This window comes from Alosa pseudoharengus, unplaced genomic scaffold (assembly GCF_046254945.1).
Source record: "Alosa pseudoharengus isolate Yale_2024_CS ecotype anadromous, Long Island Sound unplaced genomic scaffold, YU_APseudo_1.1 YU_APseudo_1.1_scf_7, whole genome shotgun sequence".
NCBI lineage: Eukaryota > Metazoa > Chordata > Actinopteri > Clupeiformes > Clupeidae > Alosa > Alosa pseudoharengus.
In genome coordinates this window covers 26,608,955-26,679,126 of record NW_027468859.1, presented here as the reverse complement: position 1 = coordinate 26,679,126, position 70,172 = coordinate 26,608,955, and the positions used below count along the sequence as shown (strand labels likewise).

General features: G+C 41.5%; 6 protein-coding genes across 14 annotated transcripts in view; 1 reads left to right on the top strand and 5 right to left on the bottom strand.

Moving 5' to 3' along the window:
- The window catches only part of disp1 (dispatched homolog 1 (Drosophila)), a 61,888-nt gene extending 55,581 nt beyond the window's left edge, over positions 1 to 6,307 (bottom strand). Inside the window, exons 1-2 of one of the 3 annotated variants that reach the window (XM_076272322.1) lie at positions 6,078 to 6,307; positions 3,128 to 3,219 (exon numbers count right to left, since the gene is read on the bottom strand). The gene's annotated coding sequence lies outside the window, so the exon portion shown is untranslated. Of the gene's footprint in view, positions 1 to 3,127; positions 3,579 to 6,077 lie in introns of those variants that run through there. The other 2 variants (XM_076272324.1, XM_076272323.1) reach the window with 2 other exon arrangements.
- A 4,007-nt stretch (positions 6,308 to 10,314) lies between these two features.
- LOC143109195 (uncharacterized) lies at positions 10,315 to 11,956 on the bottom strand. The gene is made up of 2 exons (XM_076271852.1): positions 11,776 to 11,956; positions 10,315 to 11,116 (listed from the first exon to the last, which is right to left on the bottom strand). The coding sequence occupies exons 1-2, from the start codon at positions 11,909 to 11,911 to the stop codon at positions 10,632 to 10,634; spliced, it is 621 nt and encodes a 206-aa protein (XP_076127967.1). The 5' UTR covers positions 11,912 to 11,956; the 3' UTR covers positions 10,315 to 10,631.
- A 16,166-nt stretch (positions 11,957 to 28,122) lies between these two features.
- LOC143109931 (protein FAM177B) lies at positions 28,123 to 34,126 on the bottom strand. Its single transcript, XM_076272729.1, has 5 exons — positions 33,996 to 34,126; positions 33,197 to 33,352; positions 29,687 to 29,753; positions 29,431 to 29,525; positions 28,123 to 28,472 (listed from the first exon to the last, which is right to left on the bottom strand). Exons 1-5 carry the CDS (start codon positions 34,014 to 34,016, stop codon positions 28,269 to 28,271), a joined length of 543 nt encoding a protein of 180 aa, XP_076128844.1. The 5' UTR covers positions 34,017 to 34,126; the 3' UTR covers positions 28,123 to 28,268.
- A 657-nt stretch (positions 34,127 to 34,783) lies between these two features.
- Positions 34,784 to 44,006, bottom strand: brox (BRO1 domain and CAAX motif containing). 3 transcript variants are annotated; one of them, XM_076272473.1, is made up of 13 exons: positions 43,919 to 44,006; positions 43,179 to 43,301; positions 42,827 to 42,933; positions 42,555 to 42,651; positions 42,056 to 42,151; positions 41,887 to 41,959; positions 41,348 to 41,453; positions 40,080 to 40,169; positions 39,182 to 39,267; positions 38,882 to 38,963; positions 38,279 to 38,429; positions 37,404 to 37,563; positions 34,784 to 37,031 (listed from the first exon to the last, which is right to left on the bottom strand). In XM_076272473.1, exons 2-13 carry the CDS (start codon positions 43,277 to 43,279, stop codon positions 36,945 to 36,947), a joined length of 1,236 nt encoding a protein of 411 aa, XP_076128588.1. In that variant the 5' UTR covers positions 43,280 to 43,301; positions 43,919 to 44,006; the 3' UTR covers positions 34,784 to 36,944. The 3 variants fall into 3 exon arrangements, with proteins under 3 accessions (XP_076128588.1, XP_076128587.1, XP_076128589.1); XM_076272472.1 differs by having other exon boundaries at positions 43,179 to 43,304; positions 43,919 to 43,972; XM_076272474.1 differs by lacking the exon at positions 43,919 to 44,006 and adding an exon at positions 43,412 to 43,684 and having other exon boundaries at positions 43,179 to 43,304.
- Positions 44,007 to 44,652: 646 nt separating this feature from the next.
- Positions 44,653 to 51,275, top strand: aida (axin interactor, dorsalization associated). Its single transcript, XM_076272475.1, has 10 exons — positions 44,653 to 44,921; positions 47,419 to 47,485; positions 47,688 to 47,741; positions 47,839 to 47,893; positions 48,382 to 48,445; positions 48,630 to 48,733; positions 49,580 to 49,702; positions 49,891 to 50,013; positions 50,121 to 50,238; positions 50,378 to 51,275. Exons 1-10 carry the CDS (start codon positions 44,815 to 44,817, stop codon positions 50,472 to 50,474), a joined length of 912 nt encoding a protein of 303 aa, XP_076128590.1. The 5' UTR covers positions 44,653 to 44,814; the 3' UTR covers positions 50,475 to 51,275.
- A 480-nt stretch (positions 51,276 to 51,755) lies between these two features.
- Positions 51,756 to 68,832, bottom strand: mia3 (MIA SH3 domain ER export factor 3). Of its 5 annotated transcripts, none has more exons than XM_076272470.1 (28): positions 68,684 to 68,832; positions 67,662 to 67,795; positions 67,335 to 67,421; positions 65,052 to 67,230; positions 64,454 to 64,753; positions 64,222 to 64,364; positions 61,736 to 61,867; positions 61,619 to 61,640; positions 61,438 to 61,526; positions 61,265 to 61,342; positions 61,067 to 61,177; positions 60,889 to 60,960; positions 60,687 to 60,791; positions 60,460 to 60,582; positions 59,693 to 59,792; positions 59,528 to 59,583; positions 59,325 to 59,415; positions 59,104 to 59,242; positions 58,592 to 58,754; positions 58,466 to 58,501; positions 58,209 to 58,276; positions 57,987 to 58,078; positions 57,589 to 57,612; positions 54,287 to 54,355; positions 54,123 to 54,163; positions 53,918 to 53,977; positions 53,082 to 53,382; positions 51,756 to 52,937 (listed from the first exon to the last, which is right to left on the bottom strand). In XM_076272470.1, exons 1-28 carry the CDS (start codon positions 68,799 to 68,801, stop codon positions 52,597 to 52,599), a joined length of 5,274 nt encoding a protein of 1,757 aa, XP_076128585.1. In that variant the 5' UTR covers positions 68,802 to 68,832; the 3' UTR covers positions 51,756 to 52,596. The 5 variants fall into 5 exon arrangements, with proteins under 5 accessions (XP_076128585.1, XP_076128582.1, XP_076128583.1 ...); XM_076272467.1 differs by lacking the exon at positions 57,589 to 57,612 and adding an exon at positions 57,302 to 57,415; XM_076272468.1 differs by lacking the exon at positions 57,589 to 57,612 and adding an exon at positions 57,302 to 57,415 and having other exon boundaries at positions 64,222 to 64,340.
- Between the last annotated feature and the right edge of the window lie 1,340 nt (positions 68,833 to 70,172).

Sequence of the window (70,172 nt, the reverse complement as noted above, 5' to 3'; positions counted from 1 at the left end):
GGGTGGGTGGAAGCCGTGGGGGGGAGTAAACTGGTGGAACTAATACACAACACCTGTTGCTTTTCAGCATCCCCACACTATATCAAATATACAAACAGTGACAGCTGCACCCCCGGAATGAGACAGCGAAGGGGTACGGAGGGCGAACGCGAAAGACAGAGCCACGCGTTGTTCCTCCACGCTCGTCCCAACGGGCCCTCTGGCGAATAGCCGGGAAGGAGAACGGAACGGGACGATCTCGCGTCTCTAAAGTTTCACAGGCAGCTTCGGAGGAGCACCATGCACTATCGATTTCCCCCTCTGCCTAAGGACGCCCATCCGGAGCAGGCCCTATCGAGAGCCTGGTTTCAATTATCAGGCCCATAAAGCCCCATAATAGAGATGACATGATCTATTGCCTGGTTGGATGGCATGACCCACGCATGATAGGCTGTCAGTCCCAGAGGCTATCCAACTCCGAAGCTGCTCAGACAAGTGTGAGTTATTGCGTGCCTTTGATTGGCCGTGCCAATCGGCGGATGAGGCACTGATAGTTTTGGGTAAGATACAAAAGACACAAAACCCGAGGACTGCCAGGCTTTTGATTTCTTTTATGACTTGATATCCCCGGGCTTAAGGGTTAAAGAGCAGGCTGTGGCTTCAAACGAGAAATAACCTATAAACTTCTTTTTTTCTGTTTTCTGTTTTCTCCCCCCTTTCTCCTAGTCAAGCCCGATGCTAAATTTTTCATGCCGTTGAGGCTCCGAGCCCAGTTCTGTTCCTGTAGAGGTCAGTTTATCAGAGACCTGGCTCTGTTTCCACTGGGATCGTGCTGACCCCTCGAGGTCCTGAACTTCAGCAGAGCCCTGGGTCACAGGGTTGTAAATCTACAGCGGGATGGATCCAATTTAACCCCTTACTGGGGATGGCTGTCTTCAGCTTGATGGATAGTGGCACTTTTTCCTCTCCATGTGAAACATAGTATGCTACATTAAAAAAGAGATAGATAGAGATAAAGAGAGAGAGAGAGAGAGAGAGAGAGAGAGAGAGAGAGAGAGAGAGCGCGTTACTGTCTTCTGGCTTGGCATATTCAAACTATAAACTAGAATTAGTTTGGTGTTACTTGCTCTCATCTGATGTTGTAAATTTACAGAATAAATGTTAACATAAATAGGCCAGTTAAAAACTCTATAAAACATCTATGAACAGCATTTCTATAACAGCAAGTATAGTCTACACTGATATGGCCACAGACTAAAAAAGATTCAAAACCATTTTCCTTCCTACCAGAATGAATCATAAGAAAGGAGTGAGGAGCTATGCAAAAACTTCTACAAGATGCCCCTGCACAGGGATGGCCATATCGATGGTGTCTGATCACCGATCGGCATGAGGACTCCTTGCGGTGCTGTCGGACCCAGAGCCTGGGAGCTGTGTGCAGCTGTTGCTCACAGCTGTCGGGCCGTTGTCCGAGCCGGGCCAAAATGGGGGCCTGCGGAGAGACGAAAAAACGTCCGAAACGCTGCGCCCCTCCATCACGGGGCAGCCAGCGGTCTGCCAAGCGCGGGGGAAACAACCCCTCTGTGTTTTTACAGTTGAATCTGGCACACCACTTGCTCAAGAGAGAGAGAGAGGAATGTCAAGTCACAGCCATGGTTGTGGCCTCACAAACCCTGCCTTTGTGTCCTCTTTGCCAGGAGCATTCAAAAGTTCCACTTGTCATCCAGTGATCTTGATTCAATGTGCTTTGTGTTGAATAAATAAAGATGAGAATCCCCCTCCTCTTCCTCTCCCCCTACCAGCAGAAAGGTTACACAAGCGTCATAATTCCAGGTCAAACATGTGACTTTTACCCACAATATTGCTCTTCTCTACAGACATCTGTGAAAAATATTAAATAATTAAATAAGTGCACGCTGACACTGATAGCTGGCCCTGGTCTGAAGGCAGCCAGGCCATAAACAGAGGGAGCAGCCCTGTTTCCTATCCTTGCTGAGCAAAATAAATCTCCCGACGCAGCCTTCACAGCTGCCTGCAAAAACTAGGTCCGCTATCATTTCAAAAAAACGAGGGGAAAAAGAGCCATCCACAGGGCTTTCAGCTGAGGAGCTTTGGGGCTGTCCCCAAGGAGAAGAACTCTGCAGCCCTGGGCGGTGTCCGTGTATGTTTTATTTCCTAGTGCACCAAGTAAATCGGTACACGGCATTGACTGAAGGCTGGAATCTGACGTGAAGAGAAAAAAAAAATGTATCTAGTCGGCAGGCGAAGCATACTGAAAAAGTCAAAGCTATCAGTGTTACAAATGTTTTTTTTAACCAAATTTTGTGTTTGTGTCTGTGTGTCTGTGTGTCTGTGTGTGTGTGTGTGTACGCATGGAGAGCTTTCAGTTCATTGAAGTGGTCAGCGTCAGAGGGAGCTGGAAGGTGTGTAATCGGAGCTGACATGTTATGTCTTCAAGGCAATGTTTTCTAACTGAAAATATGCAGCTCAGGCAACCCGGCTCATATTTAGTTAATGTTTAGCTCTGGCATGAGTGACAGTCAAATGCGCAAATGCGACCTCTGTGTATTTGGACTGGAGAATCTTTCATCTGCTCTGATCTGCTGTCTTTGTGAAGTACCGGGTTGAACCAGTGCTTCAGCTTGACCAACAAAAAAATGCGGCCCTTAAATGAGAGAGCTCTTCAAATGCAGGAAGCTAACAAATGAGCTCGGAATTTGACTAGTATTGAGTAATATTATCATTTCTTTGAAGGGTTCAGTATGATGTAAATTACGTAATAACAACTAAACTCCACTTCAGAAAACACTGAGACTTACATCCTGGGCTAACATGTTGGTTTAGGTACAGGATGAGGTGTTTCAAACCAGCCAATTAAAGGGCAATATTATGGTGTTGGGTTTAGCCTGTGAGCACCCTCTAGTGGAAGATCAAGGGAAGCATTTTTTTTTTTTAACTTGGTGGTTTAGTTGATTCACCATGTTTAGTAAGAAGCAAATGTTCTAGATAAGTAGATCATTTCTAAGAGACGCTAGAGATTTCAACACACGGTACAGAGACCAAATGCATCTTCAAAATTTCTGACCCTGACTTAAGGCCACTGATAGGGACAGAATGAATGATAAAAAATAAAAAAATAAAAACTTACTGAAGGCTCCAACCATGGGAAAAACGTACTCTTAGAACTCCAGCCTCCAGCTTTGGCAGTGGATGATCTCACCCCACTTTGCGTAGGAGCAGCTGATAAGAAAGGTTGTCAAAGACAACAAATTAATCTGGGAACCGGAGGGAAACTCCGCCGAAACCCACAATCCAAAATAAAAAAGGAAACATGCTCACCAGGCCTTAACTATGTCTCATAGCTTATTATACTTTTAATTATACATTTTAATCTTCAAGAGTAAACATATAATTATCTCCTTTGAAGACAAGTCTAAGATGAGCATTGGAGGTGCAGTTCTTAACACGGAACAGTCAGCAACTATAAAGTGTTGCTGCATAAGGTTAGAGACATACGGTAAGATGTGATTACAGATGCAACGTTCAAAAAATGGCTCAACAAGGACAGTTCCAGTTCCAGAATTGAGATTTCCACCATCATGTAGTAAAATTGATAGACCTACTGTTAAATTACTAGCTTTGAATGCAAAAGCCTTAAAGCAGACCTCAATCGGATAGGAGGGCAGCCCACACTAACTTAACATGTTATATACACCCCCCCACCCCCCCCCCCCCCCCAGTTATTAAAATTGTATGTTAATGAGTAACATGAATGAGGGCAGGTTCCATAGGCAGGCTGCATTTCAGGCATTGTCTGTCAAGTATGCATATTTCAAAATGTAAAAGGAAAAGGCTAATTATATTGTTATCAGGATATGACATAAGCCATAACATGATATGACATTTTGGGTACATCGTGTGTACGTGTGTATGTGTGTGTGTATCTTTTTGGTGGAGGGGAGGGGGGCATTGGTGGGCTAAACTTGGGGTGTCCCCCTCACCCACTTCCAGCTGTATGGCTGGGAAGCAGTATAGACCCTTTCAACAATAAAAACAAAAACAATGCTTGAACGTTCTATTTGGGCCCCAATCTACTTCCTCTGCATTAAGATAACATATGGAATGTTAAAAAGGAAGTCTTGTGGGGCCAACTATGATGCTGATAATGGAACTCTCTTGAAAGGGTCTATAAGCACGTGACCTCAGAGCAACTGACCCCATCTGGGTAATTAACTTCCTACACAAATCACAGGGGTGCCTCCTGCCCTGTTAATGGACTTAGGTCTGTCTACCTAGAGCCCGATCTGAAAAAAAGTCGCCTGAAAATATACTGGCCATGCAATATGAAGCCCAAGCAAAGAGCAAAAGCGAGAAAGGGTAATAAACCACTCCGTTAAGCTCAGTTTACAGTGAAAATCTGTGCGTAAAACACACAAGATGCATCTTTCACAGTGCATGCAGGTCATGAGGGTCATGACACAGCAATGCAACACTTCAAACATAATTAAATCAACAATCCTCTTAGGTGGGAAAAATGTGACAAACAAGCTCCACACGTCAGAAAATGTGTTAATCCACTTCACACAAGGGTTGGGGACAAACAAAGTTTGCGTATGGTGAGGCTTAGTTTTGCCACATTATTCATAACCTTCCAATACTACTAGGCTTCTTACCATGTGACATTTGCTGGTAATATTCATATGATGTTAAGTGGGTGTAAGGAGCAGATTACTGAAAGACACACTGTCCGATCACACACACACACACTTAAAAATTCTATGTGGAATTAGCCAGACCTACTCCCTGTTTCTAAGATTTATGGTCAGTCAAGAAAGCCACCGTCTCCTGAGGACGCCTGGCCTTTCCAAGGGCAAGTACACCACTATTTCCCCATAGAGTGACTTCAGCCTCCATCAAACCCCTAAGAGGTCAGGACAGACTCTTCTGACAAAATGCCTGGGCCGCCTAATTAAATTATAGGCGTGGGTAGAGACTGCCAACAATTTTGAGAGAAGTACTCCAAGCCAATGACTTGGCTATCTGGCGTAAGGACATTCAAGGTTGTGTGTGTGTGTGTGTGTGTGTGTGTGTGTGTGTGTGTGTGTTGGGGCTATGGTGATGGAAGATTACAGACTGCAATGAGATGAGTCACTTGGATATCATTGGATACGTCCTTTAGTATTTCATTTGACATATTAATGTGTCTTTATGTAGTTTACACAGGGCCTACATGCTATACCTGCTTCCTGACAACAGGATTGTAGATTCAAACAAACAATTCAAATCAACTAAATTTGACTGTCCTGAATGAGTGATCAATGAAAGGTGCATACAGGTAAGCAATAGATGAGAGGAAGATGTAGGGGTCAATGGAACCCTAGGGGTCATTACAATCACCACACATTCGTGAGACTTTGTTACTTAGTAATAATTCTGTATCACACAATCATCGTAACAGAAACACACTTTCCTCACGACTAGTGATATCCATGTCCCCGAATAAGGTTGAGTGTGTCACTTTCTCCGAGCATCACGTGGGACAAATGATAATGAAACTCTATCGATCCATTCGTTGCAATGCGCACTACAATCGCATTCCATTGCAACAATACAACTCACCGCGGGACGCATCTTGGCTTGCATGGGTATGGAAGAGCTAGCCACTGTTAGCAAAATTAGCTCCTAGTTTTCCTATGGTCAAAGACTGATGCAAATGTAAAAATGTAAGCTTCGCCGACTGTTTATTCACAAACTACATCACGAAAGTAAGTTAGCCGAGAACACGCTTTTCTCATCCATTGACCCCCAAAACTGGGAAGAGAGATATAAACGCTATTTAGCCACAGGAATGAATGTAGGATGGTAGCGTTAGAAATGTTTTAAATGATAATACCCATGGGTTAGTTTTTGCTGTGCTCGATAAATAAACGTACTTTACTTAAGTAAGAGAAGGTAACGCTAGCAATCTACGCATAACAAATACAGTATGCTTCAAGCGAGGTTAGCGTTACTTCTTACACTGGCTATATGAAAGTCAACGCCACCATGAGAGCACTCCAAACATAGCTGGAAGGAACAGAAACATTGCATTCTCTTACTTTGATTTATCCCGACCTGTAGAGTTCAAGCATGACGCCCGAAAAATTCCTGTTGTCTGTTTGGAATTGTGGTACTCTAACAGGAAGTGAGCTCCTGTGGCGTTGCGGCGGACAGGGAGTAGGAAGTATCCCATTGGATGGCGATATGTGAAAAAGCAAAGCAAAGCCCACTCGACTCAGCCGCACTAGCCCACACCACTCCTTACCTCAAACTTGCAATACATCCTTTGATCAGTGGGGAGCGCAAAGCAGATGTTGAAGTTCAGTTGATGTTTGCAGTTACACAGCCACTACAGTTAAATTCCATAAATCACGTCACTATTATATTTTACGTTTGCTGTTTTGCGCAGACCCCTTTTATGTAGGCTCTGCACTTTACTTTTTACTTTCACTCAATTGGCTGACAGAACATCAGTGGAAAAGGTGAAACAGATTTTAGTATTGTATAGACTGACTCCTTCAGGTGGATATTAAGGGTGTAGAATAGCCATTTATGGCCCACACTCACCTTTCAGAGACCCCCAGATGTTTACATCATTATGGGTCACAAAAGCCTTTCGTGTTGTTTTACCGCCCCCTGATGGTGACTACTGGTAAAATCAATTATCAAGGGGCCACAGTTCACATACAGCTGTGTGATATTTGTGCTACACGGATTATAAGCATGCAATTCATCCCCATGCACCACATAATTTATGGAACATCATGGAATATCACATCTCACAACACTGATATATTCCGTAAATTATGTGATGCATGCAGGTGAAGTTCCCCGATCCCCATAGCACAAACATCTGGGCATTGGTCATAAGCCCAATTAAACCTCAGTGACAAAAACTACTATGGCTATTCACTGTTAGATGCTGCCTTCAAAAACTACCGTTATTCAGATATCTTAGAAGGCAGCAAAAAGAGTTTTTTTTTCGGTTTGGAACCGCACTTGCTGCCTCGCTCCCCAGTTAGACATCTTTTTTACCGTCTTTGCCCATTACTTAAAAGTTCAAGATCACACACAAATGGCCCTAATCTAAAGGGCTGACAAAAAGAAAAACACAGTAGGCCTATAATGCTCATTGAAATCTGTCTGCAAGCAGCTGTGAACGGGGTCCAAGCATTTGAAGAGCTTAATGCAGGTCACAGGTCACCGTCTTCTGATAGCAATGCCGGTGCCTATGCCAGAAATCAAACTTACGACCCTCAGCCGCGCGTATCCGAACAAGCGTGCTGCGAATCAGTCAGAGGTCCTCGTGTTAACAAATATCAACGTGTCCAACACATCCAATCCGGCAAAACAGAAGAATGAATAGGATGGTAGTCTCAACTTCCAGCTGGGGGCAGCTTGCAAAAAAATCGGAGCTGAAAAGACATAATGTCAACGCGGCTTTACAGTTTTTCTGCTTGGACCCCTAATGACAGGGCAATTCTGTTATCTATTCGCCTTTTTCACCCGGCGGCCAGAGCGAGGCTACAGGGTACACTTGCCATCACACTTAAGTCCAGCAGTCCACCAAAAACACTCACTGAAGAAGAATCAGCGAACCCTTCCTCTTTTTCGATGAGCTTTTTTTTTTTGGCAGTTTGCAAACGGAGTGCATTACCACCATCTGCTGCACTGAGGTGTAATGGCAAGTGTACCCTGTAGCCTGGCTCTGGCCGCCAGGTGAATTAGGGCCTCCTTACACCAAACAACTTTGACATGATTTGGGAAAGATTCTTAAAAGATTGGAGCCTTTTAACTAATGCCTCAAGCGTTACTCAAAAGACTACAATCTTTCAAGAGTCTTTCCCAAATCTTGTCATAGTTGTTTGGTGTAAGGAGGCCCTAAGACAAATTGCTGATGCTCTATCTATTGCTAGTAAGATCCTGAGTGCAAACATAAGTAGATCAGTTGAATGCTCTCACACATCACACAATTGCTGTAGTTCATACATGAGCCACTTTGTTCATTGACTGACTTTGCACATTGCCCGTCAGACTGACTTTGCACATTACCTGTCATTTAAATTAGGTCCTCTAGTGTTGCTCAAGTCTTCAGAACATACCAAAGGAAAGCAAGACATGCCGTGTCTGACATAATAACAAGAGATGCCCTTTCAATTACACTAACAATTATGCTGTGTCCACTACCCTTTTCAAGGGGTATCCCAAGTATATTGTTTACTTCGCAAACCTAGTGATAAACGGAACATCCCCACGTTTTTTTTTTTTCCTCACAAAACAAAAACCTAAGAGCTGTTCCATAAGGAAGTTTACCACTTACCCCGAGGAGTTAAATGTACTGTGAGTGATCATGCAGGAAGTCAGGTTTGTTTGTGTTTATGTTTATATTTAAATGCATTAACAGATGCTTTTGACCAAAACAACGTACTAGGGGTGTAACGGTTCATGTATTCGTATTGAACCGAAACGGTACGGGCGTCACGGTTCGGTGCATGAATTTACACGGAGAATACACGGTATAAAACTACATAAAACTCGTGTGCGGATTAATTAATGTCATGCGCAATTACTGTTAAGTAGCGAGAGTTAACGGGAGCTCTTTAGCGACACCTAACGCTAATCTGTAGCCTCGCCTTAGCTCTGAAGCTCTGATTGGCGCCTATGTTTTTTTTGTCAGGTCGTCGGTCGAGTCCGTCAGTCATTAGCAGCACTAAGGTTAGACCCACAAGAGTTAGAGGATCGATCGCAAGTTTGAGAACTTCAGTTACATTAACGTTAGTACAGCGAAAGAGTGGTGGATAAGATGAAACTGTGTGTCGGCGTTGTTCAGCAGTTGTTGGGTATGTGAGTGGAAAAAATGCTACACATATTCGAAGCCATCACCCAGATGATGTAGGCTACCAATCACTGAAACGAGGGGAAAAAACTTCCCCTGCGCTTCAGCAGCCTTTGGATACACATACAAATAGGGCCAAAACCTATGGCTTAAATTAAATGATTTCGTAATGACAGAAAGTTATGTAAATCGCGTGGTAATTACCTTTATTTTGGTGTAACTTGTAACTTCTCACATGAGGAGCTGGTAGTGTTAAGTGCATAGACAGTAAAATAAAGTGACAACGCTAACCAGGCTAATAAACAAACCATGCTACGGTGAGTTAACGTCAAAGGGCAAAGTCACGTGACTTCTAGTTGTAGGCCTAGTCTGTTTATGAAATGAAAGGAGCAATTTCGTTTTTTAAAAAAAGGCAAAATAGTGTGATATTTTCACAGTTAGTAGGCTAGATTATTACTTTACACACAATAAAAAAAAGTGTAGACCCTTCCATATACAACTAAACACAGATTTTGAAGGTCTTGCTTAAATGGATTTTTAAAAATCATTTCTCTATGTAATTTGCACTTTCAGAAAAAAGAGATGCTGTAGGCCTATTTTCAGTTTTATAGCTGATTGTCTTATTTTGTTTACAAGTTACAGATGGAGTCTGGGTACTTATTGTACTGTTTAGCCTACATCTTACACACTTCAGGCTGTTGCTGATAGCTCAGGGAAGAGACTGTATGACACTAGGTGGTACAGCCTGAGACATGTACAAAAAAAATGCTTTCTGCATTTTTGTTTTGCTTTTCCCTCCACTGTACCGAACTCGTACCGAACCGTGATGTCCGAACCGAGGTATGAACCGAACCGTGACTTCTGTGTACCGTTACACCCCTACAACGTACATTATATTTTAACCAAGGACCAAACGAAACACACCAAAGAGGAAGCTCACCCCTCCCTTCACTCCTCCCACAGAAACTTGACAGTTTCGTTTTTGTTTGGGAGACAGGCTGCCCCCACTTTGTTTCCAGTTTTTTCGGAGCCTGGGTTGACTATAGAGACCAGTTTTTTTTACAGTGTACTCACAGAATAGGCAGCTAGAGGAGATGCAGTCAAGAGGAGATGATTGCTGACATGACGACAAAAAATACTATGGGCTTGAAATCGCATACGATCGCTGACTGCACCTTTAACTCAAGTCAGTCACTAAGCCATGTACTTGGGATACCCCTCAGACACACTTTTAGATGTTTGTAAGTTTCAGGCCTTCTTCATTTCACTGAATCAGTGCTCCTTATAATATTTCATATTTTCCATTGGTGATGGTACATATTCTTTGGACAGGACAATCACAACCATCGCATCAACATAAACAAGGGCCACCCATGTCAAACATCAACATAGTGGACATGACACCAAGCATAGGAAAGAACAGTTTACAGGGACCAGTGGAAACTTAACACACACCAAGCTGACAAACTTACCATTTATTTTAAAACTAACTTCATGGCCTACATGTTACCATAGAGGTCTCCAAAACAAGATGGAGGTAAAATTGTCATGAAATATGAACATAATTAATTTGGTGCCGAGATCTACTTATTGTAAAACAAAACCACCCAAGAACTAAATTAGTCAGATGTGTTGGCTGGATTTATTTGGAGAAAATGTCACAACACATCTGTTGTGCAATTGTTGTCGTGTTAAACTTTCTGACAGACTGATACAGAGGGAACAACCATTTTCTCTTAGTATAAAAAAACTTTGTAAATTAAAGATAAGCTAAATTCTACTGAAACTCTGCTTCATATAGTATTTGGTGTATTTTCAGTTTTACAGCACTCTTCTTGGCGTAAGGTAGCCGTCTAAGGTAAGGGAGCAAGCTAAAGAGAAACATCTCATCTTCCAACTCATCTGTCCCGTCTACCTGCCATTTCCTTTTCCTGCTGGACTTGTGGGAACCAGAAGGGGGGAAGTGAGAGGACGCGTCCAGTCCACTGTGTTCTCCTTCGATTTCGTGTATAACAAAAGATGAATTGCTATCTGCCGGTCTCTCGTCCTCCCTATCTTCATCGTCGCGCTCATCGTCCGGATCGTCTATGGCCGCATTGGCTTGTGAGGTCTTCGACTGTATGAAGGGGGTCAGGAAGGCCATTTGCCAGCTGTACTTCCAGCTCCGATGTGTGCCCCCTGAAGCTCGTCGCCGCTGTTCAGAGCGTTTATCTTTGATGAACATGTCTCTCAAGCTCTTCCATTTTCTTCGGCAGTCTTCCTCTACGTAAAGAAAATAAATGCAGAAGAGTGCTCATTGTTAATTAAGCATGTCTTAAATCTGTGCATGATTAACCATGTATTTCACACTTGGATGAGTCGCTGAATGAACACAGCAACTAACTTGCCTGTTTGTCTTATGGGACCTATATTTTGGATGGAACTTAAAACATGAAGCACCCACAGGGACAGTAAATCACACATCGACTAACGTTAACAGTTAAACAGTCTATTGCAATATAGGACATTATATAACATTACATTGTAGATAAAACACCAGTGAGATTACCAGCTAATTTAGCAAACAGACGAAAAGCTAACGTTAGCTAACAATAGCTACCAAGCCAGAACACTTTTTGTTGTACTGAAAGAACAGAAATACCAGCTTCAGGCGCTCAAAGGGCAAATGTGGCCGTCGTGTTATGTTAGGTGGCAACAATTCCGACAAACTATGACTAAAACGTTAAAGGACTGAACAACAATGATTACTTTTTACATATAACACCAGCTCAGCTAACAGTAGATGCAAACCTTCGCCGGCTAGCAAAGTCAGCTTACAAGCGAGGCTGCCATACAGTTTCACAGCTCACTGAGCAGCTAACTAGCTAGGAAAGCTTAGCCTACAAAAAGCAAGCTTGTTTGGAAAATAGATACATCATTACCTGGCATTTCAACTTGCAAACTTACAGCCCTCCATGCTTTTGCTTTTCTGTCGGTATCCTTGTAAGAATTTAAAGTTGAGTTGTATAACTCTGGATAATCCGAAACAGCAGAAATTAGTCTTTCTTCCAATGTCATTTTGGCAAACGAAAGGAGAGAATGTAGCCAGGCTTGCCAGCTAGCTGGCTGGGTTCACAAACACAAGTCGTCGCGCGTGCGTATTGGCAAAATGCACGGGAGGCTACCGTAACAGTTAGCTACCACCCTGTGGCAGGCAGACAAACGCAACATTTTTGCCAAATAAACCACATATTTTATTCATCGAGGTGTAACATTAACAACATTATTGGAGCTAGCTAACTTTCCAGACAATTAGTTTTATATTTAACCGACTAGGCAGTGTTAATTCAGCGTGCTAATACACCATTGCAAAGTCGAGTCCTACTTGAAGATGAGGCTTTAAATGATCGAAAATTATTTGAATGCAACACTTGATAATCAAGCAATCCATCAGAGATTATGTAGGGTTGTCTTTAGTAGTAAATAAATCCATGAATGTCATGATTTTGTTATTATTGTGTTATAAAACATGCGTTATTACACAGAGAATATGACGAGGTGGCCGAGTGGTTAAGGCGATGGACTGCTAATCCATTGTGCTCTGCACGCGTGGGTTCGAATCCCATCCTCGTCGTTAACTTTTCACTTTTCTGACATATGTCTTAGGCCTACTATTAAATAGGAATGCAACTAGGGATGTAACGTAGTAGTAGTTTTCAACTGCTTTGTTCAAACTATCAGTGGAGAGAGCTGGGGCGTCTATTTAATATTTTAGACAGGTGATATTTTTGAGATATGTGCTTCCTAGAGGCATTTTTTAGTAAAAGTTGGGAACAGGACTTTTTAACATAATTAAGGTGTGCTGAATCCAACTAGACCTGTTCCCAAGCTGAATTTTGAGTTTATGACCATCTAATTTGCATAAACAAAATGGTTGCCAAAATGGCGATTTTGGGCACTTTCATTGGGCGGATGTCATTATACCATGTAAATGAATTCATATTGCTCACAGAAATCTCCCTTGGCCAATAGATCAAGGATACAGGCTGTGAAAAAAAGAAAAAAAATCTAGTAGCCTATTATGCCTATGTTAATTACCTGAAAAAAACTTGTAAAAATGTAATTGTTAAAATGTTATAACTGAGCAGGCACACGGTATTTGACGAATGAGACTTATGTTTTTTGAGGGTCAAGAAAGATGTGTAGTGATGAAATGTGAAGTTTAAAATTGTGGCCTACTGGTTAGGTCTTCGGGCTTGAAACCAAAGGGTTGCCGGTTCGATCCCCGACCAGTAGGAAATATGTGGGTGGTGGAAAGGTTGAGCAGTCTCCCATGCCCACATCCACGGCTGAAGTCCCCTTGAGCAAGGCACCTAACCCCTCATTGCTCCCCAGACATCACTGTAGCAAGGCAGCTCACTGCTCCAGGTTAATGAGTGCTTCAATGTGTGACCTGTGTGTTCACTAATTCACGGATGGGATACATGCAGAGACCAAATTCCTTGTATACCCAAGTTGGCCATAAAACCTGATTTACATTACATTTTACATAATTGAAGCGAATTAGGTTGGTAATGTATGTAGTCTCGGAGTAAGTTACACAGTCCTTTACCCATTTCAGAAACACTTTACGGTAAGGGTACATGAATTAATTCATGATTTATGTATTACTTCATTCATCTAATTAATCATCAGGAATATACTGAGTTCATAGTTTGTCATTTGTGACCTCATACATGAACACATTACTAAAGTATTAGGTACGATGGGCACATCATTATGAATTATGATGTATTAACCATGATCATGACTTTATTTTTCTGCCAAAAATGTGGTCATCACTGCTCAAATTCTGATTTGAACATAACTTTGGAGTTCTCTAAACACATGCTATTATTCACTACTTTAGTTGAGGGGCCACAGACATGATGAATGCATGAGCAATTATCCTAAAATTCATGTAATCATGATGATCATGCTTAAGAAATAAATCACAATGATACAGTATACCCACCTAATGCTTTAGTTGATGTGTTGTTCATACGTGAGGTCATCATGCATGAGAGTATATGAATTCATGTCAATTCCTGATGATTAATAGGATATAAAGGATAAAGGAAGTAATGCATAAATCATGAATTAATTCATGAATTCATGATAATTCATGTACCTTTACCATAAAGTGTTACCCATATTTCTTCATAACCTTTGTGTTAGTAAAAGGATTGAATGTCCTGTGAATTAATAGCTAGATGAATAACTTTGTAACTAGTGCAAGTTCAAGTTCAAGTTACTTTATTTGTACCCAGAGGTAGATTTTTTTTTGCAGTATAGAATGCTTCAAGAGAATTTGCCAGAACAGGAGCACAGAGGATGCCATCTTTACGGCAATTCACTCTGCCCTGTCCCTCCTTGACAATAGCAACACCTATGTGAGAATGCTGTTCATTGACTTCAGTTCAGCATTCAACACCATTATCCCCTCCAAACTGATCACCAAACTCAGTGAACTGGACATCAATACCTCCCTCTGAAACTAGATTCTGGACTTCCTAACCAACAGACTGCAGTCTGTTAGATTAGATAACCTCACCCACTCAACCCTCACCCTGAACACCGGTGTGTGCTGAGCCTTCCTTTACTCCCTCTTCACCTACAACTGCATACCTGTACACGGCTCGAACACCATTGTCAAGTTTGCAGACAACACTACGGTGATTGCTCTCATCAGCAGCAATAATGAGGCAGCCTGCAGTGAGGAGGTACAGCACCTAACATTGCGGAGCACCGACAACAACTTGGCTCTCAACACCAAGAGGACCAAAGACCTCATTGTGGACTTCAGGAAGTCAAAAGCTAGCACACAAAGCATGTCACCAGTTCATGTTTCTGGGTGTACACATCTCTGTGGACCTCTCTTGGACCCTCAACACCTCTACCTTGATCAAGAAGGCTCATCAGCATCTCTTCTTCCTGAAGAGACTAAAGAACACAACCTCTCTCCTCAGATCCTGGTGAACTTCTAAACCTCTACCGCTGCACCATTGAGAACATCCTCACCAACTGTGTCACAGTATGGTGGCAACTGCTCTGCCTCCGACTGGAAAGCACGGCAGATGGTGAAAACTGCTCAACGCATCACTGGTTCCTCACACCCCTCCATCAACGCCCCCCCCCCCCCCCCCCCCCCCCCCCCCCCGGTGCCTCCTTGCCTGTGCCTGTTGAGGTTTTCATGTCGATGGCAACCTTCACAGGGACAACAAGGAGGCGAACATTTTGCCCCTATCCCACACATAGTATTCTATTTATATTTATAAATGTACACACTTTATTACACTTAAACATAGCGATATTCTACTGATATTTATACTGTTCATACTGCACATACACTTATATATTTTCAGTGATCTGCACAATGACAATGAAGTTGAATCTAAGATAATCTATCAAATGAAACATGTGACTGCTGGCCATCTTTCTCATTTGGAATCAAGGATATGATGCTAGCTTGTTAGTTAACGGTTGTTCGTGATTAGTTCAAAGGAACTCCAATGATTTTAAACTCCAAACATGTGTCCACCCACCACGAAGAAGATGTTTACCAATGAAGTCAGGCCACACTCTTTGCCAAAGAGTATAATAAGGTGATAATAAGGTTAATTAGCATAATACACATTTTATTTTATTTTATATTTTTCATAGCCTTTACTTTTTATTTATTGCCCACGGTAGATTTCTGAGATGCACAGATGTGAACAATATTAATTTATTTACATGGTATAATGATGCCCATCCGAAGAAAGTGCCCAAAATCGCCATTTTGGCAGCCATTTTGTTTATGCTAATTAGATGGTCAAAAACTCAAAATTCTGCTTGGGAACAGGGCTAGTTGGATTCAGCACATGTTAATTATGATAAAAAGTCCTGTTCCCAACTTTTACTAAGAAATGCCTCTAGACCCATATACAAGGACTTTTTCTTGAAATAGCACTTGTCTATTTCTCTCAGTCCCACCCCTTCCGTTTGCCATGGGACCAATATTTGGAAAAATTATGAACAGTAGCCTAGTCAATGGCGAAAGAGAAATTATTTTCTGGTCCCGAGTTTCATAGAATTTAAAAGTTGTGTTGCTGCCTAAATGTTCGTGCAGGGACATTATGATATTGTTGAATATAACTGTCTATAGGCGTAGCCTATGACATTTTAATATGTTTTACATCGTGACGGAATCCTGAGGCAAATACACCCGCGAATGTGAATCTCCAGCTTTTATTATTATTGTAGGCCTACTCTCTGGGAGACATTAAGCAAGTTTTTGGTGCTAAGGACGATGCCAAGCTAATTCGAATTAATAGGCTTCTAAGCTAACAATATTATTTTCCATTATTCAGTAATGACTTGACCAAAACAAAATTCAAGTGAATGTAAATATTTTAATAAAGGTGTTCCATTCCAATTTTAACCTGATTCAATTGGATCTGTGTTTCATATGAAATGTATGTAAATGTAAAGATAGAGCAGCACTTACCTTGCAGTAACAATGAATTTGTCAACATTCTTCTCACCACTGATAATGTGATTTGGACTTGAGACTGTATTTTGCCAGTGTTCCGTTTTCTTTCATTTTGGACACCTCATACATTGAGTGACAGAACACCCTGATTCGTCATACTATATTTACATATTTGGTATTGTTGGATTCAGAACAACCCCTCCAACAACCATCATATGTGTTTCTATGATAATCCCTGGTAAAGCAGCTACAAAGTAAATGAAAACATTCTGCATAGATAATAATTTTTTGCATGTCCGCTTATTTTAGGTGTAGCCTATGTTTACATGTCTCTATTCATTCCATACATCAAGATATTCACATCCAGTCTTTTCTAGTAGGTAAAGCAACTTACTGACTATAAACATGCCAAGTTTCAAAGCTCTCAGAGCTTGTGTGATTGATTTGCACTAATTTATATGCCTTAACTCCAATTCGGACTTCGGACAATCTTAGCAGTAAAATATTTTTAGCCAAGAATCCATTTCATATATGGGAGACCTTAGAGATGAGGAAAAACATTGTTGGGTTTAGTTCTACCTCTGGTAGGGGTATCTCTAAAACGAAAGCCCTTTCTGACCATTTGTCACTAGCCTATTTGTTCTATTCTGTCAACTCTTTCTCTTGTATTACTCAACGCTAGGGGGTTACGCATAATGTTAAACGCAAAGCCTTATTTATATTTGCTAAACAGTTTATATCAGATTTTTTTTTTCAAGAATCTCATTCTATTACAGATGATATCAATTTCTGGAGGTCTCAGTGGGGTAATTCTGTTTGGCTCTCTCAGAGCGCTCAGCTGGGGTTGATACTTTAAAAAACAGATTCAATGGAGAGTCTTGCTTACAAAGTGTGACTCTGATGGACACTACATATGCCAAACAGTAAAATGTGACAAAACTATTTCTCATAATTATCAATATCTATGGCTACAATACAAAGATAAAAAATGACAACCTTATTCTTTCTTTAGAAGACATATTGGTAAACTGGTTAGGCAAATTCCCAAATGCCACCTTAGGAGGGGACTACAATATGATTCTGAATAGTAACTTGGATAAATGGCCTCCTGGTCATTCACAAAACTAACTCCAATCTTAAAGCGTTTATGGACAGATTTAGTTTAATGGATATTTGGAGAGTGAAATATCCTGATGATAATTTACATGGAGTAATAAATCAGGTTCAAGTCAGTCAAGAATAGACTTCTGGTTAATTTCTAAGAGCTTCGACAAAGATTTGATTGATGTAGAGGTATTCCCTACTCCTCTCACTGACCACTGTAGAATTCTGGGGTATTCTTACTGTATTCTGATGTGTTCATATATTACTTCTGTGTGTAGTATACAGCGGGAGAGGTCCATACTATTGTACATAACATAACTGTGCCTTAGGCCTGTGCACCAGCAGGAAGGTCAGACAGGCCGATGTTTGGGAACATCCGAGGAACATCAGACATAACATGGGCCATTCGGGCTGGTATCCATCCGGCCAGAGCCTGGTTTTGTACACCTGTGGGCATCTGCCACGTTGGCATGATTTTCGTTTGTATGTTTTAGTATAACAGGCTTTGTCTTAGGTTTTGACTCTGAGACGGATCGAGGAAGCGACCAAGAAGCATCTTCTGTCGGAAGGCTCAGCCGCCGCTTCTAATAACAACCACAACTGTTAGACTCTGCACAGTTTTACTGTTCGAGACTTAGCCTGTGTTCTGTTATTCATTATTGTACAATCTACAATAAATCATCATCTAATCGCCGATCCTGATTCCGCTGTCAAGCTTTATTGACCATCTTCAATACAACCGTTAGAACTAAAACACAACGCAACAACCAGAGAATCCTACATTTGGTGCCGTGACCCGGATCGCAAAAGGAGAAGAAAGACGACAACATTTAGTTACAGTGACCCGACCGCAAGAGGAGAAGAAAGACGAGAACATCCAACGGGTTCAAAGAGACTTCGGGGGCAGATTTTGGATCTTGAACATCTGTAAGAAGAGTCCATCTTGGCACCCTGATTGACGCGACTGAATCCCAGCTGGAAGCCTGCCAAGAGGGGAAACACTGCTGCATTGCGCGCACCCTGCATGCAGTGAAGACATTCTGACCAGGTGAAAGCAAAAAGTCTTTACTCCTTTATGTGGGAAAAAGAACCAAAGTAAAGCTAATTTATTAGATGAATTAGAAATGAAGAGCTGCACATTAATGAGAGTATTGAAGTTTGTGTCATTAAGAGTGTTGATATGCCTATACCAATGACTGCGAGCTCTATAGGTCATTGGGTATAGAGGAGGAAAAGTGTTCACTTAAAATGGTATGACAGATTCGTGAACGAATTAAAAGAAGTAATCGATTAAATGTACAAGTACTTGGGGAACTCCTTTTCTTTGCTGTGATATTAATACATGTTAAGCTGTGTTGTGTTTGTTTCATGCGATGATGCTGGGTGTGTGCCAATGAGAAAATAGGAGGCTGTGCGGTGTTTATGTTTTCTCAACGGTCTTTGTTTGGTCACGACTAAACTTAGTGCTACAGTGTTAACAAACGGAATAACAACCACCAGTTTGGGTGTCTTGGTTTTGCAGTTATTGGAAAGTTGGATAGGCTCACCACCTATGTTTTGGTTGACTAGGTCAACAGGTTTATGTAATTGTTTATGTAATTGTTGTTTTATCACTGTCCAGCTGAAAGGGAGGGGAAAAGGGAAAAGAAAGGGGACTAAGCTAGATATAACTGACACTTGTTGATTTTACAGTGGCAGCTGCGGGCTGCGGGTACAGTAAAATAACTGGTAAGGTGTCTGGTTTGAGAGCGGGAGAGTCTGTTTTTTTGCCCTTGTTTCCTTGCCCTTGAGGGAGAGTAAATGTGTGTGTGTGAGAGTGCGCACGTTGTTTTCCGCTGTGGAGGGGAGAGAGAGACAGAGCTAGATATCTCGGACCTGGGTTGAATTTATAGTGGCAGCCTCGGGCTGTGGGTACAATAAATTGCATGGAAAATGGTCCGAAGGAGATACGTCTAGGGTGTTGTCTTTCCTTTTCTCTATGGGGATGAAGTGTAAGAGTGTGTGGGTGTGAGTGTGAAATAAAAAGAGAGACAACGTGTGTACAATTGAGAGGCAAACATATTACTGACCAAATTTTCAAAGTACAAAGTTGTCACTATATCACTACCACATCACGGAAAAATATAAAAAATATATATTTAAAAGGATCACGTCACTGCACGAAACACATAGTACAATTTGAAATCTAATATTAATTGATATTAGCACAATCCAGATATGGGTCTGGGTAGGAAAACTAAGTTGTCAGATTGGATGGCAGTGAAATTACAATTTGGCAAATTTGAGAAAAAATTACAAAGGAAATTAGAGAAGTTGGAATTAGAGATCCGAGACAGGATTTGGAGAACAGAGACTGAGAGACGTGATTTGGAGGAGCAACTCATGGAAGCGGATGTGTTGCCAGAACAGAGTGGAATGAGGCGAAGAGGAGTAGTCTCAGAGGCCCACTCAACGGGGAGGAACCAACTCCTCCCATACACACCGGCACCTAGTGTAGGCGGGGGGCGCAACAGGCAACCAAGCCTCAGTCTGACTCTGCCTGACTTGGACTCAACAGCGCCATATGCCATGGTGGAGACATCGAGAAGTGCAGTGGACATTGATAAAGACAGCTTCATTGGACAGAATGCTGCTGTTATGGGAACCCCACATGGGCCAAGAAACAGCACCCCACCTGATCGACAGCCAGCAGGTGACACAAAACAAATCATTCTGGCCCCATCAGCAGCCACTGCTTTCTACAATCCACAAAGACAAGGAATAACGTCTGCAACCAACCATCATCAAACTGCTCCACTCCAGTATGGCTATCCACAGCCACTAGCCATAGATTCAGTACCACCTCCTCCCCCATTGTTGTTACCAATGCCACTGACTACAAGCCCTTACCCACCTGTCAACTCTTTCCCTACCCCACCACCACCACCCCCACCCCCACCTCCCCCACCCCCACCCACACCAGTGAATGACTGGGCATCCACATCCGATGCTGCCCAGGGAGTGACTGCTCCGGTAACAAGGCCAAAGACAAAGAAAACCAGGCCAGCGATAGAGGACTGGGATGCCTGGGATGAGTCAGCTGACGAGGCACTCATATGCCCTGTGTGCACAGTAGCCACCGCCAATGGCGTGTCTGTGCTTTACCAACCAGCGAGAACCGATAACACCCTCTATGCTTCTGCCTTGCTTGAAGAACACATCAAAATTGAATTCTTGATTGATACTGGTCCTGAACTTACAGTCTTTTCATCCGACCTATTGAAGAAACACAAAATACCTCTGTCAGGCATCATCAAGACAGCTGGTGGACCAACCGGAGAAAAATGCAGTCTGAAGCAGACAGTCCCAGTCACCATAGCCATTGGAGGAGGAGATGGAGAAGTCTTGTGGAACCTGAGAAGGCTAAAAAGAGAGGATCTCCTGGAACATCCTGCATGGGCTAAGGGAAAGAATGACTGTGGACTGTTGGAAATGGAACCTGTCAGACTGACTGGAAAACCACCTCCGTGTGTGAAACAAAGTCCCATCAAGAATGGACAGCTTGTGGCAGAATTGTTGGATGCAATGCAGCTGCCAAAAGACCTGGCGGTGATCAAAGTAAAGGCACGTACAAGGCAAGACACCATTGAAGCAAGAGGCAATGCAATGGCGGATGCGGCGTCAAGAACAGCCGCAAGAAAAAGAGAGGGAGGGGATAACGAAACGACTAACGAGAATGGACACGGAAATGGAAACACGGACGGATCTAACGGTAACAGGAACATTTTTGAAAATGACGATGAGAAATGCATGATGAGAGTGACAAAGAAGGTCAAGGAAACATCTGTCAACGAAACATCTGAATAGGGAAAACGGGAAAGTTTGGCCAACATCATGGACATGCAGAACAGCTCGAGCCGAGAGGAAAAGTGGACTTGGATTGAAAATGCGGCGAAGCTCCATGATGACAACTTGTGGAGGTTTGGAACACGAACAGTGGCTCCAGAAAGTCTTCTGCCATATCTGGCGGCGCAAATTCATTCGCTTGGACACGTGGGAGTGGAGAAGATGAGGAACAGATTCGTACAGGTCTGGTGGTCACCGAAGTTCACAGCAATGGCCAAAGACGTCGTCAAGCGGTGTGTCACCTGTCGGCAAAACAATCACGACAAGAAGGTTAAGTTGCCCATGCTGAAGACACCAGCTCCACCAGGACCATTCAGAGTTCTCCAAATAGATTACATCACTCTTCCCAAATGCAAAGGCTACCGAGATGTTCTGATTGTCCTGTGCAAGTTCTCCAGGTGGATTGAGGCATTCCCTGCATGATCTGGAACTGCACTACACACTGCCAAAGTCCTCGTGAAAGACATCATTCCCCAATACGGATTGCCGGAACAGATCTGCTCGGACAACGGAAAACACTTCACTGGAGCAGTCTGCGCCGAGGTGGCCCGCATGCTGAATGTGCACTGGTCCCTGAACTGCCCATACCATCCAGAATCGTAGGGACAGGTGGAGAGAGCGAACCGGAACTTAAAGGAACGGCTGGCCAAGAAACATCAAGAAGGCATTCCCTGGGTTGACGCCTTACCAGCGGTCTTGTGTAGCATGCGAGCTACAAGCAACAGAGACACTGGACTCAGCCCATTCGAGATCGTGACTGGCAGGCCTTTCTCGGCACCAGGAACGATTGATTTGAGGAAAGCCGACATCCACCTGACATCCGATGCGATGCTGACTTACTGTGTGCAACTGACGAAGGCGGTCCAGACAGTGGCTAACCGAGTGAAGAAAGCCTGGGGAGACCCCCCGGAAGGTAGGCACTCTCTAGTGCCAGGACAATGAGTGATGATTCACAAGCCCCAAAGGTTAGAGCTAGAGGCGAAGTACTACGGGCCGTATCAGATTTTGTTGATAACACTTTCGGCAGTGAAGGTCCAGGGCAAAGAAAAGTGGATACATGCGAGCCATTGCAAGCTAGTAGACCTGCCGATAACATGATGGACTTGGGGAGGGTACGAGTTCTATCTGATTTTCCGCCGATCTTCATTTAGGGGTAAGGTGTGAACTAGAGGGGGGAAGATTCATCGGAGACTTTCATTTTGACGGGGAATTTATGAAGTCAGAGGGAAAATGAAAGGTTAGGGATCCGAGAGTAGAATCTTCCTTCGAGAACCCGAGCATGCCCGAGTGTTGTGGTAGTGGATTCTTCTTGACACAAACTCATGTTATGAAAAGTGATAGACTTGGACAGGTCTTATAATTGTTTTTATGATTAAATATGTGTGATTACTGATATGTGGAATGTTTAATCTGAGGATACAATTACAATTGCCGATTTTTGAGAATGATTACAATTAGGCTAAATCAAAGGGGGGGGGGGGGGCGAGTAATCCTGTAGTCCTGGTTCTAGGGGTGAGTTTCTGGGGACACCCGTAAGGGAGCTGAACACGCAGCAACGGGTTAACCGGGGACTCACTGGGGGACCAGGGTTGGGAGGATGCTACACCCCTATAATAGATGACTATATATATACTGTTGTTTTCATGTCTATCCTTCAACTGATACTGCTCTTTCTTTTCACTCCACATGTGCCTATGAGGTTGCCGGGAGCCACAGACAACATGGGACAGAGACTTTGCCTTTGAACCGGTTTCCTGAACTTCCAAAAGACTTTGTTTCCCTTTTCTTTTGACCCTTAGAATGTGAGATAATCATCAGCAACATAATCAGTTTTAAGTTTTCTTTCAAGGTGCCTGCACTTTTTTTCTTTTCCTTAAAGTGCCTGAGAAGTAATGCTTGGTTTTATTATTTTTCTATTTTCTTTTGTTAGGACACATCAGACTCTGTTTACGATTTACGAAAATCTATGTTTTTTTAATTGATCAAGAGGGGGGACTGTAGAATTCTGGGGTATTCTTACTGTATTCTGATGTGTTCATATATTACTTCTGTGTGTAGTATACAACGGGAGAGGTCCATACTATTGTACATAACATAACTGTGCCTTAGGCCTGTGCACCAGCAGGAAGGTCAGACAGGCCGATGTTTGGGAACATCCGAGGAACATCAGACATAACATGGGCCATTCGGGCTGGTATCCATCCGGCCAGAGCCTGGTTTTGTACACCTGTGGGCATCTGCCACGTTGGCATGATTTTCGTTTGTATGTTTTAGTATAACAGGCTTTGTCTTAGGTTTTGACTCTGAGACGGATCGAGGAAGCGACCAAGAAGCATCTTCTGTTGGAAGGCTCAGCCGCCGCTTCTAATAACAACCACAACTGTTAGACTCTGCACAGTTTTACTGTTCGAGACTTCTTCATCTTCAATACAACCGTTAGAACTAAAACACAACGCAACAACCAGAGAATCCTACACCACAAAGCTATAAATATTATAAAGATAAATATCTCCATATCTAGAAGGAACACTGCACATGCAGTCTACTGGAAACTTAATAGCTCTTTACTAGAACTTGAAGAGGTAAAGGATAAAGTAACAAGCTTGATCACTTTCTTTTGGGTTAAAGCTAAAAACGAAAAACAATATGGAATAAATTGGGAGCTTTTCAAATTTGAAATAGGTATCTTCTTAAGAAAATGTGGTAGTCTCAAAGCCAAACATAGAAAACTTAAGGAAGCAAGAGTAGTGACAAGAATCTCTTCTTTGTCTAATAAAATGCCTGATTCATTATCAGATGAGGAAAAGTTGGGACTTGATAACTTACAGGTAAAGTTAGATGAATTATACACTCATAAAGCTAAAGGTGCATTTGTTCGGTCTAGAGCAAAATGGCTTGAGGAAGGAGAGCAAAATTCACATTACTTTTTTAATTTGGAAAAACTTCATTCTAACTACAAAAGGGATTAATAAATTGAACATTGATGGGGTTATTACAGAGGACCATCGTGAAATGGCCAACTTCTGCACTAACTTTTATAAAAATGTATATAGCTCTATAGGTTCTGCTAGGCTTCAGCAGATACCTTATTGAACTCTCTCTCAGTTAAAACTATTGATGAGGGTGAAACAGAGTTATGTGACCAGCCTATCACCATAGAAGAGGTTATGGCTTAATAAACAATAAAGCGCCAGGTACTGATGGTCTAACTTCAGAGTTATATAAATCGTTTATCAGTGAACTTACCCCTTTTCTACATGAAGTTTTCTCTGAAAGTATAATGAAAGGATGTCTTCCTACCACCATGACTCAAGGGTTAATTACATTAATTCCCAAACCCAACAAGGATGTGTTGCTCATTGAAAACTGGCGCCCGATCTGCCTTCTTAATAATGACTACAAGGTGTTTGCTCTCCTCTTAGCTAAAAGACTTAAGATGGTCCTCCAATCTATTATCGCAGAGACTTAGTCTGGGTTTATGACCAAAAGACACATTACAAACAACATCAGACTAGTTTACCCTGAGCTAATGGAGGATAAAGGGTTCATCTTATTTTTAGATTTCTATAAAGCATTTGACACGGTCGAACACCAATTCATTTTACAATCTTTGACAAAATTTGGATTTGGTAATTATTTTTCTTCTGCTATTGATACTCTCTATAAAAATGGGAATAGCTCTGTGAAACTCATGGGTGGTACTTCTCCTAGATTTGATCTGTCCAGAGGCATTCGACAGGGATGCCCCACCTCCCCATACCTTTTCCTTTTAGTGGCACAGCTTTTAGCAGACCACATTAAATCCAGTAATGTAAAAGGTATCTCTATTGTGGAGAATTATCCATAACTCCATAAGACACAACGCTTTTTTTAGAAAATGAGCAGCAAATCCCTGTTGCGATAGAAGCAATTGATGTGTTCTACAAGGCCTTTGTAGAACACATCAACATAAACATAAACAAATGCAAACTAATGGCTATTAAGGAGTGTTCTGTTAATTCCCTGTATAACATCCCTGTAAAAGATGAAATCAGATATTTAGGAATCACTAAAGATCAGCAAAGAAGAATGTCATCAAATTTTAATCCCATCTTAGAAAAAGCTTAAAAAAGTTTAACCAGTGGCTCTTAAGAGATTTGTCAATAAGAGGTAGAATTCTAATTACTAAGGCAGAGGGTATATCTACTGACTTATGCAGCACTTGCTCTGCACCTTGACAAGAAGTTACTTGCAGAAATTGATAAAATGCTCCTCAACTTTGTCTGGAAAAACAGATCCCATCACTTAAAGAAAACAGTACTAATGAACTCATATGATAATGGTGGTCTTAATTTTCTTGATTTTACTACTCTAAATAGCTCTTTTAAGCTAAAGTGGTTGAAACAGTTTTTCCATAGTCCAACTTCTATCTGGAATATCATACCTTCTCATAACCTATCAAAACTGGGTGGCTTAAACTTCCTCCTTATGTGTAATTATGATTCCTGTCAAATTCCTGTCAAAATGTCTTCCTTTCATCGTCAGGCTCTCCTCTCGTGGTGTCTCATCTACAAACACAATTTCTCTCCTCCCAAATATTACATTTGGAACAATAAGGATATCCTTTTCAAGCGTAAATCTCTCTTCTTAGAACAGTGGTTCAACAACAATATTATTTGGGTAGACCAGCTATTTGATAGGGATGGCCTACTTTTCACTTATGATGAATTCCTTTCTGAATACAATATCCCTGTAACACCAGGTGACTTTGCTAGAGTTTTTGGAGCCATTTCATCTGGTGTGTGTATGCTATTTAGGTCCGAACCAAGATAGTTATGAACAAATGATCTTACTCTCTCCAACACACACTGCAGTGGGCAGAGCATGTTTGTCAAATGAATTTGGTGTCAGCAGACTAATGAGAGCTCTACTCATGAGGGATGTGGCTGCTGCTCCTTCTGCAGTGTCGTGTTGGAATCAGCTTGTGGATGGGGTTGGTGGAGGAGGGTTTGGGTTCTTCCTAACAAATACTGTATTACTAATAAGGTTAAGGAAGTCTCATTTGAACTCATTCATATAATTTACCCAGCTAAGTCTTATATTATAAAGAGATACAAACTAGATATTGATATGAATTGTAGCTTCTGTCACACCCGTCCGGAAAGTTCTGTACATTTATTTTGGCACTGCCCCTTCACCCTCAAATTCTGGCAGGATTTTTGTATTTTTATTTCAGAAAATATTGGTGAAAATGTTGTGCTGTTTTGGAAATGTATATTGTTTGGCTTGTCAGAAGTTGATTCCAAAGAAAATGCACACACATACATAATTAATCTATTTATTCTCTTAGCTAAATTTCACATTTTCACAAGTTTATTGGTAGCAAGCCCTCTTTTATGGCCTATAAGAATGAGCTTAAACAGTACATTAATCAACTTCAATTCTGTTATAACCCTAAAGCAATACGAACTGTTACAGTAGTAGCCTGTACATTTTGTTTTGGTTAAGCTTTGTGATCTCTTTTTATAACCTTCCCTAGCGTCTGAATTGCATACATGGTTTTTTGTCTTTATCTATGTAATGTTGAATTTTTCATGGTACCATCGTGATTTTTAACTTGTACTATGTTTGTTGATGTACCAATGTTTATTCATAATAAAAAAAATAAAACATATATATATATATATTTTTTAAAACGTACCGTGTGGAGCTCGTGTCTATTGCGCAAGCATGCAGCTGAGAAAGCAGTGTCGCTGTGAAATCTGTCCCTGCAAATAACGTTGCGCCGATTTGAAAAAGGAACTACGTTTCGTTACCAAATTTTCAGTAGTAGCGTGTTACACTACTTTTTACCCGAAAAAGTAGTTACGTTACTGTAACGTGTTACACACAATGATCGTGTCTAATGTCACTGAAACTGATTTTTCTCACAGAATAAACATTTAAATGTATTTGTTGGTTGTGCATATAGGCCTATTACAGTTTATACCAGCTTAAAGTTGCACTGGGGTGCTACCCTTAAAGGACAGATTAGTGCCTTTTAAAGGACAAGTTCGGTATTTTACACTTCAGATCGTTTCTGATGAAATACAATGGTTAAGATTGAAATTTGGACACATGCTGCTGGCCCGAGAATTTGCGGTTTCTGTGGTAGCACCCCCCATCTCCACAATGGCTGCATAGGTGCACTGGAACAATCCTTCCTAAAACGCATTAAACCTTCGTTTACAAAGACGTGAAACTCACCGAGTGGTCAGGGGTGTTCACTGATATGCTCACACAAAAATTGCTGCAAAAGATGCTTTCCAACAGCTAAATGCATGGCTATGAATCTGTACCTGAATCTGTAGCCTGATTGACACCATACTTTTCCATCTCAGATGACAGGCTATGAATCTGTGCCTGAATCTGTAGGCTGATTGTCTTTTCCATGTCAGATGACAGGCTATATATATTTACAAAATAACATGTTATTTGTTATTTATATCATATCTCAGCAGGCCTACAAACAAAGGTCACAAGAAACTGAACTCATTAGGTATAGCGGAGTAGAGCATTGTGTTTCATTTTCTATTTGAATAAAGGGGTGTCTGTAAAGATAGCTTGCTTTGAGACACTGGTTTGCACTATAGGCTAAATGATAAGTGATTTGACACCCCGTCAGTCTTCACCACCACCACCATCACAATGCAAGAAAGCCCAGACTAAACAAACAGGGATGCTCAAGAAGACTTGAAGGACAACCTCAAATTCTGTAAGGATTCTGTGTTTGCATGAGGATAAGGAATTTGCACACAATAATACAGAGTGCAGCAAAACAGAGTGGTTTTATTTCTGATTCTTTCTGATGTATTTGTAAAATGCTGTACAGCTCATGACAAGGGTTTAAAATTACAAACTGCAATGACTTCAAACTGAATGAAATACGGTACTACTCAGACATCTTAAAATAGCTCATTGATCATCATCCTGGTATCCGTTGTTGTTTGTTCCAACTGCCATGCGCTTTACACTAGGTGCACTAATGGAAGACTGTGGACTGGCAACTTTGGGAGAACCGGTGGCTCCATATTTTCTACTCTTTTTCTGGGCGAGATTAATGTTTTCTGTGTCATCCTCCATAAAGACATCTGAAGATTCCTCCTTGATGTTTTTTTCCTTGAGGTTAGCCAAAGGATAGATAAGAGGAGTTGTTCAGTCATGTTAACCAAGGAGGCCCTTATACTCAATTGAAATGAATTCAGCTGATATAACACATATATAATACAGGGATATAAAATGTACAGAGCGGTACAAAATATGACCGCCTCCCAGTCCTGCACATTCTCTCCGCAAAAATTAATCACACTTCTCAATTTGTCTCCATCTCCTACTCCATCCCCTACTCTTGCAACTTTTGTGTATGTAAATGAGTGTGCATGTGTGTTAGTTTTTGTGTATGCATGCTTCTCTGTGTGTGTGCATGTGTGTGTTCGCTTGTGAGTGTGTTTTGGGGGTAATGGAGTGTGTGTTTATGTGTGTGTGTGTGTGTGTGTGTGTGTGTGTGTGTGTGTGTGCCTTTGTGTGCCGTTGTGTGTGTGTGTGTGTGTGGTTCTGTGTGTGTGCATGTGCCTGTGTGCATGCATGTGTGTGTGTCTTTATGTGTGTGGGTGTGTTTATGTGTGTGGGTGTGTGCGTCTTTATGTGTGTGTGTGTTTATGTGTGCATGTCTTTATGTGTGTGTATTTATGTGAATGTGTGCACTTGCGTGCGTGTGTTTATGCGTGTGTGTGTGTGTGCATGTGTTTGTGCATGTGTGTCTGTGCGTGTAGGTGTGTGCAACCCTTCACTTAACACTACCATCTACAGGCCGATTGGTGTATAGTCACTAAATGTACACGTATATTGATTTATTGTATGGCCCCCCATCAGAATTCCACAAAACTTGTGCACATAGTGATCCTACACCTCCAATTTTGTGCCGTTTTGACCAGAGATACCTGTATTTTTGCTCTTTTTTGCTTTTTCATTTCCTTCGCTCCTTCTTCGCTAGCGTGGCGGTCATAATAAGCGGATAACTTATGAATGTGCTCCTAGCCGTGAAAGTCAAACAGAAATCTGGCACAATGTAGCCTACCTTTTGATCACGCTTAAACTCATCTATGGCATACTGGTATTTAGCAGAGTGTAGTCCAAGGAGACGAGCCAGTTTCTCCCCAAGATAGTCACAGGCTGTTGATGAAAACAATTAAATTACATTTTCATTTTAAGTCCACATTTAGTGTTTGATCAGGGAATAAATTATGGCATTTTTCAATGTCTAGTAGTCACAGTTATTTTAACAATCTGATAGTTTGTAATACTGGATTTGTTTCATCATGTCATATACTCACTTTGTAATGACTTTTTCCCAATTTTTGTTCCTAGGAACCGAGAATATTCTCCCCAAGACAGGTTTGTCTAGAATACTCATGTGTAACACACATACGCAAACGTGCACACACGCATGCACACACACACACACACACACACACAGAAACTTGAAGTAATAGAATCAGTTCAAACTGTGTTCTATCTGTGTATTTGAAAATATCACATGTACTTTGTAAACCTAAAACTACAGACACATCACTGCTGCAGTAGCCTTCATCTGTGTTAAGCACAATATTGTTCACAATATATGAACACATAGGCTACACTCAAACAAATGTGTTGTCCCTATCGAGACACAGAGGTGTGTTAAAAAACAATGCAAGTTTCGTTGTTTTCAACGCAAGTTGTGTTACTTTCAACGCATATTGTGTAACAAATAAAAAAAGAAACAACACCAATGGTGCTGCCCCTATCTGGGGGGTATTCCAGAAATCAGGTTTACTGGCTTACCTGGGTATGTCAACCCAGAGTTAGTGGTAAACCTGGGATTTCAGTTCCAGAAAGCTCAAAAATGATCAGGCTATGTAAGTAACTATGGTAACATAGGCTCTGAACTGAACTGGGTAGGCTATGTAAACCTAGCCTGGCCCTTACCGCCTGTGACTACGAATTCTCTTCGTCATACAGTCTGGAACAAAGTAATAAGAATCCGTCTCCGTAATGGGCGGATGCTTATTTCGAGGTTTAAAATCATTGGACTTCCCTTAACCAATCAGCAGCGTTTGGTAATGACGTATGCTGTGCGCCGGAGTTCAGGCTATTACGCTTCCCACTTCTGCTCTCAGTAGTAAACAGACCGCTGGCTAGTATGTAGGCTACCTGACCGCCAGGGCAGTCTCTTCGTAGTGGATATATCCCTAACTTGCGCCAGCCACAGACCGAGAGTTGTATACCAAAAGCGTCATGTCACCGAGATTATATCAGCTCTTGTCACACGCCAGTTTTCCTCTTATCTCTTCTCGCCGCTTATCAGACGATTGTTGTTCTACGCAGCCCGGTGACTTCATCGGAGCTACGGAGCTTTTACTTCGTCCTACACGGGCTGTTCAGACTACACTCTTGGATAAGTTGGATTGTACTGATGACCTACGTGTTATTTAACCTGGAGCTTGCTCAGTTAAACTAACAGTTGTTCGGCATAAAACAACGCAGCCTCACCTTGAGCCATGCTCCGTGACTGGCTAACGTTACTGTCCACAAGCACGGTAGCCTCGCCTGGAGCCCAGCTCAGCCACAGGCCTCTGTCAAACACAAACACGGAGTGGTTTACCTTGAGCCCAGCTCGGTGACCGCTAGTCCCAGTCAAGCACAATCACAACAGCCTTTCCTTGAGCCCCGCTTGGTAACCGGCTAGCTCAAGTCAAGACACACAGCCTCGCCTTGAGCCCCGCTCGGTAGGCTAGTAGCTATCATTCCATTCCTTAAGTAGGCCGCATTGATTTTGTAAAGGTAATTTGAGAGTAGGGGGGAGAATAACGAGCAGCAAACGTTTATTTGAAAAAATGAAAAGTAGTGATGCATGTAGTACACTTGTGCGTTTAGGTTTAGTAATCACCATCTGATAAATCAAACTTTTTTTCCAAAGCCAGTTGGAAGGAGAGTTTTACGACGTCCTTGCCATTTATAAAATTGACAAGACAAGCCTTATGTTCCTGCTTTAATTGCGTGATGCCCTCGAGAGTTGAGACAACTTCGCGGATAGCTTCTAGCGTCTCTTCCTCTGTCGCCATTGTTGCTATAATGTTGAACTACAAGCTTCGCTGGACTACAACAAGCAACTCGGCAGGCAAGTTCCGCGTCATCACTCAACTGTTCGCTGATTGGCGCGGTTGTACGCGAACCGCATACTGTCTGTTGGGCCAGACTACGTGCGAGGCTGAAATCAAATTTTGGCCGGAAGTACGTAGGATGGTAACACCAGGCTAATGTAAACCCAGAGTAAACGGTAAACCTGGGATTTCAGTTCCAGAAAGCTCAAACATGATCAGGCTATGTAAGTTACTATGGTAACATAGGCTCTGGTAGGGTTAGGTTTTCTTCAGGTTATGTTCAATTATGTTCGGTTATTTCAGTGCATGTTCAATCAGGCCGCTATTTTTACACTTGTCACACAATGGCCTTTCATTTTGACGAAGGTCCAATTGACAAAGAAGCACAAAATCATGTAATATTCATCCGTGCAATTCACCGTGAGAGCGCGATAAGACCACGACATCACATGATAGCCTATCCATTCTTTTTTCAAGAGCTGAATCCTAAATATAGGCTAGCCTACTTGAAAAGCATTCTCCATCCCTACATTACGCATGGTGGATTAGAATAGAATAAAATAAATCTTTAATGTAGGCTAGCTAGCCTACAACATAGTGGACATTTGTGTTTGGCTCACCAGACAGATGGACAAACAACATCTCAGACACATTGAATATATAATTAAAACAAGTAGGCCTACAGTACAAAAAAGGGGAAACAGCCTATAGAAAATTAAAAGTTTAAATATAGCTGTACAGCTCAGCCGGGTATGCATGTTGTCACTAAGTTTGGTTAAGAATGCTGATGGCATTTGGGATAAAATATTTTTTAATAGGCTACACACGCTCTCCGAATGGGAGTTTTTGTAGTGTTGGAGACGCAGAACATATCGGCAAGCTGTCGGTCGGTGCGTAAAGTTTGCCTTGCGTTTGCCTTGCGTTTGCCTTCATTCGTTTTCCTGGACACAAACCCACGAGGATCATTAAAGTGTAGTTTCACCAACTGGCAGGTCAGCATCACTTATTACATTTTCCAAATGTGCACCAAAATGTGTCCACTAGGCTACCCACGCCTTCCGACATTCACCCTTCCGATGATGGAGCGCAAAAGTTTAACTTGGCCCACAGCTGCAGGACCCGCGTTAAAATAGAAAATTACATTTGGGATTCTCAAGGGATTCTATGCCCCACTCAATCTGTGACAACTAGGCTAGTCATCATTCAAAGCAGTCAATACAATACGTGATGTCCAGTGAATTATTTAATTGTTCTTTTGACATTAAATAGGCTATCTTAAACATACGCATTTACACGGTCAGTTAGGCTATTCTCTGCCAAGCAAGGTCTCGGACAGGCGCTAAGTATTGCTCTTTTTTTGTTATTACAGTTCTCTCCTCCTCGTAAGCCTCGACTACTCCGCCTCTGAAAAATACGGTGCTCTTCCTTTCGCCGGTTTCACTCATGGTTTCGACTCTCAATAGATAACACAGGGTTGTTTGAACTAACTGGTAACCGGTGTTTTGGAACCGACAGCTCGGGTTTAGTCGCCACAGGTTCAGACAACCCAGAGGTTAAGTTTTATCTCAGTGTTTGTTAAACCTCCTTTCTGGAATACCCCTCTGGACACAGAGATGTGTTAAAAACAACACAAGTTGTGTTATTTTCAACACATTCGTTTTAAGAATGTTGGATAATATGAGTTTCCCTCCTAAGACTCACTGTGTCCACTGCTTGTGAAAAGGGTTCCTTCTGATTAGCATCTTCATCATTCTCTTCCTCACCCTCACTCTCCTCAAGAGTCTCTCCATTGGCGAAGTAGATGATTCGTCTGTCATGAGATCGATGGTCAAAACTTGTCTCTTGCATGTGGAGACCCTGAGAACGCACACCACATACGAACTGCTAGCTCAAATGTAAAGGGGACTTTTTTTCACCAAAGCAATAACAAAAACAAAAACAGTGATTCAAATGACTCAAATGCTTCCTGGAATAGTCTGCATCTTGATTGTTTTTTAGTTTGTTTGGTTGGTTGTTGTTTTTTTAGGTTTCTGAAGTAAACTTTTGTATAATGATGCATCATTGTCTTTATAAGTTTAAAAGCTCACTTATTTTGTGACAATAACAACTATTAACTTTATATCAGTGCGTCTTTACTCAAAAGTAAACAGAACAGGGGGCTTTGATAACACAATGCACAGACTATCTGTCACTGATTTTGTACCAAAGCATCAACAAATGACGGAAAACAGGTTGGAAAATGTGATGTAAATGTATTCTGACAAAAAATAACCTTGGCATTAGTTATCTTTTTAGCTATAGCCCAAGATGGAGCTCAGCTACTCTGTAAGAGGAAATTCCTGGTTCAGTCACGTTGGCATGTGACTTATCAGCTGCTCGCATAGCATTATGTGTACAATGACAGGCCACAGTAAAGAGTTACATTGTAGTTATATATCCATTTGTAAGAACATCAAGCCACCAACAAAGTATGTTAAAACAAATCACAGGAGACACTTACTCTTGTTAAGTTGTCATTCATCCTCACAAGCTTAATCTGCTTTTCAGAAGTGCAAGCAACACAAGGCGCTGGTCTTCGCTCAGAGTAAATATTGTGTCACATCACTGTGCGACTGATAAGACGTGACGCAGTGGACAAACCGGACTTCCAGGTCCTGTGCCAGCTCTGCAGCCTGACTACCATGCGCTGGTCGAGTATGATGGCATGAGGATGTTTGTGCATCTCTGGTCACCCCGGGCTCCTCCCGTCTCCATTCACAAGGCAGGGCTCATACCGGCAGTGTGCAGAATGTGGAGGGTCATTGTCAAACGTATTAAGGGAGATGGGTGGTTGTACCAATGGAGTTGGTGCGGTAACTTCGTTTCTTCACGAATACAAAATTCCTCTCAAATTTGATGTGAAACAAATCTATTTAGTCCAACTGTGATCCCTTTTTGGTTGTTATATGTGCTACACTTTGTGTTTGTACAAGGAGTGGAACTTACACAGGGTGATACAAATCCATTGCTGTGGGCACAGCCTTACCAGGCTATTTGAATACAGCTGTATTGTTAACCAATATGCATGCTTTTCAGAGGAAATAGAGGTTTTCATGAAACACCATTGAATATCTGACCATGATTTGCTTTAATCATGGCCTGCTGTTGTGATCTGCTGTGTATGGTTACTCCGTTTCTCACTCCAATCTAATGTAAAAAAAGATCCTTCTTGTTATTGCAACTGGTATTTAAGCACATGCTGCAAACCATATCATTCAATGAATGAAGTAGGAGGACAAAATGCCGAGACATGGTTACCATAGGGTTGTTTTAATTCTCACTGAAGTGCATGTTCATTATGGAAACAGATTAATACATGACAATGACTTTAGGGTTAACTTTCATATACAAGCACACCTTATATGTACCATTAAGTGTACCATTACCCATGTTAATGAATGATTTCATTTCGGTACACAGTTACTAAATAAAATTACAATTGAGTATTTCAATACTTACAACCAGAGAAAAAGAAGCTTGTATCTACAGGACGGTTATTGTTTTTATGTTTTATAATACACCTTGACGTCTCCACATGTGTATGTAGGCCACTTTCAATAAGACAACGGTAAAGTGCAAAAAGCTTTGAGAAAAAAAAACCTCCATCACAAAGTTATTGTAATTTTACAACATGTCACATGATGAGACTTGATAACTCAGGCGATACTACTAAGAGTTATAACACAGCAGTTGGAAGCCAACACAAAACTACGGATACTCAGCAGGGAAAATGAATGTTCAGAAAGCCAGTGGCCAGTGGCATACCAGATATCAGGATACCAAAATTATTAAAGCTAGCAAAGCTTTATCTGTTGGCTTGGAAAAAAATATCCAAATGTGTGGAGTTAACATCTTGCAGCTGTGTACAATACAACAATAATGTGTGCAGCAACTTTCATAAAAGACCCTGTGTCACACTGAATATCACATACTTAAATCTCTTTTGATGTGGCTGATTTGTGGAATAATCCAAGAAATTCTCTCATAACTAGGTCATGGGAATTTGCCAGACATTCAGCAAATTTGACCATACCCACGGGCTCTTGGTGGGAGCCATTACAGGCAGAGAGCCCATATCGGGACCAAGCAGCAGACTGACCTCCCCATGACGAGACAGGGGTGGGGGGCATGGCAACACCATGGCAACACCATGCTGGGACAGCCTCCGCGTGCCAACGATGACATGTTTCACCCTGGCGTCCCACACCATGGGCACCCAGTCTGGGGGCCATTTTGAAGAGCCCCTGTGGCCGTATCAAATTTGACTGGGATATTATTGTTCCTCTCGGGATGGGAAACAGCTGGGTCTGTGCTAAACTGCGACCCGAAAAACACAAGCCAGTCCTTGCTCTTGGGCTGCAGCTTGGGGAAATGAATGCTGACGTGACGCGTATGCATCTCGTATGCTGCTTTGAAGGAAGCCTTGGGAAGGGAGATGAATGGTCACATCAAGGTCATTTACAGTAGAGTCCAAGCGAAACGCTAAGCTGCACAGCCAATTTGCATCGCAGACTAAGATTTGTTCAAGAAAAGTTTAACAAAGGACTAGTAGTTGGTGAGTGAGTGTTACATACTTTTTGAAATATAATATATTATACAGATGGGAACCTAGAATGAGAAGGATTTAAATCCTTATGCAGTATTTCACTTGGTCCATAAGTAAACTTAGGCGGGGATCACATTAGCCAGCGGCAAGCGTAACGTAACGCTCAGACCTTAATAAGTTCTCTCGTTCCTATGGTAACACAAGCGGTTTGACAATTGAATACGCTCGCATTGCGGTTTAAAAGTTGAACCAAATTCAACACTCAGCTTGTTCAACGCTAGCGTTATGCCAGCGTTGCCACCGTTCCGCTGCCGAACCATAGAGAACAATAGGAAACCTGCCGCTTGCCGCTGGCTAATGTGATCCCCGCCTTAATGAAATGTGCTCAGTCTTCCAGAGAAGGAGAAGTTATAATAATTGCGCTACATTTCTATTATAATGTATAAAATGAGCTACAATGAAAGAACAAGCCACCTCAAACATTATTGATTATAAATCACTACAAATCAAACTAAACAAATGCATTACAATAATGCATGCAGTCTCGGCATGTGATCGACATTTTAAACTTCCAATTTAATGTTTACTTCCACCATCATGAGTTCTTATGAAACTGTCAAGAACATTCACTCAAAAAAAGTATCAACCTTCCGTAAGTCCCACTCAAGAGGCGGGACTAAATCAGGTCTTCAGATAACTCAAACCAGCAAACATAAGTATTCGGCCTGCCATCGAAACTAAAGCGAGAGGCTTCCTTCACCGTGCAGGGTTTTACTTGCAATGATGCAACCATGACTCCAGTACTGTGGGTTGTGGGGAGTGTGAATGACCTCCTGTGTCTGCTGGGTGAGTTCAGGGATGGGCTTAGGAGATGGTGCAGCCGGTGTCTTTCTGAGGCTTCAGGTCAGGCTCCTTCACCGGCTTCACTTCCTCATCCTGTTTGGACTTGGCCTTCATCAAACACGACAGATACAACGTGTTAAAGGTGCAATACATGGAACAGTATTAGTATGTTAAAGGAAAAAAAGAGAAACGTGTTTTCCTACAGGAATAGGTTTCAAATGGAGTACTTGCACAGCGCATCTTTAAATGGAGAGTTAAAACATCACAAGGGCAATGCCAAAATCAAAACCCAAATAGTTTCAGTTTTGGGCTCTGTAAAACATCTTGCAAGAATTTAAACAGTATTGACACTGTATAAATAAAATCGAATTGAATGAACTTGAAAATAATACCGAAAGGTAATGCATAATGCAACACCTTCGACATGATCTGAACATAAAAAACCTGGACATGCTTTACATTCCTCAAGTGCACAGTTACCTTCTCGTCCTTGGCTCCCTTGGTGAGGTCGAAGGTGGCATAGACCTCCGGGGTGCACTGGTCGCTCACGGGAGGAAGTTCGAAGCCAATGGGCTCAGCCAGGCCATAGCTAGCCTTCAGCTCCAGTGATGGGGCCTCAGCTGGAACCTTGTGGAAATATCTGGGGGGGAAAACCCGAAACATTTAAACCACTAATTTAAATTGTGGGCAAGGTGCAAAGTCAATCAGAAAGCAAAGTTCTTCTGCATGAACTAGAAATATGGTGGGCATGTGGGCAGCTGGTCGCAGACATTTTCAAACATTTTGCCCAGAATTCAAATTAGGGCCCCCTAATCAAAACCTCACATCTGAGTAAAGTTGCTTTCTGGAACTTAAAACCAGAAGAGGAGGAAGATGATGATGATGTAAAAGATGTGAAGTGCAGAACATGACTACGATTATACAGCTCTGGAAAAAATGAAGAGACCACTGCACATTTTTCTGATGTCATCCTAGAGTTGCTAAGTGACATTCGAATTAGTTGACGGTCATATTCCAAATTAAGAGACCAGTGCAAATTTGAATATGACCGTCAACTCATTCGAATGTCACTCAGCAACGGTAGGATGACATCAGAAAAATGTACAGTGGTCTCTTCATTTTTTCACAGAGCTGTAAATGCGATTGCAAATAAGACAAGTCAGAAGCAAGTAGCATCCAAATGAGAAGGCAAAACAAGGGAGGAATAATGTGAGCTCAAGCATAGGAAGCAAGTAGCATCCAAATGAGAAGGCAAAACAAGGGAGGAATATTGTGAGCTCAAGCATAGGAAGCAAGTGAAAGGAGCAGAAGACAAAGCCGACGTCTGTGTCCATGAGCTTGAGGTCTGGACTCACATGAAGCCGTTCTCCCTCTGGCACTTCTCCAGCGTGTTCTTGATGAGGCCTCCGAGCTTCAGGAAGAAGAGCTGCTCGGAGGGCTTAGCTGTGGTGCCGGGGCCCTTGGTCTGACGGTACTCTTTACACAAAGCCTCAGCCTTGGAGTAACCTACAGTACGAGAACAAGGGGTTGCACGCATTACTGAGTTTTTTCTCTCTTCTTGATTTTCTGCTTTGTGATTAAGCCTTTACTTACACTTCTAGTAAGTAAACACATGCTCCACTGCATATTTTCAAAATTGGTGCTATATTATTGACTTTTGTCAGAGAACCGATTTCTGGCCTCATGCCTATGGTACCTGACTGATTTTTTTTTTATTATTGTGTTACATGTTCCAAATGTAAAGCACTTGGAGCTGCATTCTGTGTATGAAAGGTCTTTGTATAAAAGGCCTGTGTATGAAAGATATTAAATCTTTAAGAGATTAGTCATGCGAATTTGTTATTTTATCATCCTGTTTATGTTGTATCTATCTATCTATCTATCTATCTATCTATCTATCTATTGCACAAATAAATGAGAGATTGTAGAGATTTGTCTTCTTGCTGAGATGCACTCACATTTTTCTGCTTCCTGCAGAGACCTTATAGCTTCTCCACACTTGTCACTGGCAAGGAGAGTCTGCCCGTGGTAGCAATATGCCTGCCATGTGAAAGGAAGGGGTGAATGTCAGCATTCAGAATTATGCAGAATCTATGCAAAAACTAACCAAGGGACAGGAAGGAGAAAGACCAAATATACAGCAGGCTAACTGGGTCCACAGTGAAAGATGTGAATCATTTTATGTCAGTTATTTTCTATGGTGTATGTGCATGTGTACATTTATATTTTCTAGATAAGTCATAATATTGTGATCTCACATAGGCCATGTAGAAGTGCTGCTTGAGTTGAAGGTACTTCCTCCACTTGCTACTGTAGTCAGGCTCCAAAGTGTTCAGTGTGTGATCTGTGAAAAAAAAAAAAAACAATAATAAGATTGGAAATTAAGGAATCAAGAAATATTGATTGAATATGATTGTACACTTAAAGGTTGTATCAGTGATGGCAGGTAACGTCACTTCTGTTGATGTTTAAACAAAACAGAGAGCTAGCTCGCTACTCCCTCCCCCTCCCTCTCGTGCAATTGAAACTCTCCTGAACGCGCATCTCGTCGGTTATTGGTTGGAACACTATTTTGCCTTTGAGTGGTTGGCAACACTTGTTGATAACATTTGTTTTTGTGTGCAGATCTCAGAGCCTAGGCTGCCTACAAAGACACGTTTTTTGACAGCCTGCTTATGGGGCGGGCAGCTAGCGGATCGTTAGTAAAGATTGGATGAATGTGATCATTTATGTTTGGGCCTTTTTTGGGCCTGAAATCGCTGATACAGCCTTTAAACCTGCATGAATGCCTTCATGTAAAACATGAAAACCGAAAGGTACACTACTACAGGTCTGATGTACATTACATTAAGATGGTAAAGTCTGTGGCTTAGGTGAGTTGAATCACCCAGTCTATTTAAAGGAGAATTCCGGCGATTTTTCACATACCGGTAGATCTCTGTATCTCAAGGTCACCGAGCACTGTTTATGAGGCCCCATGTTCATGCCACCAGATTGTAGCCCTGTAGCTGCATGGTAGCTCTAGCTGTTGGCTGCAGCAACTCAAGCTAGGCAGTACCGATTGTTTTCTTTTTTTTTCGTACGGACAGTACTCTGTGACTTCGAGAAAAAGAGATTTATGTGAAAAAACGTGAAAAAACCAAAGGGAAACCTCACCAGCCTTCTGATAGAAGTTAGCTGTCTCAAATGCTAAGGATGCGATGAGATTGGCATTATGCTTCAACTCGATGGCTCTGGCAATAGTCACTGCAAAACACAGATGAACAAAACAACATTTGTCATGGTTATGGCTATGTTCCATGTTCCAGCTTCTGAACCCAAACATACATTTTAGGAAAGTACCACACATTAGTTGGACAAACTGGAAAGTACCACACAAGTGTCGGACAAAACAATTACAACTAGAAAATGTAATTTTGAGGAAATTACCAGTGCATGTAAATATAAACATACTGTATATTAACATAAAATGCCAAACAAACTTGTATTTGGAAACAGTTTGCAGGAGTCATAGTTGATAACAACTGACAGTTGAAATGGCTGAACAGTTAAATAGTTGAGTAGTTTAAATAGTTAAATTATTTAATAGTGAATTATTGTTGTGAGGACATTTATTTTGAAACAGTTGTGGGCAGAGGAAATACTAGTCTTAAGAGAGCCAGATTGTATGCTTAAAGCCTGAGACAGAGTATATAGTTTAAAAGTTGAATGTAGATAGTGTAATGGATGTTGATAGACAGAAAGTTGAATGGATGTTGATAGGCAGATTGTTTAATGGATGTTGATAGATAGTTTAATGGGTGGATGAGTGAATGGTTTGAAGAGGATGAATGGATAGAAAGTTGGATGGAATGTGCCTTATATCCTTGTAGAATGGAGAGACACAGAGAGTTGGCCTAGTTAAGCAGAAAGCAGTTGATACAGGTGCAATCAGTTTAACTGGCCCTTTGATGGGTCCTAGTTGAGCAGCTGGAAGTTGATACAGTTGCAAATCAAGTTAATTAGTCTATTGTGATGTCATAGTGCTAATGTAAAGTCTATGGGGAAAAATAAGCTTGTTTTTTGTCAATATCTCAAAAAGTATAAAGTTTACAAAAGTGAAAAATACATTCCTCAAGTGTCCTTTTCAAGACCTACGTTACAAAGTTTGAACGAAGTTTCTACATTAAACGGTTGAAGCTGAATTAGACGCAGAAATTTGGTGGGAAGAAGAAGAAGAAGAAGAAGAAGAAGAAGAAGAAGACTTCGGATAACAGAACAGTGCATTTTCATGCACTGTAATTATCAAGGCAATGCAAGGACAACAGAACGGAGATATCCAGATGCTTCACTCTTTTTGAGCACACCTACAGTAAAGCCACATCTTCTGGAATTCCGTCATTAGACATTTCATGCAAGCGAAAGGGTGGTGAGTATGGATCTACCTTCCTGGGCCTCAGCTTGGCACTGGACGATGTAGGTGTCAATCACCCTGGGCTCCAGATCCCTCCCCTTCTCGGCTGGGGTGATGAGGCGGGGGATGTGGGTCTCCTAAGAGTTGGTGACGGAACCAACACACAACAAAGTCAGGAAGCATATTTGGACATTAGACTTTAAAATAAGTTAAAATTAAGTTTTGCTAAATATTATCATACTGTCTGCCTCTGAATGAGTTTACAGAATGACTTCATGAAATTCCTGTAGTAAGTTTAATATGTGAAGCAGATTAAAAAATGCATAGACATGTGAGAAACTCATATACTGTATCATGCTTTACATTGTTATAGATACATAAAAATCAAAATTGCATTTCATTTGCACCTCTACACAAAATTGTTGATTTTTTAATCTGATAAACCAACTAAACTGCTACATTTATATTATTCTGGTAAGTGATAGATGAACTATAAGTAAATACAACTCTATGGACATAACTGCTGCATTTAACATATTTGCTGTAATTATGAAATTACAAACAAAATACCTTTAGATGTTTGAAAATTCCAGCTGCAACTTTCAGGCTTTTATGAACTATTTTGGCCTCATCCTCCGTAACACTGCCAAAGGTAAGATAATATCATGAATCACAAATACAACAATAACATAAACTTTTTGAAAACTACTCGTCTGTCACTATGGCACAAAAAGCTTACTTCTCTTTGCCTGCCAATCTTGAGGCATACTTGGAGTACCAGACTGCAACGTTGAATCCCATCGAAACCAATTCAAACACTGCATCCTGCTGAGCACTGTGTGATATTGAGCGTATTAACATTATGTCCAACTTAACTTATGTATAACTTGAATCACAGGCATATCAGAATTGTTTATTGCCACGTTTTTATCTAAAACACATCACAGTATGTTATGCAAGTAAACTACATTAGTAGTATTAGGGGCTGTTTATCAAAACCCATTTTAGCATAGCAGTGGATGTAACAAGACGGGTTGGAAAGAGCATTTCTCAATTTCAATGTGTTATGATCTTGACACAGCTGACATGAAACACAGATGGGTTAAAATTGTACATTAAGGGGAGGGGGGGGGGGTAATTTTGGGTTAAAGGCTACATAATTGCTTGTAACGGGGATGAGTAGGCTGTGTGGACTACCAAAAGTGATGCCACTTATAATAACATGCCAAAGATATTACCTCGCAGCGTTGCCTTGTAAAGTATCAGTCCACTTGAAGTTCTGAATGTACCGCAGTTTGTTCTCTTGTGTGGTACCATCCAGATAAGCAATGAACCCTGCATCATTGCCAGCCATTTACCAGCAGCCACAAAAACACATTAGCAACACAAGACATACAGAGGTTTTGGTTAGCAAAGCAGGCATACAAGCTCTCACCCAAGAAGGTGAAGTGACTGCCTTCTTAATTGGCAAGCCTCACATATATACAGCTACAGAACTGGGAGCACTCACCTTGTAATAGAGAGAAGTATGCATCAGTGGCATTCTTCATAATCTCCGGGGTACAGGTGACGTCTGTGAACATCTCTAGAAGTCTTGCCCTGGTTGTTCTCAGGTCACTGAGGACGATAATGACACAGTAAATACCAACGATTTATTTACGCACTAATGCTAAAGCAAGGGTTCTGTAAACCTTGTTTGCAATGTGGTCCATTCATGACCACTTAAACAATGCATTAAGTGTTGACAGGTGTAGCTCACATTCTTAATGATGTTTTTCTTTTTTAATCACTTGACAAATATAATCAGGAACAAAGACAAGATATAATCTAGTCCAAAGGTTGGCATAGCCTACTTCACATACTTGCATATTTTGTTAGCTGCAGGACTCCCAGCAATTCCATACAAATTGAACGAGACTGGTGCTGTGGCTTTCAAAGGATTTCGATGAAACCAGTGGGCCATTTTGACAGTATTACAAACCAAGCTGCTGGAAGAATAGAGGTAAATATGTCAAAAACAGGGGTGGTTTAACTGTAGAGTCAGGTGTTACATTACAGAGAACTATGGCTTAGAAAAACCTGGATATCATATCACCTTTATAATTTAGAAAGGCATTGCTGGAACGACACGACACATTTCCATTTGAGTTAGAAAAAATAGACGAGAACAGACTAAAAGGCAAAAAGGTTAAAGCCAAGTCAGCTGGCAGGGATCTACTAAGCAGTGTGTGGTCAAAAAAGTAATTAGCCAGCTAGCTAATGTTAATTACTACACCGTAACATGACACATTTTATTAGCCTCAGATCTATACCTCAAAACACAGTTAACACTCCGTAAGACTAATATTAACGTTAATTTCTAGCTTCAAGTCAGGATAAAAAGCATCGTTACGTAAGCATCAAAAGTGGCAGGAACGGAATGTGTAACTAGCAAGCTAGCTAACATCAGTTAAAGGTTGGCTAATGTAAACAAGTCTCGAAGCAAGCGTTTCACCAAAAAATAGCGACGCAGTACAAAGTAGCAACAGTGATATATCTCAGATCAAAAGCGTCAGGCACAAATTCTATGTCAGCTTTATATCAGACAAAAGACCTGTCAAACCTTAGATCTCTAAATTGTAGCTCCTGATAATTCAATACAGGAAATAAAACAATGAATAAAAAATGTATCTTCCTGTACTACGTTCTGTGACGTACCATTGATTCCTATTGGTCGTTTGCTAACATTACGTAATGCGCTAACTCTTTGATTGGATAAGCACATGTGCGTTACCACTGATATAATCGCCCATTTCCTGCAGTTGTATTTGTAGTTCTTGGTTCACTTTGGAATATGCCACATACATACCTAAATGAATGTGGTCTGTCTGGGTGATGTGTATCCCTGATTAAGTTGTAGATGTTCCAAGCAAACCCGTGACAACATCAAAAAAGTATTTTAAGAATTCAAGACTATGCCTAGAACATTCATGTCATATCTTCACTACCACATTATCTCCTAGTGAGAAAAAAACAGACACAAATCAGTAGCCTATAGAGCTACTGAATGTTGTCAATTTTATATTATACTGTGAAAGCACACAGTAACTTGATAGTCGCACAGCCACATTGAGCGGGTGTGGCACATACAATTCTTAAACCAGTTAAACTTAAGTGTCCATCTGCTTAATTGCACGATTTACTCTGTATATGAAAATTATGGTTTATTTTCACTTTATTTGTGTGTACCTTATAGGCGACGTGTTAATAGTATCCCACTGTAAAGGACTGCCCACTAAACAGTATAGGCCCTATGCTCCAAGGGGCAGGACTTCCTTTCTCTACGAATGCGGTTTGGATGCACCAGCAGAAGGGCTTGGTCCGTGTGGAGGGTAGCACCGGTCTATCTGTGAGCTTGTAGTCAGCTAGCTACCTGGGAAACAGACGATGCAGGGTGGGAAATAGTATCTCGCCGGCAATGTTAACCTGAAACGTTTTGTGCATCACCACTACGGGAAAATGTCCGATGTCACCAAGATCATCCAGAAATGGCACGCAAGTTTCAAAAAAGGCACGGACTTTGATTCGTGGGGACAGTTAGTTGAGGCAATTGATGAATATCACATGTAAGTTGCAAAAATAACCTTTTATAATTAATTATCATTACAGCGGGCGGTAGAGTCGTAGGAATAGGCTGTTACACAAATGAAGGTTGATCGGGTTTTCATTTTTTATGTTGCTGTGCTATCAAGTTGAATTATATAGGCTACCCAATGAAGGGCTATCTCTACGTGGACAACGCACACTAACGTGTTGATATCACTACTCCAATGCGTAAACACAGACAAAGTAGTAGCCTAGGCATGCATGCTATGTTTTAATGCGAGGCCGTACCTGCATGTATACGGTTATAACCGTTGCGCTTTACCAAACTGAGGGTGCTGTACGATCTCGCCTGTTGTGAAAATGTTGTGATATTTCGGTATCCAGGCCTCTCTAAAACTATCCAAAGTCGGTGCATTCCGCAAGTTATGGACTCTCTCAATTTGCTAAAACGAAATTAGGCGCCACACCCTCTCATTGGTATGGGTGGAACTTTAGTTCACATGTCAGATGTCATGTCATGTTGGTCATCCGTCTTATGTTTGTTTGTTTCTTGTTGTTGTTTTCTCACTGACTAGTCATTGGAAAACACGCATTGTTTGAAATTTCACGGGAAGCTTTGTTTTACATTGCCTAAACAAGGACTTTAGGCTGTTGTGTTGCGTAGGCTACTCTCTTGTAAAATATTTTATCACCAGTAGGTGGCGAAGGAGGACCAACAGAGTCAGAGTCGTAGAACAGAGTGACTAGCTGTAACTGCTGCGGAACTTGCATAGGCTATACAATTAATGTATGTGATAATCTATCTGTAAGATACACTGTATTCTTGGCTTTGTCCTGCGTTTCATGAATGCATGTTTTTTTCTATTGCGTGGACATTTTATGGATTGACTTGTGCTTTTTCGTTAATGGCAACTGATTATTTCCAGAATTGTATGCTTTGTCAGAATAAAACAAACCCTTATCAGGTACAAAAGGGGTTTCCACCTCAATGTGACTGATAAGGCATGTTGGTAGTCTGCTTATTTGGTGTTAGGACAAATGTGATGTGCCTATTTTAAGAAATATTACAACCCCAAAACAGAAAGTTGGGACGTTGTGTAAAATGTGAATAAAAACAGAACTTAATAATCTGCAAATCTCTTAAACTCATATTTAGTTGCAAAAAGGACACAGACAACACATCAAATGCTGAAGATCACAAATTTGACTATTTCATGGAAAATATGTTAATTTTGAATTTGATACCAGCAATATACCAGCAATATGTTTCAAAAAAAGTTTGGACAGAAATAACAAAATGCTGAAAAAGTTGTGTAATGATAAAGAAAACAAAAGGAGGAATGTTTCACAACTAATTAGGGTAACTGGCAACAAGATTGGGTATGAAAAAGAGCATCACAGAGAGGCAAGGTATCTTAGAAGTAACGATGTAGGTGTATTCATCACTCTGTGTAAACTTGTGTGCACAAATTAAGTATTGTGAAGTATTTGGGGAGTTAATCATCTACAGGACATACTATTATTAAAACATTCAGAGATCCAGAGATATCTTTGCAAACAAGGGAAAGAGCTAAAAAACAAATTGTATGGCTGTGGTCTTTTGGACCTCAGATGGCACTGCATCAACACCAGACCTGTTTCCAGACCTGTCTGGGCTCAGGAAAACCTGATAACCATTGTCTGTGTGCTCAGTTTGATACTCAATTCAAAAACTGCAGCCAAAATTGTATTGAGACATACAGAAAATAGGAGGAGAGGGCCTATCCAAGTATCCAACCTATACAACTTGTTTTAGTGCTCAGTCCAAAACCCAACATCTATGACCGTGTGGAGGAGCATTAGTGCCTACAGCATGGGCATCTTGCACATTTGGCAAAGCACACTCATTTCTGAATGATGTATACAGGTTTTGAGCAACATACTATATCCAGGCAATGTCTTCTCCAGGGAAGACCTTGAATATTTCAGAACCACAACGCCAAATTAAATTCTGCACATATTTAAACAATATTTTTCCATATATAGCCCAGGTGCTAAAATGGTCTGTCTGCAGTCCAGATTTGTAAAATTAGGTGCATAATGGAATGGAAAACATGACAAAGAATACCTTATACTGTTGAGCAACTGAAATCCTATATCGGGGAGTAATGGGACAACATTTCATTCTTAAAACTCTCCTCAGTTCCTAAACATTTACAGAATTTTGGTGAAGCAGCACAGTGGTAAACATTCCCTGTATCAACTTTTTTTTAAACATGTTGCTGGCATCAAATTCAAAATGAACATATGTTTTCAATGAAATAGTCAAAATTTTCAGCACAGGGTTTACAAGACTTATTTTATCACATTATGTTTTTATTTGCATTTTACATAATGTCCCAACATATTCTGATTTGGGGTTGTATTTATTTTGTAATGTAAGGCTATGAAACAATATCTCTCTTGACCCCATAACGTGTGTAATGATATGTGTAACCCACAAGTTAACACATTCACTCTTATAATGTCTTTTTGTAGACTTGCAAGGCAATTACAGAAAGAAGTTCAGTCAACCAATTCACACGACTTTTCAGAGGATCAAAAGGTTTGGCTTTTTTTATTCCCTAAATGTATCTCTGCAGGTATAGTTTTGTGGAGAAAGATTTGAGCCATGTGAAGGGAAATAAGAAAGATATAAGCCTAATATTACTAAGTTTCCATGTACTGACAAATAGAACACCTTTTAGGTTTTCTTGAATAAGTCAACATATTGAAACTGTAACCTTGACTCATGTCTTTCTTGACAGAAAACAATTGGAAAATTATCAACATGTCTAGAAATGCGATGTGCTTCTCTACAGGTATGTACATTGATGGTCAGACCTTCCTGTCAAGTATATTTGAGGTTTTGATGGCCTAGAGTGTTAAGTGTCAATACCTATGTCCAAATGTGTTTAGAATGCACAGTCCGAAGAGGAATTCAAATTGGAGGACCTAAAGAAACTGGAACCCAGTAAGTGAATGCATGTAATCTAGGGATGTAATGGTACACAAAAATGACAGTTCGATGGGTTTATTTTCGGTACAGTAAGCCTGTTTATACTGCTAACCTAAAATGTACTGACAATGTTGCTGATGCACAACGGCAATAGCATTTTTAAAAGGTGTCAGAAAAAAAAAGTTTTTGACATTAATTAACTAAACTGACTTATGATCTGCCACTTAATATGTTTGTGTAAGTACTCAAATTTGAAACATGGTCCGCAAACAAAAAAGCCTACTGTTGATTACTGTTAAGGACTGCATTTGGTACATGTGTACCTAACGTCCTGTACCTAAACGGTTCAGTATGAATACGTGTGTCTTTACTCCCCTAATGTAAACTTATCATTCCTAGCAATCAATGTATCATAAGCTAGATGGATTGGTAAGGCTGAAATAAGACTGAAACACATGCTGGGTTTTGTTATCTGTTTTTGTAATCTGTTATTTCTGTTTCAGTCATAAAGAACATTCTCACGCACAACAAAGATTTTCCTTTCGATGTACAGCCAGTGCCTTTAAGGTAAATGTTGAGCAAATTCAAATTCGATCTAGTCCCAAATCTCTATGATGTTTGTTAATAAAGTTGCTTTGTTTTATATTCTCGATTGGAAACAAATTACACATGACATCTTTATACATCTGAGGCCAGTGAAAGAAGTCAAAAACAAGCCTAATAGCTGTTGTGTTGCTGTTTTGACTGGCAGAAAAATCCTTGCTCCAGGAGAGGAGGAGAATCTGGAGTTGGAGGAGGAAGAGGACACTGCCGCTGGGGCTGGGTCACCAGAGTCCTTTCCTTCCAGAGTGCCCGGTAGGCTCATCATGCAAACATACACTCTTAAAATGAATGTGTTGAAAACAACACAACTTGCCATGTTTTTAACACATCTCTGTGTCCAGATGGGGACAACACAGTTTGTGTTGTTTCGTTTTTTTTATTATTTGTTACACAAAATGTGTTGAAAATAACACAAATTGCATTGTTTTTTTTAACACATCTCTGTGTCCAGATAGGGGAAACACATTCATTTTAAGAGTGTATATGCATGACCCTTCTGGGACTTGCTCTTCAGTAGCCCTGTATTGTACCGCAAAATGTCTTTTTGCAAGTAACACCTGTGCTAGTGTCAAGAAATATGTGAAGTGAAATTTAGACTGTGACTTTTTTGCCTCCGGTTTGGGGAAGCTGACCCCATATATTCAGACCTCCTTATGTATGAAGCAACTCTGCCTGTCTTGATGCAAGAGGACTGCAACAGCTTGTTGGCTTCACTATCCAGAAAACCACCCTATGAGTGGTTATTAAGCTTTTAAGAGTGGTGTCTTGTCTTAAACAGCCTTTGCCAAATACCTGTGTTGACAAAGGATGATAACTGCTGCTGTTGTCAATGGTGTTCTGTGTCCATTTCATGAGCCTCTTTTCCTCCTCTTCATCGCTGTCGTCGTCCTCCTCCTCCTCTTTGTTGGTGATATGCATGGCTTCATTACTCTTGTCTTCGCTGCCTGCCATTCACAGCTATGCAAGGTATGCCCATGTGAATTCAGCTGGAATGGCCTTCTGCCATTATTGTGGTTAACATGCTGTTACTGACATAAACAGATGGCTCTGAAGTGCTTTAGGGAAGAAATGAAAGTGCCTTTTAACATTTCTGCACAGGCACTCTGCTGCCGCGGTTACCGTCGGAGCCTGGGATGACACTACTCACATTAAAAATCGAGAAGATCGGGCTGAAGGATGCAGGGCAGTGCATTGACCCCTATATGACCGTCAGTGTAAAAGGTACAACCATGCACCCAGAATAGGAATGTGCATATCGCAACATGATATATGCAATGTGAAAATAACACATGCAATGTTTATGTGAATGTGAGATACAGATCATATCGATCATCATTTAGGTAATGTGAAAAGAACACACTGTACTTGCATGCAGTGGGCTGTTTTGAAAGTTGCTTTTTCTTCTGCAGATCTGAATGGTGTTGATGTGAACCCAGTCCAAGACACGCCAGTTGCTACTCGGAAGGAGGACACCTATATTCACTTCAACATAGATGTTGAGATCCAAAAACACGTTGAAAAACTACCAAAAGGTGAGAAATCATATACATCTCTTGCAGAATTCCCAGAATTCTGTATAGAAAATGTATGACCTGGAGAGACATTTTGAATGTGTCAAGATATACTTTTATGATTTTAGGGGCAGCTATCTTCTTTGAATTCAAGCACTACAAACCCAAGAAAAGGTTCACCAGCACAAAGTGTTTTGCCTTTATGGAAATGGACGAGATTAAACCTGGCCCCATTGTGATCGAGTTGTGAGTATTGATTTTACCCTCTATGTTGAATGTTCGGTCTACAAGATTGGTGCTTTTAACTGAGCACCTTGAACGCAAGCAGTACACAAACATCAACGAAAATCCATTAATTTCTTCTCTGACTTCATTCAACGACCAGGTACAAGAAGCCAACTGACTTCAAAAGGAAGAAACTCCATCTCTTGACGAAGAAACCACTCTACCTTCACCTCCATCAAACTTTGCACAAGGACTGAGCTCCGGCAAAGGAGCATGTGGGACATCAAATAGCATATCAACACGCCCACAACATGGAAATGGTTTTCAACAAAACACCGACAAGTTTTTTTATTTTGGTTCATCACCTCCAATCTCAGCAATACGATATCTACTGTTTCACAGACAGCTCTGCAAGACAAAGGGCCCAGAAACGAAGTCGCAGACAGATGCAACAAACTTGACTTGTGGTCGAATTTTGGTTTTCATCGTTGTCGCATGTCCTCTGAAAAAAAAAAAAAGATGTTAAGTCATCTTAGCAACCACTTCCATCTCAGTAGTCTTCCTTGTGCACTCCTTAGAAGAACTCGAGGTTGTTGTGTTTGCGAGAATAAAATGAAGTTGAACGTATCTAGTACTTTCTTTGAGAGTTCAAAGAGAGCCATGGCATTTTTGAAAGAAAAAAAAAAGATGTCATTTTGCATCAAAGGGCTTGAGGGTCTGCATGAAACTAAAATGGGTATACTTTTTGTTTAACTATTAATGTGCCGTTTCTACCATATGAAGTGGTTAACCCCAAATCTTTAATCATGCTGTCCATATCCGTGTTGTCTTACTTGACGTTTGATTTTAGATTTTATTTTTGTAATATCAGAAATACAAGGCTAATGGCTGACTCTGCTAATGTTCGGTGCATCTGATTGTGTGTGTGTGTGTGTGTGTGTTTGAGTGATGTGTTCATCTGCACGGATGGTCCAGAATGTTGTTGTTTGGCAGAGAGGCTTGATGACCGTTGACTATTTACACTGCTTTCATTTCTAATAAATGACAATGCTGCTTGACCCTTTCGGTTGCCTTCAAGTAAGAATTGCAAACACTGGTAAGCACATTAGTCAAATAAGGAGACAAAACCGATATATGTTACAGCAGAGATCGCTACTGTTACACTTATTTGCAATGCATTTGAAATGTTCCGTCTTTATTTAAAGGTAAAAAAAATACATTATTCTTAGTTTCCTTTATTCCTGAATTACCAAAAAGATAGCAACTGGAGCCTTCACAGGTTATATTTTAATGTACAAAAATCTGTTCTATAAAACACCCCCAATCAGCACACTCCAAAGAAAGGACTCGCATGCTAAAATGCTTCTGTATTACCCACGTGGGCACAGCCACCTCCAGATCAGTAAAACTACCAACACTTGCTGAGTGCTGTGTACTGCTTACTGTGTACCTGAGTTTCTGCACATTTGATGAAGCACTAACACAAGACGTTTGTTTCCTTGGCTGATTATGTGAAAGAGAACAATAGAGCAAATGTGTTTGCACAGGTGATTTGAATAATTTTATATACATCTACAGTCAAGGCAATATACAGGTATTTGTCAATATGACAGCATGTTGGTCTTCTCTCTTCGAAAAGAAATGACAGGAGCATTATAAAATCTCAACACAACAAAAATCTAAAACGAACATAAGCTGGCCATTAAATCAACATTGCAGATGCAAACATGTATATACTGTTTTGAATTTGCATTTTGATTGGAGCAGAAAATGCCGGTTTGAATTAAACTTTATATTAAAAAACAGACTATGTCTACATTAACAGAGGATTGTGTGTGGTACCTCGCATTACTTTATAACTTAGAAATCAGTGGACATATCAAAACTTGCATTTCATCACCACCAGATCTACACAGGGCACCTTGAAGTTCTTCACGTTTAAGCTTGAGGCTGGGGCAAGTGGACGATGCATAAAGTACAGCCTGGATCGAATAGTCTTTTTGTCCCTGCAATATCTAAGCATTTCCACAGGAAACCATATTTGTGAAAAACAAAACAAAAAAACAAAAGAAAAAAACTCACTTACTTTCAATGTGTCCTATGTTCTTAAAACCTCAAAAGAAAAAAGAAAACGTAGGCATACATTTAAAAATGTGTTATTGCACAATAGGCCACACTAAAGTAGCTGTCCACTCGTGCAATCATCCAGAGTGTTGCAAGTTTTAGAAATCCAAAACCACAGAGCTAGATCTGCCTTTTCATGATGCTTTAATTAAGTAAGTAATTTTTATGGGGTTTTGTGGTATGCTTAAGTCTGTTCCGAAACTAGACTTTCAAATCCAGCAGCGATGGGGCTGCTGGCTCGTGGTCAAGGGCCGGTCAAGGGTCGAGAACCATAGAGGCGGAATCCTGCTGGCCAGGAGCCTGCTGGGAGGAGTTGTCTGTTTTAGCGCTGCTGTCCAAGCGAACGTCTCCCTGGCTGTTCCTGATCTCAGGAGGAACGTAGCCATGGCCCGGGGGAGGGCCGCGGAAGTCCCGCTCGCCATGTGGAGGCGGCAGCGGCATCATGCCGGGATGCAGCATTGCACCAGGAGGTGGCATGGCTCCGGGTGGGGGCAACATGGCTCCGGGCGATGGGTGGCGTGGTGGGTAGGGGTAGTCTGGTCCATAAGCAGGTCCCATGGGTGGATAGTCGCGCATCGGTGGAGTAGGGCCTCGCACTAGAGAGAGAGAGACCATGAGATCCACGTAAGGCCTTCCTCATGATTAGGCCAACACAGAACGCACTTAACGGCCACACACACACACACACACACACACACACACACACACACACACACACACACACACACACACACACTTACTGAAAGGTGGAGGAAGAGGTCCGTAGGGAGGTCCAGACATGGGACCAGGTCTGGGTCCATAACCAGGTGGTCTGAAATGTGAATCCGAAAGAGGTGGTGGTGGTCCGAAGCGTGGTTCATGACCCATGGGTGCAGGGGACTTCATGGGCGGGTGCCCATTGGGTCTCATCATAGGAGGAGGCAAGCCGTTGGGTGGGGCAGGCCCCATGGGAGGGCGTCCGCCTGGAGGAGGCATGATGGGACCAGGGGAGTCCCTTATCGGAGACACAAGCAAGGACCCTGGGCCCTGAGACCTGGAGATCTGTAACAAACACACATACACAGATCGTTGACAATGAGGATTCAGATCCAGGGCTTCAAACTGCTGTACCCTTCTCAGGGGTCCGTGCCAATTCAACACCATTTAGACATGCAGACAACGTGAGAGAAACACACCATGTAGCCCATCACAGTGAGTAGAGTTAGACCTTCCCCATACAAAATCACACCCAGTCAGTCCAGACAGTGATCTTCAAAAAAAGTAAGATTTCAACAAAGCCTCAGCCCCCACAAGCCTTTAAGTCTTTGAGCACTTGCTTGTACAATTCAGGGGGCCAGAGGCTTTAATGAACAGAGAGAAAGCTGGGTGTGTAAATATGTGATTGTATACCATGTAAGACGATTTTCAAGCTCATTAGTTCGTCACGATTGCACAAGGGGAGTAAAAAGAATCTGTGGAACATGAAGCCAACCTTCGCCGATTTTATGTGGGTGCCGTGCACACCAGCCAGCCCACCCACACACACACACACCCCTCCACACAGATTGCGCCCCTTGGTCCAGCCCTTCATACTCACTGCATCGGGTGTCTCTGTGGAGGCCTCGGCCTCAGCCTCTACGGGCACTGGGGCTGTTTGCTACAGGCCAAACAGTCCCCAAGGAAACAACAGGAAAGATACCATCACTATGACTGAGTGAGCGCCCAGACTGTTTACTAAAACACAAACCAGCCCCCCTTCCAAGACCTGTCACAGACATAACTATCAGGAAACCAGTACTCACCGATCCATCAGTCGGAGACGAGGTGCGTGGAGCATACATGTCTGCAGAGAGAAAACGGGGACTTTTAAAAGGTGACACAGGACGTGACATCACTGCTTAAAGTAGTAACAATGTCCATGTGATGACAGGATGGGAATAGGAAACAGGAGTGATGGGATACGTACCATGTCGAGGAGGCGGCGCGTAGCCGTGGTCGGCATAACGTCCGTGAGGATCAGAGGGGGGTCGAGGTCCTGGTAGAGAAATTCGATTTAGGATTCATGTCTCTCCAGCACAAACCAATAACATGTTCCTTGTTTTGACTTGGGCGTCACAATGTTACCATGTCACGTGCATGCACACACACGCAGTTACAGAGACGGCACATGCACGCATCAGGGTCATTCCGTGTCAAATCACCCACTCCCAAAAAATCTGAAAAAAATCACAGGTGTTTGTAGACCAAACCTATGCATAAATCTTAAATAGTATATCTGTATCACTAATGGTTCCAAAACTACAGCCCTTTGAAGTTTCAAGTCATTTTAAGCATCGTGGTGAACAATCCTTTTTGTTCAACTTCCAACATTATTGGCTGTTTTGGTATTTCACACACATTAGTGAAACTATGTGAATAGAAGTACATTTTCCTGTTGAATTAAACAATCCAATCAAATCAGGTGTATCTTGTGTAATTCCCCCTCTGCAAAGCTCTGAAAATGGCTATAAATTCATTATGTGAAAAAACATCACCACCTTTGAGGGCTTCTCATTCAAAAAGTATGTGACACTAATTTATCAGATTTTTTTCCCACTCATGTATGGATTATAAGGTCATGTCCATGCATTAACTTTGGTTGTTAACATTATCATATTGTCAGAGCATTTTTATTAAATTGGGCTTGATTTTCAAAAAGCCCGTTTTCATCTTCTCATTTCACCACGTGGACAGTTAACATGATTTTTTTTAATTTTACCATATATCATTCTGTATATGAGGATCATCTGCCCAAAATTTGGGCTTGTTGCTGAGTTTCTTCATTGAGATAAGATTTTTTACAAATATTGTCTATAAATCCACTGAATTTGTACTTTATCTGCAGTACCACTTTGCCCCACATGTGGTGCTCTTTTAATACAATGGAAGTCAATGGAAGAGTATAAGTCACTTGTTTGCTGCACATATCCAATCTAAACACACAGTTTATGGTTCATAGTTGAATTGGTCCAAATAATTATTGCAACATGAACAACATACTACTCATACATACATCTTATTTAGAGAAAATAAACTGATCAAGTAAATTATACACACATAAGTAAGAGTAAGAGAGTCACTTGTTTGCTGCACATATCCAATCTAAACACACAGTTTATGGTTCATATGGTTCAAGTAAAAAGGAGTTTCTAAAATTCAGTGCATTGTCAGATGCAGAAAAAGATTTATCATCTTTTTACAAATGCCTCTTGGATCCACGAGTCCTCAAACCTTGTTATGAATACTTGTGATGGAAACACACATGGTCATCTTCATTAAGTGAAATACCTTGATGAACTGAATTTTAGAAACCCATTGTTTCTTGAATATGTTCCAACTTCTTTCCCAGATCACATGGAGACAAAGCACTGATCTCCATCTTGATGCTCTTTGTCTATGTAGGACTGCATCCCATGCATATGACGATGGATATAGACTTTGCCTAACCAGCTGGCTAGTAATTATTAAAGTGCTCACATAGGCACTGATAGGTTGAAGCTGGTGTAGAAAACTCATTACAAAGATGGTAAATATGCTAAATCCTCTTGCTGCATATATGATGACCAGTCAGTCTTATGTGTGTATAATTTACTTGATCAGTTTATTTTCTCTAAATAAGATGTATGTATGAGTAGTATGTTGTTCATGTTGCAATAATTATTTGGACCAATTCAACTATGAACCATAAACTGTGTGTTTAGATTGGATATGTGCAGCAAACAAGTGACTTATACTCTTCCATTGACTTCCATTGTATTAAAAGAGCACCACATGTGGTGCAAAGTGGTACTGCAGATCCAGTACAAATTCAGTGGATTTATAGACAATATTTGTAAAAAATCTTATCTCAATGAAGAAACTCAGCAACAAGCCCAACTTTTGGGCAGATGATCCTCACATACAGAATGATATATGGTAAAATTAAAAAAAATCCTGTTAACTGTCCACGTGGTGAAATGAGAAGATGAAAACAGGCTTTTTGAAAATCAAGCCCAATTTTAAAAAAATGCTCTGAAAATATGAAAATGATAACAACCAAAGTTAATGCATGGACAGGACCTTATAATACATATATGTGTAGGGAAAAAATCTGATTAATTTGTGTCACATACTTTTTGAATGAGAAGCCCTCAAAGGTGATGATGTCTTTTCACATTATGAATTTATAGCCATTTTCAGAGCTTTGCAGAGGGGAAAGTATACAAGATACGTCTGATCTGATTGGATTTTTTAATTCAACAGGAAAATGTACTTCTATTCACATAGTTTTAACTAATAGTGTGAAATACCAAAAGAGCCAATAATGCTGTAAGTTGAACAAAAAGGATTGTTCACCACAATGCTTAAAATGACTTGAAGTTTCAAAGGGCTGTATTTTTGCAACGATTAGTTATACAGATATACTATTTAAGATCTATGCATGGATTTGGTCTACAAACACCTGTGGTTTTTTTCAGATTTTTTGGGAGAGGGTCACCTGCCAAATTGCGCTGAAATTGGGTGATTTCACACGGAATGACCCATCACTAATCCCAGAATCCCACACGGAACATGAAAGCAAACACAAGCATCAGATCTGGGCGGAGAGACTGACGAAGACAGGAAGTAGGTAGAGGATAGGCCTCTCCAACCCGCTGTCATGGATAGAGAATCATAAGGGAGAGAAAGGAGACATGGAGACAGAAGGGACAAAAAGAGCACACAGGAAGGAATGGCCCAGGTTCATACCGCCTCTAGTGAAAGTTGAGTAGAGAACAGGAGGGAATGAATCCTGGGAGGAATCGAAAGGAAAGTGGGACAGTGGAAGTAATGAATGGACAGAATATGGAAGAGGTGCAGCAGGGGTGACATCGTCGTGGGAAAAAGGGAGGCGAGGAGGGCCGCAGGAGAGTGGAGGACTGAGGGGTCGGTGCCAAGACTCCACCGCGAGGACGGAACTCACCTAGGGGCTCGCTCCGTCGTCCCACTGGGGCGGAGGGGGGGCGGCCGGGGCCATCGATCATTGGAGGGGGGGAGGGGGCACCCCCACTTACAGGAGAGGGCCCGTACGAGTCTCCTGTTTGAACCAGATTAATCATGCAATTCAACTGCCAAAGGCAACAAACACACACACACACACACACACCTTGCTACTCGTAATGCCACTCCACACCAGGCCAAAGTTTCGGTTAAATGTGTGTGATAAAAAGAGGCAGGGATCACAAATGCAAGTACACAAAGCCCATTTACCTGGTTCGTTCTCTGCACTATCAACTAAAAACAATAACAATAATCAACTAGATTGCAACATGACATGTTTTTGCTACACCCAGGAGTGTAGCAAACAAACATCTCATACAATACAGCTATGAAAGGGTGCAAAGTGTGCAAGGGTGCAATCAAAACACTTGAATCAAACATATCTCTACTAATGTAAAGCTTTATGAACCTATGCATATAGAGATTGAGAATGTGTCATCGTGGCATTCTCCCATTGGTGAACGCAAAGCATTTTGGGGATCCGCGGCAATCCATGCCCATGTAAAGCAATGTAAACTGCCAAACGTACCCATAATCTTGGTCACGTGTCTTAGCAATCTCTATTCATATGTGCGTGTGTATGTCTCTTGCAGGCACATGAATCTTACCTCCTCTCCTCAGCGCGTGATCAGCATGGACAGATGTGGGCTTTGGTAGGTTCCTGTACTTCTCATGGATCTTCTCCTCCGTAACCTGCAGACTGCGTTAAAATTTGGCATTTAGTTAGGTCAGCCAAGCAGGGTGCTTCTCAGATGACCAGATCACATCTCTAACACAGACACACTTACACACACACACACACACACACACACACACGGGGGGGTACTCACCTCTGGCGGAGGCGAGCCGACTCACGTTTCTCCTCAGTCAGAGCTCGTTCAGCTGCTCGAGCGGCCAACTGTAGGCCCAAAAAGAGAGCCATTTCAGTACACAGGAAAGAAACAAAACCAAACACACCGTTCTACTGGCATAAAATCACTCATAGGTAAAGGATAATCTCTATGGTTTCTCACAAGAGTTCTAGTTTGAACTGGTTCCAATACATCTATGAACTTATCAAGTTGAGTATCATTTCCTACATTCTTACCCAGTTGTCATGGGACTTCTTCTCGAGTGAGGCAATCTGTGGTTAGGAAGAAGACAATTTACATGTAAGTGAATCTTACTAGAATCTAACTAATCTAGAAACAGTTGACCAGAACCAAGAGCTAACCAGATTCTTGTTGAACCGCTCCGTTTTCTCCATCTCCTCCTCAATCTCCTGGATGCGTCGCTTGTGGATCTCCACTTCCTCTGCTGCTTGGAGGGTCTTTTTGTCGACCTCGGACAGCTTGCTCTCCTTCTCCTTCCTGTCGAGCTCCTCCCGAGTCAACTTCCTGAGAGACGAGAGATGCGCGAGCTTAACACTACCGCTCACTGACTGACTCAAGTTGCAGGGACAAAGCCCAACACAACGCTGAAAAACATAACCCTACGACACCATTCAATCGCACTGCTTCAATTGGTTAGAATGCTCGAAATGTTCCAATAGTATGCTACACTGATACTGATGAGCGCCATGTTAAACCCAGAAGACCAACTCGAATCTACACTCTGCACTTATCTAGCATAAAGAAAATGGTGTCAATAGCTCCACTGCTTAACTGTAGCAGTAGAAATTGGAAAATGTGCCACTTCGGTCACTGTTTCGGTCACTGTCGGTGTGTTCCTGGTGGTTTAACTCACTGGTGCAAAGCGCTCTCCTTCTGCTGGTACATCTCACTCATGATCTCGAGCTTCTGCTCCAAAGTCTTGTGCTGGTTCTCCAGTTGGCTCTTGTCACTCTCCAGCTCAGAACGGTCGTGTTCAAGCTTCTGGACTTGTTCTGGAGGGACAGTTGAGAACAGTGTCGTCAGTGTCATTAATGGACTTAAATTCTAAGATGTTCTAACGTGTGCAGCATTTACCCTCAAGATTCTGCCTGATCTTCTCTTCCTCGAGCAGCTTAGCCATGAAGCGGTTTCGCTCATCCTCAATAACAGAGAGAGTGGCTTTGACCTGCACATGTTGTAAATTTAGAATATTAGCACAACAATTATAAACTGCCTTGGAGAGTAAAGTATTCAAAAATGATGCTCTGCTACCATGCTAGCAAAGACTTGACGCTTACCCTTGAGACATCCATCATCTGTTTGATGTGAGCCCTCATGGTCTCATTCCTCTTGGCTGAAAATAAATCATGGCAATTGAAATGATGCTGACACAACAATTATGGCTGGTATTGTTTACACTGCATAGTAATGCAGTAATAGTGGTTCATGGCAAAGCAACCTACCAGCGGTGGTATCGCCATTCGCCAAACCCTTGTCACCATGAGAATCGTCAGCCTCGAGAGCCTCCAGAGATCTCAGCTCAGCAATACAGTCAGTCATAATCTACGCAAGGCAGTACAGGAGAACAGGTTCTTTCACATATGCCATCACTGTTGTAGGAGACTGTCTCTAGCTGTACCCCTAATAGCACCATTAGTTCTGGATGAAAACTAGCATTAGCATTAGCGTCAACCCATGGTGTAAAGAAGCATTAGCACCAGCATGGGAACCAGCCCTCCACTAATCACTGCCGTTTTCTCCCACCCCAAGGAAGCCAGCCTGAGTTGGCAGCCTTATCGCTAGGCAATGTGAAAAAAACTAATAAAAAAGAATGATCAACCATTCAGATAAAACTATAGTTGAGTTGCAATCAACCAGCACTCTAAGAGGGGCAGCATGTTATCAGTGTCCATCTTGTGTTGTGTTGTGTTGAGTTCACTATTAGCAACAGTCATAGATGGTGGAGATTAGGAGTTTTAAATTACCACTTAAAAAAACCAGCTTTAAAGTAAAACTGACTGCAGACCAACACCAACACAAGCTGCGTGGGCTACGATGGGGAAGAGGTTTTATGACTTTCAACAAAGAACATTTTTAAATGTGTGTTAAGAAAGAGAGCGTGTCACTGTTGCAAATGTTGCCCACTAACCCTGAGACTGAGAAATATCAGCTCTTGCAGAGGGCAAGGATACATCTACTTTAGCTTAACATTTGGAAGCAATCCACTTACATCAATCTCGTTTTCCTTATGTGCCAGAGCATCTTCCAGTTCTTTCTGGGTTCTCTGGAAGACCCTGATCTTCTCATTCAGGTCTTTGTGCTTCGCTTCCCATTCCTTGAGGTCCCGTTGCAGCTACAAAGACGGAAGGAAAAGACAGTGAGACACACACAAGGAAAATAGGAAACTATAGCAAACTATCTGCAGAAAAGGCACTCTGCCGTCTACAGTCAACTTACAGAGTTCTTCAGCTCTTTTAATTTGTTATTTTCTTTCTCAGAGGCCTTCATCTCTGCTTTCAAGGCATCCTCTCGGAGCTTTGACTCATCCATGAGAATCTGGACCTAAAAGCACATACACAATTATTGAAAAACTGGATAACACACAAGTCACAGTAAACACTTTAGGCAGGTGAACAGAGTGGGCAGTTGTGAGACAAACCTTTGCCAGCTCTTTCTGGTACGACGTGATGCTCTGCTGCAGTGACTCCACTGTCTGGTTGGACTTTGAAAGCTGTTGTTGTTTGATGAGAGAGACAAAGGGAGCATTCAGCATGTGCTGCACAGTTACAGGTTGCAGAAAGTCTTGCTTTGGAGCGTTTGGACACAGACAGACTTACCGTGTCCTTCATGCCCTGCATCCTCTTTTGCTCCACATCAAGCGTCTGGTCCTGCGTCTTCATTTTCTCTGTCAAGACTTTTTGTTGTTCATTCACTTCTTTCAACATTTTCTGAAAGGGATATCAAAATCTGATGTTATAAATGACCCCTCAACTGAATGACATCATTATTAGTACTACTGTTGTTGTTGTTGTTACCTTTAACTCTTTATTTTCCTGCAGTAATGATTTTTGGGATTTTTCTGAATCCTTTAGACGTTTTTCCCATTCTATTGCCTAGAGAAAGAGAATCACCGGCATGAATAAAAAAAATACTGAATGACAGTGATGTATCAGCTTGCAGAGGGGGAAAGAACCATTTTACGACATACCTGCTTTTTCAATTCAGCCATTTTGATCGCGGTCTCAGATTTTTCATTAAACATTTTCTTTATTCTTTCTGACAGTTGTTTTTCTGTTACTGGATTGGTAAGATGCAACAAACAAATAAACATATGCATAAAAAGAAAAATCAGAGCCACAATATCATTGACAAGTGGATGCAAAACTCACTTTGGTATCTTCTGCTTCTTACCTACAAAACAAATACGGAACACACATTAACATCAAACAACAAAACACAACATATTTTTAAATGAAGTATACATAACCAGTTTAAAGACTCATTACAGCAAGAATGGTCTTCCAGAAAAACGCAATAAGCGTGAGAATTCCCACTGCCACTGTGACCAGTACAGGCTCCCAGGGAAGTCCGTGGAAATTTGGGCCTGGCCTCCACTCCTCGGGCAGGGTAGCTACAATCTGGGTACACAAAAGGACACATACACCTTCAGGATTGGTTACAATTCATTTGATGAGATCAGCAACATTTCCTCTAATCAGCCCTGAAGTAAAGATGAATGAAATAACTGCAAAGCTGAGCTTTACACCAGACCCCCCCCCCCCCTGCACACTGCCTCTAAACTTTTTAAAAACACTTGAGCTGATGAAACCCTGTTCCACAACTCTGTCTCTTCATACTGGACTTTTACCCCTGCATGTGTGTAAGGGTACAACCAACAGGAATGCACTATACCATAGGCCACCAACCAACAATATTAGTAACTGTGGATTAGACCCTGTAGCCTTCAAATGCTGCTTTGTTACCGCGGGCTTCATCATACTTGTAGAGGATTTAGTGTGCACCATATTGCACCACAAAAACCCTGTCTCACCGAGCTATACAAGGAGGAAAGTAAATACACCAGCCTTTGAAGGATTACAAAATAACAAAAACAGATAATACCCTCACCAAGCTGTTTCTGGTGTTCTTAGATAACACAGAATGCATGCTCCACGGGATGAGGAAATTGAAAACGTAACTTATCGTTAGCTAACGTTAAATGAGAATGGGCTAAGAATTTGCGATCAGAGTTTGCAACATCAGACGCCATTGTCCGTCGGCCATTGTACAGTTAAATGAAATAATTCGGCATCTAATTCTGCAATATCAACAAAGCAACCCAATTAATTAACTAACGTTAGCAACTGAGCAGAGCACTAGTCTCATGTTTTCACTTAGCTAGCTAAATTACAGCTTAGGTTGTTAACCCTGTAGGAGAGGGTAGCTAACTTGGTCAAACTAACAGACACCGCACTTACACCTACTCCTACAATTAACGTGAACGATACCGGTAATATAACACCTAAACGTAGCTTATTATTAATCGGTAGCAAGGGCATACTTACATCTTTCAGTCCTGATAGAAATACCACGTAAAATGCTGACAACTCTTCCAGTCCAGGTAAAAGAGAGGCAACACTTCCCTCCACAGCCATAGCTAACGTTACCGTTATCCGATGTGGCAGCTAAACTCAGCAACTTAGACTATCAGCTTGCATAAGCAAAATCGTTTTGACACTGCCAAATTTAAGTTAATTTCCTTCCCCTACCAGTATTGCGGAACAATGCAGAGAATACTGTACACCTGATGCCAAATATTTGCAAAAGCCGAAAGACGTAACGTCAGCTATCAAGCTAACAGCAAAATGTCAAACTAGCATGTTAGCCAGCAAGCTACAAAACAACACATCAGACTCTAACACCAGGCTATCAAAATCATCTATATACTTGAATTTAGCTGTATACTTCTAGTAATACAATGATCGTTTCCGTTGAGTGTCAGTCAATAAGCGAATGTTCTGATGTGACAAACAACAGTGCTGCAACTGGATACACTGAACTTCAGCCTACTCTCTTGAACACGTCAACAATCTTTAACCCCGCTTTAACCTCACTAGCCTTTCACGTCACATAACGCGCGACAGAGACTTTGCTGCCTATGGATTAAAAATAGTATTCAAAGTAGCCTCAAATTCCAATGCCAGTGTGCACAGTATGAGCATAGTATAATTTATTTCCATTGAGTAGGCAGTGTATTTTCATTCATAACATCAAAGCCATCACAGCACATTAAACTACTACAGCTGATAATATACACAGGGCAATTTTGCCAATATTGTGGGGAAGTTTCCTGACTATTATAATTCTGCCATGTTTCCATTGATACTGTAAAACGTTATTCTTTCTTCCTGATGCCCTTTAATCACCAGTAGGCAAACGATCATGACCATCCAATCAGAACACAAGCAACCAGACATAGCACAAAAAGTAGCCATATATTTTTTCACACAAACATACGGGTATTTGTGGGCGTTTTTGGGAGGTAACCAGGTACGCCATGCTGTTGGACGTGCAAACAAACGCTGCATCGCCATTGAGATCACATAATAATGAGCTGCCTCAAGGGTTATAAATGTATTTTGCCGTGTTTAGTTGTATAATGAAAGCACAGCTTTTATAGCCATCCATGCGTGTTCACTTCTGGCTCCTTGGCTATGAATTTGGTAACTATAGTGGAATATTTGACATCTTTAGAACACTATCGGAAGTGTCAAATGTTGAGTTACTCGTTTAGATTTTTGACGTTAATCACTCCTATGATGTTTTGCTATTGTCTATCCAAAGTAAAATGCCTGTTTCGAAGTTAACTGAGGGTCAAATCAACCAAAACTCTGATTGTTTGCACCTCCAAGTGGTGTGTGACGTAGGTCTGTGACACAAGTTTGTGTGAAAGAATATAATCAAGAAACCACAAACCATGATTTTCACTCACCATTTCGGCATACTGTCCAATATACTGCCAATATTGGGAAATAAACTGTAGAGTGCTCCGCATTTCAGAAAAAACTGACGTGGAACTGGTATCACTTTTAGGTCCGTCTTCCTGGAAATCTGAAACGTGGCGGTCAATTGAACCTACAAATGTTTGCACAGAAACAGCTATTTTTAACCTATATTTTAACCAGAAGCAACATCATACAATTTCAAAGTGTCTAGTCACCAACCTGAGGGCGGACGTTCCACCTCCCATGGTACGCCAAATTCCACATCCAAAGGATTTTCCAAAATAGCCTGTGGACCTATCTGGATTTCGTCTGGTTCCTTGGGGCTTGCCTGGCTGTCTTTGTTTCTATGGCCCCCATCCTCCTCAATGTCCAAGTCTGGACTGTGAGGCAGGTTGCCATGGGTGCTTGGTTCTGATGTGTGTTGGTGTTCCACTTTGCCAATGTCACTGGGTTCATTAGGTTCCGTCACAGTGAAGTTGTTCACAGAGTCGTCCACAACCTCGTGCAGATCTGCTTCCTCTGCAAAAAAACACACTCACAATCAGCTGGTGACATTTATACACTTATGATACTGTTCATATGCATGCAGACAGATGCATGCTTGCACCCCTCCACCTCCACACACGTACATACATGCATGCATGCATGCACAAACACACACACACACACATACACAATAACACACTCCTAACCTTTGACACATTGGACATGGTTCATTTTTAGGATACACAGGAATTACAAAATGTAAATGAAAATAAATGTGTAACGTCAGTAGCAGGACGGTTAATATCTTTAGGATAATGTGTATATATCTAACCTGTGACAGGTTCATATTGAGGCTTAGCGACCAGCGGCACACTGTCGCTCACTGTGGAGTACTTCTGTCTCAAGGTGAATGCCAGCTCCTGGAAGTCATCCAGAATGGCAGCCTCTTCGTCAAACATGCTAGCTTCCATCTCCTTCTGGTTTCTGTGTTCTCGGCTGTCCAGCATCTTTTCGATCTCGTCCAGGATGGAGGTCTCAGAAGTCTCAAGGATAGCCTCTAGGGTCCTCTCAATGTCCTCGCTGCTGTCTGTCGGAGACAACCTGACAGACTTCAGCTCCTGCTCGAGATCCTGAAACATGGCCTCAATCCGGATCAAGTGTTTCAAACTTAGAAATTTCTGGAAACGTTCCATTTCTTGGTCTTTGAAGTGGTCCCTGATCAGAGTTAATCTGAGAACACTGTCACTGTATTCTGGCTCATCTGGAATAGTAGTGGAACTCTCAGGATCTGTAGTGTCAGTTATGTTTTCTGCATCACTCATACTACTTGATGATTCATCACTGGTTATGTTTTCCGCACCACTGATACTACTTGATGATTCATCAGTGGGTGGTACTTCTGTAGTTCTGGCGTCCGGCTCTACAGGGCTGGGAGCCGGTGGTGACAGCACAGCGTCTGGCACGGCTTCAGCTTCCACAGCCTCGCGGGTCAAGTCCCCTTTCTCACCTTCCTCCTGTGTGTCGGCAAAGTTTGACAGCATAGCGTTCTCATCTTCAAGCAATTCTTCATGATACGAATCTTCTTCCAGATCTTTTGGTTCCTCTTTGTCTTCAGTTTGGAGATGTGTAGGTTCAGTGGCCCAAGAATCAACAATACCAGATAATTCCTTTTTAGCCTTGGCTATCTGCTCTATGGTTTCGCTGTCATATTTGAGCTCTGTTATTTTATCTTCAGATTGGTGATGTGCAGGTTCAGTTGCCCAAGAATCAACAATACCAGTTAATTCCGTTTTAGCCTTGGCTATCTGCTCTGTGGTTTCGCTGTCGTATTTGAGCTCTGTAATTTGATTAGAACTTTTAGGCTCTCCTGAACTCTCTGAAGGTACATCCTTGGGCTGCTCAGGTGAATGAGTGGGGCCAGTTGTCTCATCGTCTTCCATTTCATCATCTTGAGAAAACGGTCCCTCTTCCCCAAAAAGGGATTCACCACCTTCTTCAAAGATCAAGTCATCATTCAGTGGTTTTTCATCTCCTGGTTTATCTGGCTTGGGGACTTCAGCATCAACCAGAGATCGATCTTTTGGTTCCGCTTTATTTTCAGATGGCTGGTGTACATGCTTAATGCCCCTAGAATCAACAATACCTGTTAACTCTTTTTTAGCCTTGGTTAACTGTTCAATGATTTTTCGTTTTACCTCTGTAACCTTATCCTGATCAGAACTTTTAGCCTCTGTTGAATTCTCTGAAGGTGCCTCACTGGGCTGCATAGGTGATTGAATGAATGCAGTTTTCTCATTTTCTTCCAATTTATCATCATCTTGAGAAGACGGTGCCTCCTCAGTCAACTGATCAAGTGCGTCTTCCCCAAAAATGGATTCACCTCCTTCTTCAAAGACCAAGTCATCGTCCAATGGTTCAGCATCACCTGGAACATCGGGGTTAGGATCCTCTGGATCAAGTGTAGAACCATCTTTTGGTTCCTTTTCATCCTCGAATAATTGGTGTACATGCTCAGTGCTCCAAGAATCAACAATACCATTTAACTCCTTTTTTGCTTTGGCTATCTGTTTAGTGCTTTCTATGTCTGGTTTCAGCACTGTAACCTTATCAGAACTTTCAGCCTCTGCTGAATTCTCTGAGTGAACATTGGTATCATCCTTTGGGTTCTCTTCCTCGTCCTGCTCTGCCATAGATGTTTCAGATGTATTGGCCGCCTCCTCATCATCTGAAAAAGACGTGTCGCTGGGACCCAGTGACAGTTCCTCTGGATCAGGCTCCCTCAGAAAGTGCTCACTTTCCTCCTCTACAATGTCACCCCGGTCTCTCTCTGGTGGCGTGTCATCTTGAGATGACACCACTTCTTCCGTTACTGTCGGTGTGTCTTCGATTTCAGTAGATTCAACAGATGCATCCTCACTCGCCGCTTGCGACTCAGTATAGCTCAACAACTGGTCTATATTGTAACTTTCAAACTTATCCAGGCCAGAATCAAAACAAACAAAATCAGTTTCCTAGAATAAGAGGTCAGAATGTTACAAATAGTTGCCATGCACACAGAAAATGCAACACAACTGAAAACTGAAAGCATTTGGGCACATTGCATCATCCACCATACCTCAGCAGAAACTTCTATTTCCTTTTCAGTGTATATGTGGTTAATGGTGAGCAGCTCCTTAGGGAAATAGCCAAAACGACTACCCACCTATGGAACACAAAATCCAGATATACGAGAAGAAAACACAACCATGTTCTTAGACATATCAACCCTGACTAGTGTTATTGCTAACTTTTTAGGTCATTTTTATTAACACAAATTCAACATTGACTGTGAAGAGCAATACAAATTTAGCTAAAACATAATGCATTGCAAAACTCTGCCAAAGGCATTCGAAACTGCAAAACTTTGCAACAAGCTAAGAGGTAATGATTAACTTATACTTACACTTCCTGCCCACACATCCGACCTCTGTCCTGAGAGTTTATAGTACACATATATTGTCTCCCCCTTCTTGAAAGATAGGAACCTACAGTCCGGTCCGGAGAAGTCATTTGAGGCTTTCCCCCGACAAAGAAGCACTGAGGAAAGAAAACATTCGGAGGTTGACACAATAATGTTCCAGATCACAGACGAAAATTAAGCATCCAGTGAAAGGTAAGTAACATCTTGATGACAACTTGTTTATGGTTATGGGATTTTGCAGACGCCTTATGTCTCTGTAAACTAAGGCCAACGCCGCATCAAGTGAAAATGACAACGTATTTATCAAATACTTTGCTTCTTGGAGCATGAGGGTAACGACCCCACCAGCATGTACCGTGCCGGACAGTAACCTCAGGTTTATGGACAGTTGGGAATGAAACAATATTTAGACGTCGGGTTATCATATAGACCTAATAGAGATAAATCTACTCAAACGACTACCTAACGCTGTGAAACATGGTAACCTTAGCCAACATGCTACTCTGTTACCCAACTACTGTCAACTAAGCCCGTTTGCCCTCCTGGTTAACGATTGCCTAGGGCACATCACAGGTGAGCCGTGCGTGTAAATAGCAACGTCAGCTACCTGAACCACGGCGAAAAATGAAGCTTATCTGACCTAACGTATTATCTGATCTAACGTATTAGCAGAGCTTGCAACAGCTAATGGTAGTTAGCAAGCGTGCTAACGAAATAGCTTGCGAACTTCCAAGTGTCCCTGCTAGCTAGCGAGCGACTACGACATTGGATTCCAAATAAATGTTAACGTTTTGTCACGCTCTTTTTTTTTACACAACTAGCGTTATTACTGTGGTGAAAGTGCATATCAGCTGTAATACCCACAAGTCAAAAGTTATTCCGTAACCTGACCTAGAAGGGCTCATCTAGAACTAGGATAAGGTGGGGGAGATAACGTTGGCTAGATTTCCAACCGGTGTTGTTTTGGATTCCAAAGTTTACGGCACGCGACAGGAAATACTCACTACTGCATTCGTCGTCGGCACATCGTTTGAAGTCCGAAAACCTTCTATCAAGACTGCCATGTGAAATAAATATTAGGAATAAAATAAAGGAAAATAACTGTGAAACGACTGTAGCCATAGTGGTTGGCTTGACTATGGCTGGATTCTGCCTGAGCATGGGCAGATCTAGTCGACACGTCAGCAAATCCGCATAACTAGCGGATAGTATGCAGGATGTTCCTGGAGCGTGGAATCAAATAACAAAAACGTACAGATCATTTAAAGTGGTACTACCATGATATTACACTAATCGTTCTATGTCTGCTTCTAGTCTTTATTATTGTCCCTGAGAAATAAATAAAGTTTTCTGAATAGCAATGAATTTACTTTTGAGTTTAATTTTCTATTTTACATCATGCCTGAAGGTGCATATTACAGATTGAATTGTATAGTTAAACATCTTTTTCAAAAGGCATTATGTATTTGTCTATCCCAACTTTGTAGCCTACTTCAGATGCTGTTGTCCTGCCCTGTTGCTATAGTGACTCCAATATTTTAACATCCATGCCACAACAATCAACACCCCAGCACCACGATAACAGTCCAAGACCATCACTATTCTGCCTAATTCCCCATAGGATAGGCTATTTAAAATTATGAATAAACGTTTTGTTTATTGATACTGCAGATCATTTCCAATCAATGCATACAGTCCATTTCTATTCTTTACCATGTGGTTCAGTGATATAACAGGCCTTCAGGACCTTATCAATACTAATATATAAGTGTCTAGATGAGTGTTTCCCAAACTTTTTTCCTTGAAGGCCCCCTTGCTTGTGTCTAAGACAAGCCAGGGCCCCCTACCCAAACACCTACCCGCAAACACACACAAAAAGAATAAAGTGATTATTTACAAACTTATAAGTTCAGAGGTCAGAGGTAATATATAGCTACATGAATTGAAATGTGGAACAAAAATATGTTTTAATTTGGATTATACAGAATTTTGATTATTATTGGGATTTTATCATGGGCGGATTATGAACTTTCGGACCCCTGGGCCCAGATGTATTAAGGGCCCCCCACAAACTTTTAATTTGTTTGAAGTGATTTCCTGTATTCTGGTGCATTTTGGGGATGGCCAATACTAAATTCGATCAGATTCATAGCCTACATCCTGATTTGTTGATATTGAGGCAATGATTCCATGCAAAGGCTTGGGCTTCAGGGCCCCCTGACCCCTTGGGCCCCTGGGCCTGGGCCCGCTAGGCCCGTGCAGTAATCCATCCCTGGATTTTATACATTTAATGTGCGCAAATATCATTTTGGTAACCTTACAACCTCAGCCCAGGCAACATTGTGCGGACCACCTGCAACCTCTGGCGACCCCTAGTGGGGTCCGCTGACCCCAGGTTGGAAACCACTGGTCTAGATAACCAGAGTAGTAACGAGCTTTGCAGTTTAGCAGATTATGGTGTAATTAAAGGTAAATGTGAATCCAGACACTGTA

Bases quoted from the DNA above. Each gene is read 5' to 3' on its own strand.
- LOC143109195 (XM_076271852.1), bottom strand. From the start codon at position 11,911: ATGACATTGGAAGAAAGACTAATTTCTGCTGTTTCGGATTATCCAGAG. The intron at 11,117-11,775 runs GTAATGATGTAT...TTCTTTACGTAG, and splicing joins TTTGCAAGTTGAAATGCCAG to AGGAAGACTGCCGAAGAAAA.
- LOC143109931 (XM_076272729.1), bottom strand. From the start codon at position 34,016: ATGAATGACAACTTAACAAGA. The intron at 33,353-33,995 runs GTAAGTGTCTCC...GTGCGTTCTCAG, and splicing joins TGAATGACAACTTAACAAGA to GGTCTCCACATGCAAGAGAC. The intron at 29,754-33,196 runs GTGAGTCTTAGG...TGAGTATTCTAG, and splicing joins TTTCACAAGCAGTGGACACA to ACAAACCTGTCTTGGGGAGA.
- brox (XM_076272473.1), bottom strand. From the start codon at position 43,279: ATGGCCCACTGGTTTCATCGAAATCCTTTGAAAGCCACAGCACCAGTC. The intron at 41,454-41,886 runs GTATTTTGTTTG...ACCAACTCTTAG, and splicing joins GAATTTTCAAACATCTAAAG to GAGACCCACATCCCCCGCCT. The intron at 37,032-37,403 runs GTAACTGTGCAC...TGTTTGATGAAG, and splicing joins AGGGAGCCAAGGACGAGAAG to GCCAAGTCCAAACAGGATGA.
- aida (XM_076272475.1), top strand. From the start codon at position 44,815: ATGTCCGATGTCACCAAGATCATCCAGAAATGGCACGCAAGTTTCAAA. The intron at 44,922-47,418 runs GTAAGTTGCAAA...GTCTTTTTGTAG, and splicing joins GCAATTGATGAATATCACAT to ACTTGCAAGGCAATTACAGA. The intron at 47,894-48,381 runs GTAAGTGAATGC...TTTCTGTTTCAG, and splicing joins CCTAAAGAAACTGGAACCCA to TCATAAAGAACATTCTCACG.
- mia3 (XM_076272467.1), bottom strand. From the start codon at position 68,801: ATGGCTACAGTCGTTTCACAGTTATTTTCCTTTATTTTATTCCTAATA. The intron at 60,792-60,888 runs GTTTGTCTCACA...ATGTGCTTTTAG, and splicing joins ACCAGAAAGAGCTGGCAAAG to GTCCAGATTCTCATGGATGA. The intron at 59,584-59,692 runs GTAGGTTGCTTT...ATTTATTTTCAG, and splicing joins GAATGGCGATACCACCGCTG to CCAAGAGGAATGAGACCATG.